The sequence below is a fragment of the Ixodes scapularis genome, unplaced genomic scaffold, assembly GCF_016920785.2.
Source record: "Ixodes scapularis isolate PalLabHiFi unplaced genomic scaffold, ASM1692078v2 PGA_scaffold3__209_contigs__length_174095766, whole genome shotgun sequence".
Taxonomy (NCBI): Eukaryota; Metazoa; Arthropoda; class Arachnida; order Ixodida; family Ixodidae; genus Ixodes; species Ixodes scapularis.
This window is the reverse complement of record NW_024609868.1, coordinates 161904100-161976188: the sequence shown is the minus strand read 5'-3', so window position 1 is coordinate 161976188 and position 72089 is coordinate 161904100. Positions and strand designations below refer to the sequence as shown.

Sequence of the window (72089 nt, the reverse complement as noted above, 5' to 3'; positions counted from 1 at the left end):
GTGTTAACGGTTGCCTGGGGGTGCGACGCGAAGAGTATCGACAAATAGACGACATTTTTGGGCTAGTACAAAAATACATTAAAGCGTTAAATAACTAGAGAAAAAGCAAATCCGAAAAAAAAATAATTATCGGGAAATCTAAGACTTAAAGGGTAATTAAAGAATAGTACATCACGGTGTCCGTGAAGTGGGTCTCAATTCTGGTCATGGTTGACACTCCGAAGTCGTGATGCCAGGTAGATTGGCGCGTTGGGGCCGGTAGTGGACGACAGGATGTCTTCAAGGGGGTGGTTCGAAGTAGCGTCTGGGCGGCCTTTGAGGCACGCTGACCAGGCCCGTATTTGTGGACGACGAACAGAAGCAGTGCCGACCATGCCTGTTGTTGCGGGTCGGTTTTTTGTCCATAGGGTACTGATCGCTTGTCCTGTTCTGTCGCCAACTGGCTTCCTTCTTCTTTTTCCACCACCGGCCACCCGCATCGAATTTCCTCCGTGCACACAAACGCGCAGTCAACCAGCCACATCAACATCCTTTCTCGTCGTCATCCTTATTTTTTCTCCATTAAAATCCGAAATCACCCCAATCACTCACCGCCGACAGACGCCTGCATACTACACTCCGATTCATTAGAAGGCCGACCGCAGCCGCGATTCAACGTAGCTAAACAAACAATGCAGAACCTGTAGTGTCATTGGGCGCTGATATCTTTGTGTTTTTTTCTATAACCGACTAAACCAATCACCTAAAACAGAGACGCAGAGAACCTGGAGTATAGTACTCTGGATTAAATATTACTCACCACCGACAGACGCCTGCATACTATACTCCGATTCCTTAAACTTCTGCTCGCAGCCGGCACTAAGATGCGACGTAGCCAATCGCCCAAGAAGCATAATTGACCGGTTCAAGCTTGAGTCAGCTTTGTCAGCCGGAGAAAGTTTCCCTTGACCAAGAACCATCTTGCACCAGGAACAAGCTCGGCCCAGCCTGGCTAGCCATCCTGGCAGTCCAGGCGGGGTTCCTTGACGAGCCAATCTTGGCTCTACAGCGTATTTGCGGGCAGGCCGAGTCTGGCAGTTCACTGGTCAGCGAAGGTTGACAAAACATTCTAAATGCAGCCCGGTCGTCAGTGGGAATTCAGAGGTCAGTCAAGCTGCCAAACCATGTAAATACAAAATGAGCCAGGGTGGCACTTCAGCAGACAGCCAAACTTGGCAATACAGTGAATATCTAGCTCGGACAAAGGCGGCTGTTGAATCGTCAGCAAATATCAGCTGTACAGTAGGTTCGACCCATTTTCTTTCACCTCCTGCACCAGTGCCAGAAAGTGCAGGGTGGCGTACTTTCGGTCGTACCTCAATACATATCCCGGGAGTACTGCCCTATATTTCTCTCCACTAGTGAAAAACGTGCAAGTAAATTGAACAAGCATTGTGTAACATGGTCCATTTCCAAGGATGCACTTCACCTAGCTGTGAGCAAACCTTGCAAGCATCATGGAAGGTATGATTTTGTTCCCTTTGGTAAGAATCCATTGCAAGAATCTTTGAGCCAAGAAATAAGATGGTGCACAAAAAACCAACTTGCCAGTACCTATATTAATTCGATTTTTCACAACATTCGATGTCTTCTTGAGTTGATAAACCGCACCAAACAAAACAATCTTAAGTGTGCCGCTTCGATTTCGCTACAAGTTTGCAGATAGAGTGCACAAGAAAGAAGGCTCAGAAGAGTATTTTTTTATCTTTTATTTTTCTTTTAATCTTGGCCCTTGCCACGCCTTTTATGGAAGCCAGGTGTGAGGAGGCTGCTCTACAGGCTTTCATGCAGGATGTTGGAATGGCTATCTGGCAGGCTGTCGGTTGAGTTGTTGGGCAGGCCAGTTACGAACAGTGCTCAGAAGATGGCCTTGTCAGAAATCGTTTTGGCCATCCTCCCAGCCCTGCCTCCCTCACCATGCGGCGCACCAGGCAGGTAGTTCCCAATGGCTCGCTCGATGTCTGCCACGTGCCTTGCACACGGCTCCGTATTATAGCTGTAGAAAGAAAAGAAAAAAAAACGGAACAAGTGAATGTTTTGCACGCCACAATGCAAGGCACGAAATACTTCTAAGGGCCCATAGAAACGGGGGGAATTCTCGTGCAGTAATTTATTCCAAAGTGAGCTGAGGGCTGTCGAGAAAGAACTACATTATTTTATTCCAAAGATGTCGACCATTTACTGGAAACGGCTCCTATCATATCAACTCCTACTGGTGGAAGCCAGTAGGAGTCGATTTGCAATCATAACCAAAAAAGGTCGACTTACAGGCCAATGCGCTGTTCATAAACTAGCTGTATTTGGCTATATAATGTATGACACTGCGCATGCCCGGAAACGAGATTGCAGTGAGAGGCAACGTGTGCGCGACCACGATTCCAACAACAAGCGCCACTGCGGCGGCGTGGCGGCGAGAGATTACAGCCGTGTGTTGGTCAACAAAGGCCTGCTGCGCACACGCAATTCAAAGCTAACTAACTATGCACTGACAGCAGTACTGACTGTTATCTCAGCACTGAAATGTATGCGAACCATGCTAGGAATAAGCAAAATGTGTGCACCGATTGAGAGAACCCAGACGCTTCTCTTACTAGCCACTGCAAAAGCGACGAAGCTTAATGCATGCCCACTATAAGCAGTGCATAATTATTAACTGTGAGTCCCGTGTGGACTGAAAATACTCTAAGCAAGGGACCTAATCCACTGTGAATGGCTGAAGAGAGCATGTGTGACAGACAAAAAGAGCAAGAGGCGAAATGAAAAAAAAAATGTGTAACAGCTGGGAAGGCAAACATGGCAAACTGAAAACCCCTACACCCCTGAGAGGTCAACTTGTCCGCTGTTCCCGGTTGTAACAATCGAAAAAAAACATTAACTTGGAATTCACCAATTAAGTTCTACCGTATTGGCAGACAAAAGCTGGGAAATCTTTTTTAACGATACGAACTAACACATATTTATGATGCAATCTCTTTAGAGTACCTGAAAGATTAAGTTTTTATAATCCAGAGTCCACAGCAATACCACAAATATGATGTTTTGCTTGAAACATCACCTGACTGCCTAAGATCACTAGCCAGGAGAGAACAGACTCTACTTGATTCGAAAATCAAAGGAAATGACTAAGCATGACGATAAACAAAGTGTTCGCTTTAATATGGTCACCAAGTCAAATGTTGTACGAAAAAGGTCACGCCAGTTAACACCCATGTTGACAAACCACACATTTTGTTAAAACCGATCCAATAATCCTCCAGCTTACAAATTAAATAAAACACACGAAGTTGCCATTATTCATAATTAGCAAGGAAGGTATGGGATGAAAACACTTAACAAACAGCCACGGTGCAGTGCTGCCTGCCCCTGAATGGCCACTGGTTGCCCCTGAGACCCCAAACGCTAAAATTCACCTGCACCTGCTTCCACAGGAGCCGTTTCAAGGTGCGTCGCACAGCTTCTACGAGGATCGTGCCATCCAGGCTGGAGGGCTGCTCCTTTTTACGAATAAAAAAAAACAAAAAAAACATACTGCATTTTAAGAATTAAATTTAATTTTATATGAGTAAGAGCAGGGATGGGCAGTATTTCAAAAACAAGTATTTGAAATACGTATTCAAATACTTTGTGTATATTGCATTTGTATTTAATTACAAGTTGGGTAATGTATTTGACGTCTGTATTTAAATACTAAAACGTGGGTATTTCAGACATAATTGTAATTAAATACAATTTTGTGGGCGAAAATACTTCTTGTTTTTATGCATGTAGTGTAGGATATAGTATCCATCCTTTATTCGGCCATATGGCTTTTTTTTTTTTCTCCTCCGGCTTTATTTTAAAGGCACTGTCCAGAGCAGGAAGGAAACTACGTTCTGCACCGAATGCAGTGTCTCTCAATCAAGCACAAACGTTTAGTGATTTTGTGATTACGGTGCTAGTCCAGGGCAAGAATAGTGACGAAATCGACGTTCACAGGCACACTGGCTAAATAAGTGCCGGTGACAGCTTGTGATGCTTTCCGGGTTGATTTCTATCCATATTTTTTCCTGGAACATTCTAAATGCGCGGGTCGTCCAGACTTTCGTAACTGGAGCGAGTTGCAACAATACAAAATTCTCTAGCTAGTGCTGCGCGTCTTGGTCGTCTCGGTTCTTTGTTGGTCTATACCAAAATGTAATCGACAAAAATAGTCGCTTGAAGTTCTGTACTTTTTTCACCTATTACGTCCAAGCTGATTACATGTTTTCGTGATCATAATTTTATTAGGTTACTAGAGCCTCGCACACTAACTCCCGTGTGAGCGATGCAAAATTAAAATGAGATAACTAGAAACCCGTTGCAGGTGCCCTGATGTCGCTGACGCAAATTTTGAGGAATGTTTTTGGAAAAGTATTTGGAGGAGACCAAATACATTTTGTTGTATTTGTATCTTGTACTTAAATGCTTTTTTGGAAATGTAATTATATTTGTAATTAAATACATTTTTGACGAAGTATTTTGTATTTGTATTTCGATACACATTTGCATGTATTTTGCCCACCCCTGAGTAAGAGCATAACTGGCTATGGTATTGTTTCCATTTCACCTAAGTGTAAGCGTAACGTGGCATTGCATTAATCGTGTTGACAGTATTCACCACACAAATATGCGAAGGAAAGTACTGAAGATCTAACGATAATAAATCCTGAAGAAGGGGAACAAAAGGGGCAAAGAACAAACGCAAATCTTTAAACACACCTAGCTGCGTTTGGAGTATTGTGTTTGTCCTTTGTCGCCCTACCTCTTCTCCAGGGTTATCATCATTACCATCCTGCTCGCTTGCACACTTCAGTTACTAGCATTATCATTCATTCATTCATTCTTTCATTCATTCATTCATTCATTCATCTTTATTAGCGGAACTTGAAGTTCTCTGGGGGGCTCGCAAGGCCAGGCAGATGGGCGGGGGTCCGTAAGCGTGAGCATCTGCTAGCCAGCCACCAAGGGCAAGAGGATTAAATTGAAACACAACAACGACAGAAGAACAAACAAGACGAAGGAGCATCGGGACACGTGAGAGTGGAGGCTACGTCACCGGACACGAAGCCCAAGCACCGGAATCCCCGCGCTGCCAGGGACAGGAAAATATCCCGAAGATCTCTCGTGATGTTTAGTGAAAATATGAGATCAGGCAATCCGCCCCTGCTGAGCTTCCATCTGGTTTGCTTAATGTATTCCCTTATCAATATTAATCTAGTCTTCTCTTAGAGTGTCTTCCTTTTGCAGTAGAAGCAAAGGGCATATTGCCACGCTCGTCAGCGAGCGACCGCGCGCGTGGCCGAGTGGTTACCGTGCTTGACTGTCGTGCAGAAAGTCTGGGTTCGATTCCAGTCAGTGGAATGCTCTTTTATTTGTTCTTTCATTGCGTTCTCCTGAGTTCGAGAACATTCTCGTCAGATCGAGTTCTGAATGTTCCAGTCGCCGAACAATCTAGGCCGATTGTTCTAGAACCCAACGCGCGTACATAAGGGACTTCGCGTGCTGATCTGCAGTCAGTTTTCGCCCACGGAGCGACGCCCGCGACGCTCCGTTATAACGGAGCGACGCCCGCGACGCTCCGTTATTATATTTTGTACCCTTTTATTTTTGGCACAAGTTCGCCACATTAAACGTTTATTTCTTTCTGTTTATTTATTGTTTATTGGTCAGCACCCGTGACATTTTGGTGGAGGTGCGGGGTACCGCATGCCCGTGCAGCGTTCCCCTCCCAGGACCCGCAGTGCAAGCCCGACGGCAACCTCGCTGAGAAGACCACTCAGCGCGGAACCTGAAACTCGGACCAGCCGCTGCACCAAGGGAGAGGATCCGGAGTGCGGTTTGCTCCTGGACAAACCCAAGCCGAAGAAGACGACGATGGACAACCAGTCGCAGACCCCCGTCGCTCCTGCCGTCGTCTACCTACCCGTCGCTCCTCGGACACCGGCTCCCTTCCACGGCGAAAGCCACGAAGACATTGACGACTGGGTCCAACAGTACGAACGAGTGGCCCGTCATAACGGGTGAACACCGAAACAGTGTCTGCAAAACGCTTACTTCGCCTTGGAAGCCACCGCCCGGAACTGGTTCGAGAACCACGAAGCTTCGATCACTTCCTGGGAGCAACTCAAGGCTGAGTTGCGAAGAACGTTCACGAACCAACAACGAAGAGAACGCGCGGAAGAGCTTCTTGAAGCAAAGATTTAAGGCCCTAACGAGAGCGTTGTTAGCATCGTGGAAGATGTCCTGCGACTGAGCAACCGCGCCGATCCCGAAGCATCCGAAGCAAAGAAGCTCAGAGTCTTGATGCGTGGCGTGAAGGAAAACATTTTCGGTGGTCTTGTGCGGAGCCCGCCTACCACCGTCGAACGCTTCATGACGGAGGCCACCAACATCGAAAGTGCCCTTCAAGCACGAGCCAGCCACTATCACCGAGTTCCCGGCGTCGGTTCCCTTTCGCCTTCCGGCTGCAACACCACGGACATCCGCGAGATGATCCGAGACGTCGTCTGGGAAGAGATCAAGAAACTTCTACCTGCCGCCGCAAGCCCAGCTTCGCCCTCAATCGCCAAGATTGTCAGGGAAGAAGTGCAGCAAGCGCTGCAGCCCGAGGTTCTCGTCAGCACCGCTCCGGAACCACCGACGTTGAGTTACGCCGCAGTGGCCCGACGGCCACCGCCTCCTCGTCGCACCTATGTCACGCCGCCCCGACGTCAGTCTCCTGCGCCGCAGCACGACCGACGCCACGACGACCAGGTCCAGTACGCCTGCCCGGAGCCTCGCGCACCCCGCAAGACCGACGTGTGGCGAACGCCCGACCGACGCTTTTTGTGCTTCCATTACGGGGAAACGGACCACACCTACCGCCGATGCCCATACCGACCAGTCGGGCTACGCGGGTTTCACCCGAACGACCCGCGCCCCCGTCATGGCGAACGCGCTATCGAGATCGACGAATACCTGCGACGACCTCAGTCCCCCGAGCCTGCGTCCCGCAGAGAGTTCCGGTCGCCGTCACCGCGACGTAGAGCTTCGCCGATGCACCGACCACGACGTGAAAGCCTGTCCCCCCTCGCTCCTCGCCGGGGAAACTAGGCGCGGCAACCCCTGGAGGTGGAGTTGCCAAAGACGACCGACGTCAAGATCCTCCACGAACGTCGGGGGGCCCCCACTCGAACGCTACCAGAGACCAAAACGACGCCGCTGCAGTGGTGTCCAGTAACCTAAACGTCGTCATCGACGGCCACGACGCATCTGCACTCGTGGACACCGGAGCAGACTACTCAGTCTTGAGTGGGAGGCTCTCCCGCCGCCTTCGAAAAGTCACGACGCCGTGGGATGGACCTCAAATACGAACCGCCGGAGGGCACCTCATCACACCTATCGGGAGATGCACTGCTCGCGTCGAGATCCGCGGTGAAACGTGCCCTGTGAAGTTCATTGTTCTACAAGACTGTTCCATAGACGTTATTCACGGCATGGACTTTCTGTGTGAATACGGCGCCGTCATCGACCTTGGTGAGAACAGATTGACGCTGCGCAAGCCTGTTCCGTCTTCAGAGAAACCTCAAACAGCGTCAGCCGCCATCCTAGTCGCTGCCGACCACTTGAACCTGCCGCCGCGATCAAGTGTTGTCGTACCCTTAGTGGCCGATGTAGCTACCTGCGGCGAAGTTGTTCTTGAAGGCAACCTTCAATTACTCCTAGAAAGATGAATAGGCGTCGCAAGAGGAGTGGCTGAACTTCAGGATGGGCGCACCGTGGTCTGCGTGACAAACTTTCCACAAGAAGCGCAACACCTCACGAAAGGTGACGCTGTAGGCCACGTCGAGGAAATTCGGAACTCCGCCGAAATCGCCGCGATTGCTGAAGAATCATTCCCAGCTCAGCAACACATTACGCCGCCAGCGCAGCTCGACATTGACTGCAAGCTTCCAGGCCCGAAACGACGGCAGCTAAGTGACCTTCTCGCTGAATACAGTGACTGCTTCGCGACGTCGTCGAGGGTGCGCCAAACCACCATTGCGAAACACCGCATCGTTACCGAGGACGACGCGCGCCCTGTGCATCGATCGCCGTACAGAGTCTCCGTTAAAGAAAGGGAGGTGATCCAGGAGCAAGTGCAAGAGATGCTGAATGACGACATAATTCAACCTTCAAGCAGTCCGTTGGCCTCTTCAGTTGTACTGCTTAAGAAGAAGGACGGAACGCTTAGGTTCTGCGTGGACTACCGGCAGCTGAACGCAGTAACAAAGAAAGACGTCTATCCACTCCCCCGCATTGACGACACGTTACGCCGACTGCGCCACTCCCGATATTTTTCATCCATGGACCTGAAGAGCGGCTACTGGCAGATCGAAGTCGACGAACGGGACCGAGAGAAAACAGCTTTCGTCACGCCAGATGGGCTGTACGAGTTCAAGGTGATGCCCTTTGGACTGTGCACGGCTCCAGCAACTTTCCAGCGTGTCATAGACACTGTACTGGCAGGACTGAAGTGGCAGAGCTGTCTCGTCTACCTCGATGATGTCGTAGTGCTTTCCAGCGACTTCGACGAGCACTTACGACGACTCCAAGCAGTTCTCCAAGCCATACGGACTGCCGGACTCACCCTGAAGCCGTCAAAGTGTCGGTCCGCCTATGATGAACTCAAGTTTCTAGGTCACGTGGTTAGTAACGAAGGCGTTCGCCCCGACCCAGAGAAGACTCACGCCGTCGCAGCATTTCCAGTACCGACAGACAAGAAGGCCGTGCGAAGGTTTCTTGGACTATGTGCCTACTATCGGCGGTTCATCCGGGATTTTGCAAGGATTTCCGCACCACTCACAAACCTCACAAAGGACGCCGAGAAGTTCGAATGGACCAAGAAGCAGCAGCAGGCATTCGACGAGCTGAAGCGACGACTGCAGACTCCTCCTGTTCTAGGACATTTCGATCAAGATGCGGAAACCGAAATTCACACGGACGCAAGTAACGCTGGACTTGACGCGGTACTGGTTCAAGTGCAAGACGGCACCGAGCGAGTTATCGCCTCCGCAAGTCGGACACTGTCCAAGGCGGAGAAAAATTACTCCACGACTGAGAAAGAATGCCTTGCTGTCGTCTGGGCAATCACGAAGTTTCGTCCGTATTTGTACGGGAGCCCGTTCCGTGTAGTCACGGACCACCACTCGCTCTGCTGGCTTGCGATCCTCAAGGACCCGTCAGGACGCCTTGCTCGATGGAGTCTGCGACTACAAGAGTTCAACATGACTGAGGTCTACAAGTCAGGCCGCAAGCACAGCGACGCCGACTGCCTGTCCAGAGCCCCCATCGAAACACCTTCCGGCAGCAGCAACGACGAAGACGACGAGTGCTTCCTAGGTGCAGTGAACACCGACGACGTGTCGCGACGCCAAAGAGACGATCCTGAGTTGCGCGCGCTAATCAAGCACCTCGAAGGACGAAGGGGTACTGTCCCCCGTGTCTTCTCGAGAGCCCTGCGGACTTTCGTCCTCCGACAAGGTGTACTTTACAAGGACAACTTCGGAGACAACAGCACACCATGGCTGCTGGTAATCCCCACCGACCTTAGAGCGGAGATCTCCAAGCCTGTCACGACGACCCGACGTCCGGACACTTTGGTTAAAGCCGTACGCTGGCCCGAATTCGTGAAAGGTATTACTGGCCCAAGCTGCCGAAGACCGTTCACTTCTACACACGGTCCTGCCACGAGCTCCAGCGACGCAAGAAACCGCCGACGAAGCCGGCAGGTCTCCTGCATCCAATCGCTCCCCCGACCGTACCGTTCCAGCAGATCAGAATGGATCTACTTGGTCCTTTCCCACCATCGACGCAAGGAAACAGATGGATTATTGTCGCCACAGATTATCTCACACGGTACGCCGAAACGAAAGCGCTTCCTGTAGGGACTGCTGTGGAAGTCGCCAAGTTCTTTATTGAATCCATCGTCCTCCGGCACGGCGCTCCCGAAGTTTTGATCTCAGACCATGGATCATCGTTCATGGCCCAGCTGACGCAAGAAATCCTTCGTCTCAGCCACACCAGCCATCGGCGCACAACGGCGTACCACCCCCAGACCAACGGGCTGACGGAGAGACTCAACAAGACCATCGCCGATATGATCTCCATGTACGTCGACGTGGAGCACAAGACATGGGACGACGTGTTGCCGTACGTCACATTTGCCTACAACACGGCCGTGCAAGAGACCACCGGGGTGACACCCTTCCAACTGGTCCATGGTCGTAAAGTAACGACAATGCTGGACGCGATGTTACCCCACGAACCGGCTACAACCTTCGTCGTCGGGACGTCCACTTCCAGCCCGGAGACAGGGTGTGGGTGTGGACACCGATCCGCCGTGGTGGTCTCAGTGAGAAACTCCTAAAGCGCTACTTCGGACCCTACAAAGTACTTCGTCGACTCGGGGATCTGAACTACGAGGTGATGCCCGACGGAACACGGACTTCGTCACGCCGCGCTCCACGACCGGAAGTCGTCCACGTCGTGCGCCTGAAGCCGTACTACGAGCGATAAGACTCCGAACTGTAATCTTGTGCACCGCTTGATAGGATTGTATTTCGCGAGCCTCGGTATGTTCCCATTTTTTTTTCGCTCTGTTTTTGACGTGGCATCGAGACGATGCCTTTTTAAAAGGGGGAGTAATGCCACGCTCGTCAGCGAGCGACCGCGCGCGTGGCCGAGTGGTTACCGTGCTTGACTGTCGTGCAGAAAGTCTGGGTTCGATTCCAGTCAGTTGAGTGCTCTTTTATTTGTTCTTTCATTGCGTTCTCCTGAGTTCGAGAACATTCTCGTCAGATCGAGTTCTGAATGTTCCAGTCGCCGAACAATCTACGCCGATTGTTCCAGAACCCAACGCGCGTGCATAAGGGACTTCGCGTGCTGATCTGCAGTCAGTTTTCGCCCAGCGTTCGACTCTGCTGCTACGCCGACTTCGACGCCCGCGACGCTCCGTTATTATCTTTTGTACCCTTTTATTTTTGGCACAAGTTCGCCACAATAAACATTTATTTCTTTCTGTTTATTTATTGTTTATTGGTCACGACCCATGACAATATCTGGTAGCAAAACAAAATTAAATTTACAGAGATGTGTGCCCTACTATCAAGGTTTAATCTCCTTGTTCATCTGGTAAGATTAATCATGATTTGTATTCCAATATTGCTGCGAGCACAGCTGGCCAAGTATGCAGCGTGGCCGTGGCCTAAAGGTCATTGTGCTTGCCTCCCACGCCAGGGTTCAATTCCTGGGATCGACGCGTATTTTATTTATTCTTGATATTTAGTGTTCTGAAAAATTCGAGAACTCCGTTGCATGTTCGAGGTCAGAAAGTTCTACGCGCCGGAACTTCTACGCCAATTGTTCCAGAAGCCCACGTGTGTACAATAAGGGGCTCCATTTGGCGAGGGGGAGTCAGTCTCGCCCCAGCGTTGGATCCTGCTGTTTCGCCGCCATCGACGCCTGCGACGCGAGCCTTTTCCTATTTTTGTGGACACAAATTCGCCTCATTAAACGTTTAGTTCGCTTCAGTTTTTGTCGCCTCATCAATTGTCCGTCGTGACAACATAACCGCTAATGGCAGGTTCACATTACGACCGAATCGAGATTTTGGTCCGTGGGCTGTGTACCATGTGACTGTCATGTCACAGATTCCTGCAATCCAAGCATCATCCGCGGATACAGGAATTGAAATAACCAATTTTCGCTTGCAGATTTTCGGCGGACAATTCGCTTGAAAAGCGTTTAATGAACACAACAGTACAACGTTTTTCGTTCTTTCTGAGACGGTTGAGACAAAGATATGCATCGTTGTGTTTTGTGTATTGGCTAGTTTATTTTGTCACGCGATTTTCGGCTCCCCGTGTGAAAGAAGCTGAAGGAACTTTGACCGGCTGACGCGACGCTGGTTGGGGTACTTCTCCGGATCCGTGCCAAGAAGCTTCAGTCAAAACTCAGCTAGCACGTCGTTTTAAAATGACTTCAATAGTACAACTTTATAAAACATCTTGTACTCCCTCATGCCACACCTCCCAACGCACACAGTAGTAGCAATAAATAAACAAAAATATTTTTTGCTTATCTCATCAGACTTTCATTCAGCAAGGCCATTCTTGTGGCTGTGGTGTACAGAAATGGTGAGCGCGAGCACGGAGTGCGTGAAGACGTCTCCCAATGGCCCCTTTACGAGCCCAGGACCTGGTTGCTCCGAAGCCGAAGCCTTCTCGAGTAGGAGCATGCTTATGACACTGTCATGCCTTGAGTAAGTAAAGCTGTATTCCGTTCACTGTTAAGCTAAGACTGTGGTGGCCCCATGTGCCCGCTGAACCAATCAATCGGCTCGCTCTCATCCCTGGTTTTTTTGTGCATAGATATGGGTGCCAGCACGATCATGTGGCGAAAGCGAGATGCATGACTGCGAGGATGTAGCTTCTACAGCAGTCTCAGCTTAGGGGCGAAGAGAGTGTAGTGGTGATTCGTGCTAAGCGTATCACGGTGTTCTTTCCCGCTCCGTACACAACAATGGCGCACAAGTTTTTATCGTGGTATCAAACGTTGATTTCCCTCCTGGACAGCAGTGCCACAGTGTAATGCTAGAGTTTTCCGGTCTCCTCAGCCGGGAACATTTTCGGTCCGTCCTCGCTGTCGCTCGTCATCTCCTTTCTGTGTATGTGCTTGAGGAAACTGGCCGCGGGCATGTCGTCACGCAATCACTTCATTTGCCTAATAGTCCGCCATGTGAATCCGTCAAAAATGGAGCTAGGATGGTTTGACGCGCTTAGGTTCGAAGCTGGTAGCTTACATAATATTTTATTTTTATAGTGACAGAAATTTCTTTTCGGAAAAATGGGTTCTAACAGGGAATTTTACCTTCGATTATTTTATATGTGAAATGTCCAAAGGCTACTCAATCTGCACATCAACTTTTGCGATTACTCTGATCCTAGTAATAAAAAAAATGTTTCTTTGAATTCTGAAGATTTGCATAGCAACCAATCAGGAAACCGTAGTGGAACTATAATACAACCAACAAGAGGTAAAATCGATATTCTTGTTGCCTCCTTACCTTCATTTTATATTTTCCTGCGAGGATTGATTGCTCTTAATCGTCCTACATTCCCGACACAGAAGGATGTAGAGGTGTGAATACAATTAGGGCATATCTTCAATCGTAACGCTCTTCATAAGTAGCTGTCTGTGACAAAACAGAGATAATAATTAAGTTAACATGATGGTGAAATTGAGTTATGAAGCAGTTAAAATATTCTCTGGCATAATTTCTGAAGCCGCGCACGTGGAGCCGTTTATGTACAAGCGTGGGATTCTGAAGCAATCGGCGCAGAAGTTTCGGCACGTAGAGTATTCGGACCTCGAACAAGCAGTAGGATTCACGAGTTTACCAGGGCAATAAATTGCAAGAATAAACAAAAGATACGCCTCACCCAGGAATCGAGTACTAGCTCTTCACGTGGGAGGCAAGCACAATAAACTTCAGGCCACCGCCGCTCGCTGCCAACTTTGCCAGCTGCGCGCGCGGCATTACTCCCCCCTTTACAAAGTGCATTGCACCGATGCAACGCAAAACAAAACAAAGCAAATGAAAAGAACGGCAAACTGAAGAGTCATTCGGAGCACATAAGGTCCACAGTCCTATCGAGCGTAGCACGGCTTTAGGCCCACGACGTAGACGACTTCAGGTCGTGTTGGGCGGCGTGATGATGTTCTCGTTCCGTCGGACATCACCTCGCAGTTAAGATCTTGAGGTCGACGAAGCACCTTGTAGCGTCCGAAATACCGTTTCAGAAGTTTCTGGCTGAGAGACCATGGCGGCAAATCGGTGTCCAAACCCATAACCTATCTCCGAGCTGGAAGTGGGCGTCCGTATGACGAATGTTGTAGCGGCCAGTGTCGACACATTGTTGGGCTTGAATCTGGAGTCTGGCAAGCTGACAGACTTCTGCCCGATGGGCAACCTTCTGGGCGTCGTCGCTTCCGCCGAGAGCTGGTTCGTGGGATAACGTCGCGGCCAGCGTTGTTACTTTGCGAGAATGAACCAGTGTAAAGGGTGTCACCCCAGTGGTCTCTTGCACGGCCGTGTTGTAGGCAAATGCGACGTACCGCAACATCCCGTCCCATGTCTTGTGCTCCATGTCGACGTACATGGAGATGATGCCGGCGGTGGTATTTGTTGAGTCTCTCCGTCAGCCTGTCGGTCTGGGGGCGGTACGCCGTGGAGTGACGACGGCTGGTGTGTCTGCGGCAAAGCATTTCTTGCGTCCCCTGGGGCGTGAACGATGATCCACCGTCTGAGATCGGAACTTCGGGAGCGCCAAGCTGGAGGACGATGGGCTCGATGAAAAGCTTGGCGAATTCACAGCGGTACCCAAAGAAAGCGCTTTCGTTTCGACATACCGCTTGATATAGTCTGTGGCGACAATTATCCCGCAGTTTCCCGACGTTGACGGCGGAAAAGGGACAAGAAGAACCATTCCGATCCGCTCGAAGAGCGCAGTTGGCGGAAGGATTGGCTGCAAGAGGCCAGTGGGTCTCGTCGGAGGCTTCTTGCGTTGCTAGAACTAGTGGCATGATCGTGTGTGTAGGTCACGGTAGAAGAAATACATTTAAGTGGTGACTCTGGCCGCTCTTCATGCGGGGAGCGAGCGGCCAGATTGTGTTCGGAGCTAGCCTCGAGCAAGGAGTATACTCTGTTTCATTTTATGATGTACCGCAGGAAAGGCTACAAGTGCGAGCTCCTTGCTCTGGCGCACATCCCGGCGGCACAAGCTCTCGTGACTTAAGAGCAGCTGCCAACGCTATGAGCTCGCGCTTCTAGCCTTCGCTGCGGTACAGCATAAGGTGAAACGAGGTGTAGTTGTTCCGCGCCGCCGCGGAGGGCGCTGAGGTGTGAGCACCGTGGGTATAAGGTCTCTCCTCGGCGGCTACGGTGTCGTGGGCGTAGCCGGCTCGCCTTTTTCGCGGTGTGGTAGTTGTGTGCGGTCAGTGGCTGGCCTCATGTTTTCCTTTGGTGCTGTGTCAATCACCGGTGCCACCACCGTGCACGAAGATTAGCCTTAACCCGAAGAAGAATTTATGCTATAAGGATGGAAAAGACGTGCTTCGTTGCCAACTGCAATTCGGGGTACCGGAACTGCGCAGAGCGAGTGTCCTTGTTTAAAGCTCCATCGAATGGCGCTCGCCCAGAGCAATGGCGTCGTGCAATCCTGAGGGCCGATCGCAAGTTACTACCTAGTCTCCTCATCTCGTTGACCAAGTGAAGACCAAGCTTGACTGTCTAATTTCTGTCGAAGACTGGGAATGCGAACATGTCTGGACAGAAAAGGCTCAAGAAACCAAGGCTGTGGACTGCTTGCTATCTTATGTAACTAAGTTTTTGAGCGTCAAAATAAAAAAAAAAAGCTACACGCTGCCCTGCATGCCGATCAGCTTTCAACATCGACAAGAACACTTCTACTGAAGCAGCCCTGACAAACGTGAAGAACAGAGGAAGCCTTATACACCCCAACAAGAACCTTTTCCAGCTACTGAAGAAAGCGGAACAGTTCTTCGTGGAAAATAAAAGCCACCAGTCTGTCTACTGGGACACAATCGTCAGTGTTCTGACACATGCACAATAACGTTTCCATGCGCTGAACACAAAGAAGAAACAACTGCCCAGATGCTCCACTACTACTTCAGCGTGCGAATGCGACAACACTGTAAGCATATTACGATGAGTATCAACAAACAAGCTCAAGAAATAAAGAAATCAGCAAAGAAGCGCTCTTCTTAATTTAAGGGCATGGGCGAGAAACACAGGATGTAGGAGATGGCGTTCTTTGGTAGTATGCAGTGAATTCAGTTTTTATGTACATTTTAAAGCAAAAATACTTGTCAGGTATTTTTGTACTTGTAAGACGGGGGGCCAACATATTGTGAGAGTATAGATGAAAAGTGATTTTTGTCTTATAACCGCTACTATTGTTTGACTTTCAGTCACTGTGTTGTCATGTCAGTCAGTATGTCATCATACTGTGTCAACGTTTCAGTCACTATGTGATCATAAATAGGATTTGTTTTCTGCTCACAAGGTTTGTATGTTCCACAGTACAAGTTGACATTGTATGTATATACCATTTGCAATGCTAAAACCTTTACGTGCATCTAAGCAATTATCTAGGCCCCACTATGTAACATTATTAGAATTTTTTTTTCAATAAGGCAGGAGCAGGGTGGAAAAAATTACCCGACCTCCTATAAAGCCACGCAATGAGTGTAAACAATTGACGGAGCGGTTACCAAACATGTTGTTTGACAAAACATGCGAGCACGACCCAGGTGTTTACCCTGCTTACTTTAAATTATAGAAGGTCCGTAGATTATGCCGGTAAGTTTTATATTCTTACGAGCATTTTTGTCACGTTGAGTCATCATCGGAATGTTCTCGATATAAAAAAAAAGAAAAAGGAACTGCACGGGGGAAAAGGCAATCAGTGCCAGTGCGCCAACATAAATCGATCATTTCACAACACAGTACAAAGGGACCGAGTAAAGAATGCATAATTTCCTTCACCAGCCCTTTATACAAGCCTTCACAAGCCCCTCTATACTTGCGCGCCATCCATCCCCGTGCGAGTGAAGCGCGCTTGGTGCGCCGAACACAATGTGGTCGCCGCGTGAGACAGAGAGTCATCACCTAAATGTGTTTCTTCCACCGTGGTGTAGGTGGACGGTTTTGAGGAGAGAGAGAGAGTAAACTTTATTTTTGTACGCCTGGTCCGGCGCTCGTGGCTTTTGAGGAGCTTGGGCCAGCGTCCAACTGTAACCAAGATGTCGGGACGAGACAGGCTGCAAAGACCTCTCGTAGGTCGGTCAGGATTACCGGCAGCCACGGCGACTTGTTGTCCCCGAAGTTCTCTTTGCAGAGTACACCTTGTCAAATGGCGAAAGTCTGCAGGGCTTATGAGAAAACACGTGGCATGGTACTCACGCGATCTTTCAGGTGGTCTATTAGTTCGCGCAGCTAAGGATCGTGTCGCTGACGTCGTGCCATGTCGTCGGTGTTCACTGCGCCTATGAAGCACTCGTCGTCACAGTCGTCGCTGCTGCCGGAAGGTGTTTCGACGGGGGCTCTGCAGAGGCAGTCAGCGTCGCTGTGCTTGCGGTCTCACTTGTAGACCATAGTCATGTTGAACTCTTGTAGTCGGAGACTCCATCAAGCGAGGCGTCCTGACGGGTCCTTGAGGTTCGCAAGCCAGCAGAGCGAGTGGTGGTCCGTGACTACACGGAACGCGCTCCCGTACAAGTACGGACGAAACGTCGTGATTGCCCAGACGACAGCGAGGCATTCTATCTCAGTCGTGGAGTAATTTTTCTCCGCCTTGGACAGTGTCCGACTTGCGTAGGCGATAACTAGCTCGGTGCCTCCTCGCACTTGAACCAGTACCGCTCCAAGTCCAGCGTTACTTGCGTCCGTGTGAATTTCGGTTTCCCCATCTTGATCGAAATGTCCTAGAACAGGAGGAGTCTGCAGTCGTCACGGACGACTGCAGCGCGATAGAAGCTTTTCACCCGCGGTTCCGTTCGTTCCGAATCTGGGAGTCTCTGTTTAATGACAAAACACAGTGTTTTTCTGTTAGCTGCGCCAAATTTTAAAATAAAGGGGGGGGGGGGGGGGGAGTAATATGAATGCGGTTTTCACGGCGTGCTCATATGACTCGGCGGACATTAGATGGGAATATAACCATTACTATTATCATAATAATCAACTAAATTTCGGTATGTAACTTTATAATTAATGTAATTAGTATATATGTTTGTATTACAAACTTCAAAGCGGTAGTATTCAAGGATTGTATTCTGTATGATTTACGTCACCAGCGAGTGTTCCGGGATATTGATCACCGAATTTCGCACTTTTATATCGCTGATGTAGCAAACGTTTGCCCGATTTAGTAGGAAAAAAGTCGTATTAAGTAGAAAATTCGGAGGCGGGTATCTCGGAACACGGAAGGGACAGAAATCTCAACATGTTAAAAAAAGAAAATAATTAGAAATGGCTTAAAGAATAGAGCAATGAAACCTACCAGAACGGACAATTGGGCGAGTTGGTAAGAGTTCATTATAACTTACAGCGCGACTAGGACGAAGATAGACAAGAGGCGAAAACACAGGACAAGCGCTGAACAAGCAACTGATTCTATTGAAAAGAAAATACATATGATGCTGCTGCTCGCCCAGGCATGCCCCTCCGTGGCCCTAGCGCTTCTTCTTTCACTCAACACAATACCAGCCAAGTTATCCGAGATCCAGAAGTCGATCTCGCTCTTCATCAAAGCCACTGTGGGCTGGCTGACACGCAAGGACCCTTTTTATGTAATGTGGTACGTCTCAATCCTTTCTCGGGGTAGTTTTTGGTTGTGTCCGAACATCACTGTCGTTTTGGTAAAAAGGGGTCGTTTTGTTAAAAAGGAACTGCTCACGCACATCTCGCGATGCATTGCCGTGATTCCGGATGCCAACCCCTTTTTAACAAAACGACAGTGATGTTCCGACGCAACCAAAAACTACCCCGAGAAATGATGGAGACGTACTACATAACACAAAATGGCCGCATCTCCACGTGGTGAATGATGGTGGTCGGGGCGACGCTCTGGTGGTGCTGATGAGACTGATATTATTGTTCGTAGGTAGTGCTGATGGTGCTGATATATTTTTTTCGCTCATAGGTATTGCCGAGTTCCGGGTTACGTTTCGACTTCATTATAACTGCTTTACAGTCAGTGAAATGCAGAGCCAGTGGTTCTTCTAGCGGATTAGCTTGGATCCGCTAGAAGCCGACGGAACGCATCTCCACCGCTTAAGTCAACGGTCCAAGTCAGAAAGAGGATGTGTGGTATGGATCGTGGTTATATACGCAGTTCGGCATTTGAACGCAGCGCCCTCTCGTCTATAAACGTTGAGCCAATGCATGCAAAGTTTAACGCGCTTATATACGCATTTGACCGCAGCGCCTTTTACTGTACAGACGTTGAGCGGCTACATGCAACGTTTCATCGATGACATCCCCAGCTCTCGAGTTACTACCACATCTCAGAGCCCCCTGCTCGTCCCGCAGTCGTGGCCGAGTGGTTAAGGCGATGGACTAGAAATTCATTGGGGTCTCCCCGCACAGGTTTGAATCCTGTCGACTGCGCAAACATTCTTTTTTTTTTTTTTAAGAAGACAGATGGGATGGAAATCGATGTGAGCACGGACGCCGGACGGACAAGGCTAGATAGACCCTAAGGAGCTTGGCCCCTAAAACGGACCCTTGTGTGTGAGCCAGCCCACAGTGGCTTTGATGAAGAGCGAGATCGACTTTTTGGATCTCGGATAACATGGCCGGTATCGCGTTGAGTGAAAGAAGAAGCGCCAGGGCAACGGAGGGGCATGCCTGCGCGAGCAGAAGCAGCATTATATGTATTTTCTTTTGAATAGAATCACTTGCTAGTTCAGCGCTTGTCCTCTGTTTTCTTTTCTGTCTGTCTTTGTCCTAGTCGCGCTGTAACTTATAATGAATAGAGTAATTGCACACTAATAACCGCGTCCGCCCTGGTCTTGTCATTTGCGTCCACATCTCTGTGGGTGTTGCTCTTTACACCGTTAAGTGGTTATATATAGTCTCAATGTAACCCTCCATCTTGTGAAATGTGTGTTCATTTGGCTAAAGGAACATCGGTATACCCAATGTGTATTTATAATTTCCGTGTCCATAGAGAGTGTGAATAAGCTCACTTCTTTACACTTTATACTTTACAGATATAGTTAAGTTATCTAGCTTTATAAACCACTAATGTTGATAGAATGTAAATTAGAATGTGCAATAAACCCTTAATCGAAATTCGACACATATCGGAACAACTGCAGTGATTAGGCTTTTGTCTCAACAACGGCTGCACAAAGTCTCAACACTACCATTAATAGAAACTATTTAAAAAGTGGGCCATAGAAATTAATCCAATTTCAATACATATTGTAACAACTGCAGTGTATAGGCTTTCGTCTCAGCAATGGCCATACAAGGTAAGAACAATGCCATTGATAAAAAAAACATAAAACGCGGGCGATAAAAATAAATTCAATTTTGATACACATTGTAACATCTGCAATGTACAGACTTTCACCACAACAAAGTCTATACAAAGAGTGAACAATACCATTGATCAAAAGTATATACAAGGCGGGCGATAATAACGAATCCAATTTCGATAAAAATGTTAACCGCTGCAGTGTATAGACCCGTGTCCGAAAAAGGTGGACACGATGTACACAAATACGTTGTTAGACAGTGGGCAGAGAAGAAAGTCGCAAGGATCGTTAAGAAGTCGCAAAGATTTCAATTGAGTGGGCAGATTTTTTTGTAAGGGGAAGGATGAGTTATGTCGTCGTTCAGCATCTCTTCAACTTGCTCCTGGATCACCTTCCTTTCTTTAACGGGGACATTCTACGGCTATCGATGCACAGGGCGCCCGTCGTCCTCGGTAACGATGCAGTGCTTCGGAATGGCGGTTTGGCGCAACTTCGGCGACGTCGCAAAGCAGTCGCGGTATTCGGCGATGAGGTTATTCATCTGACGTCGTTTCGGGCCCGGAAGCTTAGCGTCAATGTCGAGTTCCGATGGCGACGTACTGTCTTGTTGCGGTGGCAAGGATTCGTCGGTAATCGCTGCGATTTTGGCGGAGTTTCGGAGTTCCTCGACGTGGCCCGTGGCTGCACCTTTCGTGATGTGTTGCGTTTCATTTCGGAAGTTCGTTATATGGACCACAGTGCAGTGGCGGATCCAAGGGGGGGGGGGGGGTGGTGGGGACGATCGCCCTCCCCAAAACGCCTCCCCAGGCAACCCCCCCCCCCCCCCCCCTCCCGGGGTTCTTCGTCAGCTCGAAGAAAAAACGTACGCAATCGACGCGAGAAACAAAAGATTAAAACAGCGGTGGGTGGACGCGCTTGCTGGGCGCTTCCAAAAAAGGGGGTTTATCTCCGTCAAGGTCACGGTACGTCTTCCCGACAGGGACGGCGCTAGGAGTTTCGAAGTGGAGAGACAGTGGGGAGGCGCTCCAAATATCAGGGTCCTCGACTGCAGACACACTTCCAAACAAGGCCAGCACTTCGAGCACGGGAGAAAAATACCTTTTTCTCTCTCTCTCTCTCTGTCTCCCTCTCTCTCTTTTGGGGTTGTCTGCGAAAAATTTGTGCCCTGAAAGCTCCCAAACGCAGACGCCAAGCAGCCTTTCTCAAGGGTAGCGGATTATCCTTCCTCTCTAGCGGCCGCCTTTTCATCACTTTTCGTTTGATGGTTTCTTCGTGGTTCTGGGTTTCTCTTTCGGCATGTCTTTTTAGAGCGCAGCTCTTAGGCGCCCATTCCCGGCTTGAGCGGCGTCGCTGTCGCCGTCGCCGTCGCCGTCGGCGTAACCGCGAGTAACCCTCGTAACCCTCGTGAGGGCTACGAGGGTTACGAGGGTTACTCTCACGAGGGTTACCCTCACGAGGGCTGCAAGGGTTACTAACCCTCGTAACCCTCACGAGGGTTACGAGGGTTAGTTACCCTCAAAAGGGTTACCCCCAGGAGGGTCACGAGGGTTATGAGAGTTACCCTCACGAAGGTTATAAGAGTTAACCTCACGAGGGTCACGAGAGTTGATCTCACAAGGGTTACTAGGGTTACCCTCACGAGGGTCACGATGGTTACCCAGGTCACGTGACCCCCCGGGGTCATGTGACCTGAGAATACCCCCCCGAGGTCACGTGACCCACCCGTTGACGTCATCGCCACTGATGACGACATCAGTGACGTCACCGTCATCCGTATCGTCATCGTCATCATCACTGATGACATCATGAGTGACGTCACTGACGACGTCACCGGCATCCGCATCGTCATCATCAGTGGTGACGTCACCGGCATCCGCATCGTCATCGTCACTGATGACGTTATCAGTGTCGTCACTGATGACGTCATCGGTATCCACATCGGCATCGTCACGTGACCCCTAGGCCACGTGACCCCCCATAGTCACGTGACTCCCACAAGGTCACGTGACCCCCCCCCCCACCCGAGGTCGCTTGACCCACCCCCCTAGTACCCTTCCCTCCTCCTCCTCAAGAGCTGCGCTCTAATTCGGCGTTACAGGGAGTTGTATTTGGCTCGCTTTGAGATGCTGTCGCCCACGGGCTCACTAAAGGTATCTTATTGGCACGGTGCGCTCATTGCCAAGGAAAGTGCGGAGGGGACGTACCGGGAGGAGACGTTCCAGGGGAGGGGGGGGATGCAGCTTGTACAACCAGGTGACCAATTGCTTTTCTTCTCAACTGAGAGAGGAAGCAAATGCTCTTGGTACAGTGTAGTCTGGGCCTGAGCGTCTCCTGAAGACGCTCCGGACCTCCCCACGACCTTGCCTTAAACATAAGCCCGCTTTCGTCCTGGCCTCCATCCCTCACTGGGATCAGCGCCGCAGCGCGGAATACAGAAAGAAGCCGACGAGCGCCAGAAGGGGGAGATGTTTCCTCCAATGGGCTTCATACTGCCTGTGGTACGACTTTTCGAGGCGGGAAGCTAATAAAAGGAAGATAAACGGTAGAGCACTCTAAAGGCTGGAGGCTGCTTACGCGGGGTCCTCAAGCCGACGCCGTAGGCATTTCTTTGTATACAACGCCGTTTCAACTTAGGGTGGCGGGACACATTTTAAGAAAGCCGCCCGCTACCCCTTGTCTCCCCTTGGCGCCGTCTCTTCCAGTTCAACGCGGCTTCTGTGGATTGACGGCAGAGCTTTCGCGCGGCTTTGCAGGAGCGAATATGTCTGTCGAACGGAATTGGGGAAAACAAGCCCTTTCAAAGATGCGAGTATACATAAATTAAATAGACAGTGTCTGTGCCCATTCGAGTGAACACCGACTTCCAAACATCCATGCTGCAGTCGTGATCGGCCTTTAGCCCAGTTGAGATTCGCCGACCTTACAACCGCTCTGCCCTATCATATCTATGCACCTGTCCTCTCGACCCTGACGAATGAGCTAACTACCCAGAAACAAGTAAGTGTTCCTTTGATACAGGAAATATCCAGACAAAGTGCAATAGAATATAATTTGGGAAGATACATTGCTGGTTTAAGGTCTTGTATAAGTTCTAAAGTTATAGTTGCCGAACTGCAACACGCTTTCAAAAATATTCAACAATTATTAGCTTTCGTTCTCTCAAGTTGCATCCAGAACACGTGAAAACACGAGTTTGGGTTGGCACTGCCACATGTGCTGCGCTCTGGACATTCGAAATATACGGCGAACAACCAACGAACTTGCATGGCAGCGTTCGTTTCGCTCACTGAGTGAGTGAATAAACTTTTATTGTAGCGACGTGTGACAAACTCTCGGGTGGAGCCCCTAGTCCGGGGCCCCATATGTGGCGGCGACCGCCTTGGCGCGGTCCACCAGCGATTGCTGGCCAGTGGCCGTGTCATCGGTCAGCCGCTCCTCCCAGGAGGTGGGGGTGGGATTGGAATTGGGTGGGACGGCGGGAATGAGCTGGCACTGCCAGACCATGTGAAAAAGGTTGGGACGGTCGCCGCAGTGCGGGCACTGAGGCGGGCTGAGTGACGGGTGGAGGTAAGAGTAGAAGAGGGGGGTCGGGAAAGTGTTAGTTTGTAGTTGTCGCCATATGACGGCGTCTCTGCGAGTAAGGGAAGGGTGAGGAGGCGGATAATGCTGCCGAGCGAGGCGTAGCTCTGCAAGGTGAGTGCTGTAGGAGTAAGGGGCTGGTTGGATGTTGACAAAGTCTTCCCCTGGCGCCCGGTGTGAGAGGTCTCGGGCGAGCGCATGAGCGCGCTCATTACCGGGGACGGCTGCGTGCCCAGGCACCCATATCAGCCGGAAATTATGGGAGGTGGAGGATAGGAACGGGTCGAGTAAAGATGCAGTGGAAGGATGTAAGGTGTTATATAGGAAGTGCCGACAGGCCGTCTGCGAATCAGTGAGAATGTGAATGGGCATGGAGGAGGAGAGAAAGGAGGTAGAAAGTATTGCCCTGGCGACCGCTCGTTCTTCCAGGATGGAGACGTCGGTAAGACCACGCTCGGTTGCCGCGTGGACTGTCCTGAGATCAGAGTCCACGACAACTGTAATACCCCCGCGCACACCCTGTGGGCTGGCGTCCGTGAAGAGGGCACGAACGGTATCGCAACCCACCGGATACGCGCGTCGGAGGTAGCGCGAGCGATGGTCGCGCCGAGCCGAGTGGCGGGTAGGATTCATATGACGGGGGATGGGAGCCACAGTGACTCTGGCACGCGCAGAGGGGGAGAGACCCTCAGCTGCGAGGATAGCGGGACAGGGTGGAAAACCAAGGGTGGCAAGGAGTGCCCGCCCCTGAGCCGTGCAGCGCAAGCGCGTCAACTGGGCAGCCCGATGAGCTTCCATGAGCTCCTCCAGAGTGTTGGTCACCCCAAGCCTCTCGAGGCAAACGGTGGCTGTGCGAAGAGGGAGGCCGAGAGCAAGTTTCTGCGCCTTCCGCAGCAATACAGACATACGAGTGTGTTCGGTCTGGGTGAGGTTGTGGTAAGGAAGGTGGTAGGTTAAGCGCGTGTGTATCAAGGCCTGGACAAGGCGTAGGGCATCCGCCTCTTTAAGGCCATGTCGACGATTTGAGACGCGACAAAGCATGTGCATAATTTGGTTGCACTGGGTGGTGAGTTGATGGAGGGTTTGAGTTGCTTTGGCGTTGGATTGTAACACAAAGCCAAGCACCCGTATGGCCGATTTACGCGGGACGGGTTTGTCATCTAATGTGATGGTAATGGGGAGGTCGGTCTGTCCGCGAGCGTGTTTGGTCACGATTAGTAATTCTGACTTCGTGGGGGAACAGGTGAGGCCTCCACGCCGGGCGTAGTGCTCGATGGTAGTAGCGGCTTCTTGTAGCTGAGTCTCTATGTGTCCGAGGGAGCCTTTCGTTACCCAGACAGTAATGTCATCTGCATAAATTGCATGTCTGACATCCGAGATCTGATCCAGAAGGGGAGGAAGACCTCGCATGGCAAGGTTAAACAGGAGCGGAGAAAGTACAGAGCCTTGCGGTGTGCCACGGTTTGCCACTGGCGCGGAAGGAGAGCGAAGATGACCAAGGACGAGGCTGGCAGATCGGTCACGGAGGAAATTGCCGACGTAATTGTACACTTTCACTCCGCAGCCTGTGGCTGCCAACTGTTCAAGGACCAGGTCGTGGGAGAGGTTGCCGAAAGCCCCTTTAAGATCTGCGGCAAGGACGGCGCGATATTGGGCAGTGCTCGGCGAGTCTAAAACATCATGTTGGAGACGGAGCAGTACGTCCTGGGTAGAAATGCCACTACGGTAGCCATAAAGGGTGTCAGGAAGAGCTGATGTGTCCGCAAGAAATTTGTGGAGGCGAAGCTGTACAACCTTCTCAAGCAGTTTGCCCAGACACGAGGTAAGAGAAATCGGGCGCAAATTCTCCAAGGAGAGGGGTTTGCCAGGCTTGGGAATCAAAACCACTGTTGCTTCCTTCCACTCCTTGGGAAGGGTACCCGACTCCCACACCTCGTTCAAGTAGGTAGTAAGCTGCGTGGTGTCCGAATCAGAGAGGTTGTAGAGAAGAGAGTAGCGGACGTGGTCAGGACCAGGGGATGTGTTGCGGCGTATGTCGGTCAGTGCAGCGCGAATCTCAATTGCTGCGATCGGTGCGTTAAGATAAGGGAGTGTGTTGGGGGGACCCATGTAGTCCGCGTAACGTGGAGCGTCAGGAGGGGGAAGGTAGCGTTGTCGTAGCTGAGTGAGGCATTGGGCGTCTGTTAGGTTAGTGGCGCGTAGAAGTTTATGAATGCCCTTGGCCCTGTCCGATTTGGCTTGACCGGGCTGTATGAGGTGACGGAGTAGGGACCACGTTCGTGCGGTGCCGAGCGTGCCATTCAGATTGTCACATAGCGCGTGCCAGTTTTCACCAGTAAGGTTGGCAGCATAGTCTGCAGCATCAACAGTGAGTTGGGCAATACGTAGTTTTAGCTTCTTGTTGCGGCGTTGACGTCGCCACCGTTTGGTTAGGCTACGACGTGCTTCCCACAGATGGAGTAGGTGGGAGTCTATATCCGGTGCTTCTGGAGTGGTAGTAAGGGTGCGCGTGTGTCGGTTTAGCCGGGTTTGCAGTGCTTGCACCCAATCGATGAGTGTGTTGGAGGAGGTATAAGAGGAGGACGATGCGCGAAAGGCAGGCCAGTCTGTGATACGAATGTGGCGTGCTTCCCCTGAGAAGTCTTTAGTGTGGATACGGGTTTCAAGAATCGAATGGTCACTGCCGAGCTGTTCCTCAAGGTTCTGCCAGGCGCAGGGTTTAGTGCCACGGTACATGGTAAGGTCTGGGCACGTGTCTCGTGCAACGCTGGTTCCAAGACGTGTGGGTGTCGATGAATCAGTAAGTAAAGTGAGATTCTGTTGGTGAATCAGAGTATGGAGCTTTCGGCCTTTAGGTGTGTCGCGAGGGTAACCCCAAGTCGGATGTGGAGCGTTAAAATCGCCTCCAATGAATGTGGCGCAACCCTTGCAGCGTGCGGCTTCAAACAACTTGTCAAACCGTGCATGACGATCTTGAGGGAGGCTGTAGACATTGAGTAGACGGAGGGATTGGGTGTTACGCTTGCGTGGATTTGCAGGAAGGAGTTCAAGTAATACATGTGGAACGGCCTGGCTGTCGAAGGTTAAGTCGACGGCGGTATGAACGCGCTTGACTAGGGTTGCCATAAGGTGGTCTTTATCAGGATCATTATGTGCCACTTATGTGACATATCCAGGAAGATTGGGAAGGGTACGAGGTGGGGGAGTGTCGCACACTCCCCCGGGTGGGGGAGTGTGCGATTGGATAAACTGGATGAGACTGCAGCGTCTTTTTCGGAAACTTCGGCAATTCCACTGCCATACCGTGAGGTCTGAAGAAGACCGTGCTGTGGTGGATGCAGGGGTACTACAGGTCGCCATTTACAAGGATCGAATAAGGGGAAGGGCCAGTTGAAGAAGTGTAAGAATGCTACGGGCCCATTCTGCATCAACAGATTCCAAGAACCTGCAGGCGAAGTTTGCTGCTGCTTGAAGGTTCAAGACCCACCCCTTGCTTGGAGCTGTGTCTGCTGAAACGGACAGAGTCCTCCGTTTTGTTGTTCTGCGCTGCCTTGGATCGGTGGGCGCGCTCCCTGTAGTTTTCGGATCCTCGAGTGGATTTGCTCCGTTTGAACTGGGCCCTTCTTTAGTCAGAGGTGCCTTTGGTTTGTCCTTTCTGGGAAGCTTGATTAGTGTAGCATAGGTCGGTCTCTCAGGCCGCTGGTTTTCAGTTTTGCTAGTCAAGGTGTCTTGCGTTGTTGAAGAAGACCCTTCACTTTTTCTGGGCAATTCGGGCCAGTCGGATGCTTGAACTGCAGCTTTGGCACTATAATAATCGACTGCATGTTCCTTGGCATAATTCCTCGTCTTTTTTTCTTGCTGCCATTTAGTACAGGATGTTGATGTAGCAGAGTGAGCGGCTCCGCAGTTTACGCACTTCTCTTGAGCAGTGCAGGAGTCCCTGACCTCGTGCGTGTTACCGCAGCGCTTGCACACGGGACTATGCTTGCAGGAGGCCTCACGGTGTCCGTAGCGGCAGCACTTGCGGCACTGGACAGGTTTCTCTTGGAATGGAGTAACTGGATGCCGAACAAGACCAAGGTAGACGAAGCTTGGCAGCGAAGATTCGCAGAAAGAGATCTTAATTGCCGAACTTTTACCTAGCCGTCGCAAACGTGCAACTCTGTTTTCAGGAGATCTTAAGTTGTTAGTGATCTCCTCGTCAGTCAGCGTAGTGTCCACATCTTTGATTACACCTGTGGCGCAGTGTCTGGGGAGAGGCTCGTATGCTCTGACTTTGATTCCGCAGAGCTCTGTGCAGCGTAGCAATCCTCGTGTTGTCTGTCCGTTTCTCACGTCCACGGCAACGAGATTGAGGCGGCTGTTGTACCTGATCTCCAGGATGCATTCCGGGAACGTCTTCGCCAGAGTATTGGAGAGTCTCAGGCTGCTCAGCGACGTAATAACTTGGTCCTGTTCGACTGGCGTAAATATAACAGTAAGTCCTTCAGGTACTACTGCAGTACTGCGGACTGTTTCAGCGCTTGGGCTGGAATTAGGGCTGCTCTTTTTTCGCTTTTTCCTGGCGACATCAGTCCAATCCAAGTCGTCAAAATCGGAGAGTTCTATGTCACTGGATGGCACAATGACTCGCCGCGAAGAGGTTGTAGCGCATTGCTGACCTGGAGTGATGTCCTCTGCGCTATTCATGGGTGTGACCTGTTGTGATTCAGCGATTGAGCTGCCACAGACGGACGAAGGCAGACTGTACTGGTCAGTGGAGGCGCGATGACTGGAATGTGGCGAAGGTGGCGTTGGCCCAGTAGACATGGCCATGGTCGATTCACGGGCACCAGGGCAAGCCCCAGTGCGGCAGACCTCACCGTGGACAGGAGTAGGCAACGTTCGAATGAAGTTCGAATGTTTTAGGCCACTGATCTCAATGACAATTGCTGGATCGCGCTTGCCGCTCCCGTAAGTGAAGCCACCGGGCTTCACTCGCTTGGGATACGATTTGCCGTTTTTGCTAGCCTTTGCTGCGGTTTTCCAGCGTGCTGACGACACGTTTTCTACTCGTTCGTCGTCATTCGCCGGAGAAGTTTTTTGAAAACTCTGTGTATTGTTGAGACTTGCCGTTGTGAACACGTGGAAAATTTTACGAAAGTGCAGTGTCGCAGGAAAAAGGCACAACGCGTCGAAAGGAAGGGCTGGCGGCGTGTTCAAAGCTTCCTTGGCACGCCGAAGTGCCGTGTCTCTGTGCCTTCGCGCGCTTGGATACCGACCAAGAACCGACGCCGTGTGAATGTGTTTAGCGAGTGCAATGTGCGTGAAGCCGTATCAAAAGTACAACTCGTCGAAAGCGTGTCGCCGGTGTCGCGGCGTGATCAAAGCTTCCTTGGCACGCCGAGTGATGCATCTTTGTGCCTTCGAAAGCTTGGATACCGGTCAACGCCGCGCCAAAGTTCTGAACGTGTGTCGCACGTAGATGCCTTTAGATCATTTATATATATCGGCCACAGAGTTCTGGATCGTCCAGCTGTTCCGGTGGGTTGCTATCAATAAAAGGGGGAGATCTGTACCTGTTCTTATGTACTATATTAACCATGGCTATGTCCCAAATCTACTCTAATAGATTCCGTGGGAGCACGAATAGGGCAACGTTGTGGAGCCAGAAGGGTTTTCGAAAGCAAAAGTACAAGACGGCGAGAATGAAAATCTTTGAAGCGCGGCCGATGTGGTCGTGTGCAATCTGTTGACCACTTACAATTAGGCGAGCCGCGCTCAAACGTCAAGTGCAATTAAGTAGGTTGATAATAAGCCAGCACTGATCAGTGATGAGGAGCTGTTGTGCACGGTATTGTGTAAATCGTCTAAGGACGAAAAAAAGACGTACCTTCCCCCCATCTTCCGTCGCTAGTGGACGCTGGATTAAGCTCGTTCCTAAACCGCGAGGGGAAAAGACGCTGATGCAGAGGCACGAACAGCTTCACGCACATTGCACTCGCTAAACACATACACACGGCGTCGGTTCTTGGTCAGTATCCAAGCGTGCGAAGGCACAGAGACACGGCACTTCGGCGTGCCAAGGAAGCTTTGAACACGCCGCTAGCCCTTCCTTTCGACGCGTTGTGCCTTTTTCCTGCGACACTGCACTTTCGTAAAATTTTCCACGTGTTTACAACGGCAAGTCTCAACAATACACAGAGTCTTCAAAAAACTTCTCCGGCGAATGACGACGAACGAGTAGAAAACGTGTCGTCAGCACGCTGGAAAACCGCAGCAAAGGCTAGCAAAAACGGCAAATCGTATCCCAAGCGAGTGAAGCCCGGTGGCTTCACTTGCGCTGCAGCGAACAAGCGGGGAAGCGCGATCCAGCAATTGTCATAGAGATCAGTGGTTTTAGGCCGTCTTATAATATTAAAATGTTGATCCAGAAGAGCGAGGCTCAAAAACGCAACCGACTTCGAATCACTTCTTCTTCGTCCTCCTTCGCTCGCTGCGTCAACAGTTATTTGACGCCGCGAGCAGCGTCGAAGCCGCCGGGCCATTTTTGTCGCTTGTTTGCAACGTACTCGCTCCGCTGATTTAAGCCGCGCTTCCCGTTGCCGCAGCAGTTGAGCACTAGCTCCAACCAGAATGTCTGCCAAGGCAATTTCTTTAAGGTGCCCTAAATCGACTGCTCACGTAGTGTCGGTCTCAAACCCATGTTTCAGAAAGGATAGTGTCACCATAGTTTTCGAGATACTTACCTCTAGCGTGGTCACCCGAAAGGTTTTAATTCAAAAAGTTCATCCCCGACAGGTAAACCGATACAAGAGCTCTCAAGATGTATATTATGTTATCCGAGTTTAGTAAAAACGATAACTCCACAAAAAAATATAAACGCCCCCCCCCCCCTTCCGCCGTTTTACACCGAGGAACCGCATCCCCTAAAATGGAGGTCTGGATCCGCCCCTGCCACAGTGCGACCATCTTGAAGTTAAGCTACTCCTCTTGCGACGCCTATTCCTCTTCCAAAAAGAAACTGCAGGCTTCCCTTGAGCATAACTTCGCCACAGACAGCGTCAATGATCCCGACTGTCGCGAGAACACTCGACCGCGGCGGCAAGTTCACGTGGCTTTCTTCGACTCGGACCTCGGAGGATGCCGCGTTGGATTCCTCCTGTGGGGAAACAGGTTTTTGTAGCGTCAACCGGTTTTCTTCGAGGTCGATGACAGCGCCATACTCGCAGAGAAATTCCATTGCAAAGATAACGTCCCTCGCACAGTTTTGGAGAACGAAAAACTTCACAGGGCACGTCTCACCATAGATCTTGACGCGGGCATTGCATCTGCCGACTGGTATGATGAACGAAAAAATAGTCCGAGTGCAGGCGAGCTGGTGTAAGTTGAACATGATTGTAAACCTGAGACTGGGGGGAAGAGAACACAACAGAAGGTAGTAAAAGAGGAGGCAACGTCTCAAAGACGTTGCCTCCTCTTTTACGTTGAGACGTTGCCTCCTCTTTTACTACCTTCTGTTGTGTTCTCTTCCTGCCCCAGTCTCAGGTTTTGGTATGATGAGGAGCCCACAAGCGGTTATTACTTGAGGGCCTTCCCACTGCGTTGACACTTTTCGCAGGCGGCGAGAGAGCCTCCCACTCAAGACTGAGTAGTCTGCTCCGGTGTCCACGAGTGCCGATGCGTCGTAACCGCAGATAATAACGTTTAGGTTGTTGGACACCGAAGCACGGGCGTCGTTGCGATGCGCAGCGTGGGGAGAGTGGGAGCGCTCCGTCGTTTTTGGAGGCTCTTTGCTTCGTTTGTCTTCGGCAACGCCGCCTCCAAGCGTGGCCGCACTCAGTTGTCCCGGCGACGCAGGGGACACAGGCTCTTTGGGCAAAATTGGAGCGCTGGAGACGCTGAACGTCGTGGCGATGGTGAGCGGGATCTCGGACGAGAAACGGCGCTGAGGGGGCGAGCGTCGGACCTGATGTTGCTAAGGCGTTCGCCATACCTCGGGCGTGGGTCGTTCGGGTGGAACCCACGCAGCCCCGTTTCGGCATAAACAACGGCGGTAAATATGGTCGACTTCCCCGCACTGAGAGCCCAACGGGCGTCGAGCGGCCTTTCTCCACACGTCGGTCTTCCTTGGCAAGGGTCGCTTCGGGTGGACGTCCTGGACTTCTCCTTCCTGGCGTCAAGAATACTGTGGCATCGCAAGGTCTCGTTGGGGTGGCGCCGTGGCCTGGTGAACTTCCTCGGTGAACCTCGTCTTGGACGACCTCGGCAAGCGAAAAAGGATGGGCCATCCGCAGCAGGGAGAATCTTGCGGAGTTCTTCACGGACGACTTCACGGATAATGTCACGGACGCCGGGAGGTCCGTACCCAGGTCGGATCCGGATGTCGCCGGAGTAGTTCCGCCAGGGTGTCACTGGTAGTTTCTGGCACGTACTAGAAGGGCCCGTTCCACATTCGTCGCCTCCGTGAGGAACTCGTCGACTGTTGTCGGAGGATTGCGGATAAGACCACCCAATATCTCACTCTTCCCACCCTTCATCAGGTGCCGCAGCTTCTTCCCCTCGATAGCCTGCGGGTCGGCGCGGGCGCTCAGGCGAAGAACATCCTCGACGGAACTGGTGATGTTCTCAATTGGGCCTTGGGTCCCTGTTCGCAGGATATCTTCGGCCTTCTCGCGTCGGTGTTGGCTGGTAAACGTCTTCTTCAGTACTAGCTTACACACCTCCAACGAAGTTAAAGAAGTCTCGTGGTTTTCCAGCCAGTACATTGCAGTCCCTTCCAGAGAGAAGTAGATTTCTGCAAGCACTGGTCAGGTGTCCCCCCCCCCCCCCCCCCCCCAATTGTGGCGCGCCACACGTTCATAGTGTTGCAGCCAGTCTTCAATGTACTCGTGGATCTCCCAATGAAAAGGCGTCGGAGTCCGGGGTGCGATGAGATGGTTTACGACGGCGGCGACGGCTGGGGTCTGCGACGACTGGTTGTCTATCGTCAGCCAAGAGTGCTTGGTCATGAGTGGCAAGGGTCCGAATTCCGGGGTAGGCCTTGGTTGCGGCGACATAATCGGGTCTTGGTCAGGTCTTCATGTGATTCTCGGAGGGTAGAGTTCCGACTTGCAATGCGGGATTTCGGAGGGGTTCACTGCACGGACATGCGTTACCCTGCACCTCCTCCAAAATGGCACAAATGATGAGGTAACGAAACAAAAACAAAAATAACTGAGCAAACTGTCACGTTTAATAGGACAAACAAATGCCGAAAACCAAAAAGCAAACCGAGGATTAGAACAGAACGTCGCGGGCGTGGAAGTCGGCGTAACTGCAGGATCGAACGCTGGGGCGAAACTGACTGCGGCTCGGTATCCGGAGCCCTATGTTCACGCGTGGGATTCTGAAACAATCGGCGTAGAAGATTCGGCGCTGAGAACATTCGGACCTCGAACAACCAACATGATTCTCGAGTTTACCAGGACAATAAATTGTTAAATTGTAAGAATAAATAAAATACACGTCGCTCCGAGGAAACGAACCCTGTCTCTTTGCGTGGGAGGCAAGCACGATAACCCTTAGGACGCAGCCGCGCTCCTACTTGGCCAGCTGCACCCGCGGTTATATAGTGAAAACAGGTTTGATTTTCATCAGGACAGCCTGAACGGCGGGATTGGTGGGACGCCTCTCTGCCGCCTCAAAATCCTCCATTGTTGGCAACGGTAATATTAAAGACCGGCTGGCTGCACCGGTGCATGGAGCGGGCATTGTGCTTGCTTCAGCTGAGCAATGCGGGCCCCCAGCTGGTCCTGGTTAGCCAGGACCTGTGCTGTGTCTTGGCGGAGCAGGTGTACCTCGTGGCGTACGTCAAGGAGAATGTAAAGAAGTTCTGACTCGTACGCTAAATTAGAGGCAAAGTAAATTATATTTGTTAGAGATATACGAACGAAAAAGTCGAAATCGATGCGATACCATACGGTAAAACAACACACGGAAAACAACAAGAAACAAAGATGAGAAAAACGTTTATTATTAAAACATGGTTTGCGAGTATTATGCAATTGATGGAAGCAAATTCAGACAGTCCTGTCAGCGGCTCTTTCCTCGCACATATTGTTTACGACACAGCAATAAATTACTCTTTGTTTCACCTTTTGACAGACAAGGAAGCTACAAATCATTAATGTGATTCTGATATAGCGTAAGTTTCAAAAGCAAGGGCAGATTTATCAATAGGCAGAGCAGGCACTATAGGGCGGCAGAATTTAAGGGGGGGCCAATATGTGACTGCCCAAAATTAGTTGGCTCTATACCCGTTTTCACGTCAAGAACCACGGTAAAAAAAAGTTCGGCTTCTCGCAGATCATTACTAATTTTCCCCTTTATGTAGTAACTTAAGATACGTATAGGTGCATTTTACATCAAATATATGTTATCTAATCAAAAAGCACACGTATCAAACACCGGAAGCATCGCTTCTTGCTCCGATAGCCATATATTGTGAGAACTACTACTTGCCGCGTACGGACAATGCGCAAAACATCCTTTTTTTTTTTTTGGAGGTGAAAGCGGCTATGCCTACTTTTAAATATTTTATCCACAAATTCAGCCCTCAAAAGTGTCGTGAAATGCCCTATAGTTGTTGGTACTTTCTAACCTTGGCCTGCAAATTCTGACTGTTACTCTCAGGAGACGTCGAGGAAAACCCTGGGCCTGACGAAAATGTCGAAGAATTGCTTCGTCAGATATTGGCTGATCAGAGTGGCATCGCCGAGGACGTCAAGGAAATTAGATAAAACCAAGAGAATATGAAAGCTACCCAGCCACGTCTCAAGAAGAGCATAACATATATTAACAATAAATTCAACAAACTTGAAAATACAGCGAAAACAGTACAAGGACTGAATAAAAACGTGATAGAAATTAACAAGAAGGTTCACAGTTTAGAAGAAACAATAAAACATCAGAACGATCAACAGGTTGACTTCGAAAATCGAAGCCGAAGGAACAACCTGATAATATACGGACTACCAGAAGAAGTTAAAGGGAGTGGAGATGGTTTGAAACAGAAGGTGATAAAATAATTGTTTGAGGTTAAGCTTCGTGTTGAAGTCATGTCTTTCTAGCGGATCCACAGATTACGATACGAACGAAACGAATCATGCAGACCAGTTGTCATGAAGCTGTTTAACTGGAGCGAAAAGCTGTCAGTGCTGAAGAACTGCAAAACGTTGAAGGGAACGACTATCAGTGTCAGCAGCGATTATGCCAAGCAAACCAGAGAAAAAAGGAAAAAAAGCTATGGAACAGCGCCTCGGCGAACAGGGCGGATGGGCATGAAGTGTTTCTAGTCTACGAAAAACTTAAAACCAATAATCAGAGATATCAACGGGACCCGAAGCAGGATCAACGTGTCCTTGAAAGAAACCGCAGTGACCGGGATAAATGACAAAAAAGCAAGAACACGCACAGGCCGCACTGCGAGTTATCAACTTAAACACACGAAGTATATTAAACAAATTCACTTACGTGAAAACCGTGCTGCAGTGTCACGCACCACACATACTCATTAAAACAGAAACATGGCTTACGCCCGACGTAACGAGTGATTGTGTCATGTCACCTAATTACAAATAATAAGGAAGGATAGCGCCTCTCGGGGGAGGAGGTGTCCCAATTGCTGTTAAGGGTGATTTACATTGTATTGTCTTCGAACATTGGTTGGATGAGATGCTCTTTTGTAAAATAAAGTATTGCAACTTATCTTTTCTCGTTGTCGCGACATATCCTACCCCGAACAGCCGCGTTAGTTTTCTAGAAGACCTCGATCTGATACTGCATAAATACGTTAATGACAACACGAGAGTAATGTTGGCGGGCGATTTTAATTTGCCTTGTGTTAACTGGGAACTTTTGCGAACTGAAAGTGTGGACAAATCAAATGAAAAAAAAAAGCTTGAGATTGCCTTCAGCCATAGCATTACCCAAACAGTTACCAAACAGGTACCGACATGTCACAAGCAAGTCGCTTACGTCAAGTTTTTATTCTGGTGCTCGTCCCTGCCTGGACGATCCACACGCAGCCCTATCAACGAGTCGATAATCTGCCTCTACCCATCGGAGTCTTGGCATCACTTCAGCTGCCGTACGCCCCCCTGATCCTACCGCCGCTGGATACGTTCAAATTCGACGGCACAACCTGGCAACCACAGCTTGCGCCAGATAACCAGAAGGCAGAAAAGCCGCTGCCCGGCACTTCCAGCGAGGGGCCCGGTACTGACATGTCACAAGCAAGTCGCTTACGTCAAATTTTCATCCAAGCTGGTCTTGTTTACAAACCCGTTGACCACCACAGTGTTAGACGTTGCTTGTCGGTGCTGAGCCCCTTTGCTTTTGTCTTTATGCTTTGTCAGTTCGAAGCGTACAGAGTCTACGTGACTTGTGTATTGTGTCACGTAGCATCCATAGTAAAAAGGATAATGCTGCTAGTTTCAGGCAATGTAGAAATGAACTCTGGCTCGTTCACTCAAGAGCGAACTAACAGAATACTAGAAGCACGGCCACTCCATTAGGACTCCCCTTGGGAGCCGCCTGCCGTATGCTTCACTCCGCCGGTGAGAGCGATAGTTCTACTTTACCCTGCAGCGCCAGCCGTGGCGCTCGTTATCGATGAGGGAGCATATCGAAGAACTATATACTTCGTTTCAAGTTAGTATGTACTTGTTAGCCGCGCGTGCTAAAAGCGCGAGATAGTTGCTTCGAAGGAAGCCTCGGCGGATGCATGAGCGCTCGTGCAGCGAATGCTCCAGTCAAGGCAATAAAGGCTAGCCGCTCGCGCTAGCACAGCGTTCGCGATTAGTCCATGCTAAGGTAAGACGAAATATAGTGAGAGAGGAGCAGTACGCCCGGCCTGGCCCGGTGTGGCCATTTAGATTTTTTTTTTTTTCGGGAAGCCGCAAGTCTCAATTGAAACGAATGCCGTATTGCATGAATGATGTGACAAATCTGTGTAGAACAAAAACACATGATTCTTTCTGCGAAACGCTCACCCGGCTGCAGGCTGCGCGTTAAAGTTGCATTCTGCTGGCAGTATGAGCGAATTGTCGCTTTCTTGTTTCCGTAACTGTTGCCCCGTTTCTATTACCTCTGTAATATAGGAGTTATAGTTGAATATATCTAGGCCGTATGATTTCCGGTTTGAACCGACGCTCGAGCACGCGCGATCTGTGCCATTTATTCATCGGTGAAGGACAATATCAAATCGGATTCCTCGTGCATAACTTCAGTTATATAAACTTAATTGTTCACAAAAAAAAAAAAAACAGACCAAGGGAGTCATATAGTTCATAAGCGGAGTACCTTTCGGGAAAGAGGCTTCCGCGAACGCCTCAATATAATCTCTAGTGGGCTGTTTAGGTCACCAGCCCAGTTTGCCAAAAAGGTCTGAGCAGTTTTCTGAGAAAGAGCTCGCAGAGCTCTTCGCTGTGGCAGGGGTCTCGGCAGTTAACACACCACATCAGCGGGCAGTCCAGATGGTGTGGAAGCACAGCGCTCGAGAGAACCTTGCAAATCCTTCCACAACCACGAATCTCTGCCGACTGTAGAGCCCTCTCGACAAAGGTGCAGACGAACTTGCACAGCCAGACAGCTTCAGGTCGCGGTTAGCTGAGTTCTCCTTGGTCAAGGCTAAACATGGACTGATAGGCTCCGTCATGTGGTGCATTTCCCTTTAGTTGCGCTTGCATTCAGGACACGTCACCTGCAAAGTTTAGCGGGTTCTACACACTAGCCCTCCTTGCTTTCACTGAGAAATTTGTATTGCTTTGCTAGGTTGAATGTTTCAGCTAATAACTTTGAAATTACGACAATTTCTACAACTAGAAATGGTCACCTTTTGTTCACAAACGAAGGCCAAGTAACCAGCCATGTAAGCCTGCGGTGCAAACTCAAGTTCGGAAGAGACTTCATTGTACTTCATTAACTGCAGGATTTGCTGTTTCACGAGTGGAGTTGGCACATTTCATCGCCGTCTGACACTCAGAACTAGAATGCGCATTTACATTTCCGGCAGCTTCAAAATGCCAACACAAACCACACATGCGAGCGCAGAGTGACACTACGATATTTTCGCCGGGCACAGCGTTGCATAGGTGGGGGCAAAGCGAGTTTTGCTGCCTTCTGCAACCGCGGCAGCGCCTCGGTATCGGCGAAGCCAATGACAGGCAGTTATTTTATCTGGGTAGCGGAGCAAGAGCGCGTTGGGCCCCTTCTCTATATTCCGTTTCACCTTATGCTGTACCGCAGCGAAGGCTGGAAGCGCGAGCTCATAGCATTGACAGCTGCCCTTACTGCACGAGAGCTTGTGCCGCCGAGATCTGCCCCCGAGCAAGGAGCTCGTGCTTACAGCCTTTCCTGCGGTACAACGTAAGGTGAAACTGAGTATAGCTTTCAGCTCACAAGACCGCTCACCGATGTGCAGCGCCCCAACGGAGAATGAGAGAAGTTCTCCTCTCCCGCGCGCTTTTTTGTTTTCGGATAAACATCGGCAAGCCGCACCAACGGGGGGGATCGAGTGGCCGTGCTAGAAGTCTTGGAGATACAACAGGGTATACACAAAGACCAAGAGGTAATTTTGGCAAAAATGTCGGCAATCAAACAAACACAGATATCGGTAAAAAAAAACTTACATCTGTGTTTGCAACGCTAGAATCGCCTAAAAAAGACGTTACTTCACTGAAATCCCTTGAGACTAAAGTGCAGCAAATACAAGTTGCATCCACGGAGCTTACCGAGCAGTTAAACCAGCTGGCAAACAGACGTGATGACCTAAAAACTCGCTATCGGAGAAATAATCTCATTTTCTTTGGTGTTGCCGAGGACACAAATGAAACATTGGCAACGTCCGAAACAAAAGTTCTGCAGCTCTGTGAAACTGTGCTAGGCATCAAAATTGACCATTCAGATGTGGAACGCGCTCACCGACCGGGTAGACGCAACGCAGAGAGGTCCAGGCAGGTTCTTCGTTCAAAACAAAACAAACTAAACTATCGCAAACGCCCAAGCTAAAAAACAGCGGAATATCTATCGGCGAGAACTTCTCTCTAAACGTGCGTCATGAAAGAAGCAAGCTTCTGGGATTTGCCAGGACGCAAAATAGTCAATTTAAACTACGCTACAACAGACTAATTATTGAAAACAAAGTATTTTACTTGGACAAAAATGAACCGAGAGTAAAAGAGAAAACAATCTAGCAACTAGCGCAACTTCCACGGAATCCCTTCAAAAAAACAATAACTGTGAATGAGATCGGTGTACTTGTTGTGAATTGTAGTGTAAAAAATAAAATTGATGACTCAGCAGAGCTTGTTAATCTGACAAGGCCCAATATTGTAATGGGTGCAGAGTCCTGGCTTGATGACTCAATCATAAGCGCAGAAGTTTTTGCACCTGACTATAGTGATCGACGAGAGTATTCCTGCTGACTTCAAACACTCTGCAAATTCAAAACCTGGTTTACAATACTTCAATTTCGTCCCATAAGATAAATGAAAACCACGAAAACGAATTAAAATTTTTTCTAGATATGGCTCCTTACACAGCATAGGATACTCAAAGGATATATTTTTAGTGTGTTTCCAGAAAACAGGCCGTTATGGGCACTGCGTGATAGCAGTGCTTTTTCAAGATCAGCGTGTGCAAAGGCTTCAAAACATTTATGTATGTACAATACTTTGTGGTGTCTGCTACTGGCATGATAAGTCCACTGTTGCTTACAACATTCTCAAATTTAGTGCGAAAGCACCATATGCCCTCATGATGAGAATATGCACAGTACCTGCACGTGGAAAACCAGTTGTCATGATTCGACAAACGTCTCTACAGAGCAAAATTAGCTATGGCTCTAAAAGCCGCAATGTCAACGAGAGAATAATACTCAGGACTCAACCCTTTGTGTGTTTCGGTCTATGCGCTGAGAAGCTGAGTGTGAGGAGGGGACGTACAGGGACGTTAGAACGCCGAGCTCTGATGCGAATAATTAGTGGGCGACCTAAAGCTATCTGTCGCTGCACTCATCGAACGCGTTTGAATGCGAAAGTCTAACAGCGGACACTGGCATTCCGCATCCGACGTGTTCGACGAGTGCAGTTGAAACAAAGGCTTTAGATCTACCTATTAATCATTCCAACCAAAGCTCAGTGTTTTGACATCCCCGTGCACCCTCGTCTCGTCAGCTCACTCAGTTTCTCGGCGCATAAGGTGACACCTTCATATAAAGAGTGAAAGTTTGAAAAAGCAACTTTAACTGCTGCTTGAGATTTCCAAATATGTCCACTGTACGTAGAGCCTCATTCACACAATTGCATTTCTATTGTGGGAGCCACTGGTTTCCCTCCCCCGAGAAGGCGTAAGCCGAGGACGTTCCGGGCGAAGCCGTCTGACTTCGAGCCCGGTCGCTCCGTATCGTGTCGGAGAGACTAAGCCACCATGCTGGTTTAATTACTCTCTCGCATGCTCCTTCGCGCGTCTCTCCGATTTCGGGGGAACAGCGAGACCGCGCGAGGAAGAGTCGGGCCTGCCCTCTGAGTGGACGGCCGTCTGGTCGAGGAGTCCTGGATTGGACTCCGGGCAACGGGTCGAGTTGCGGCGCGAGCTCGTCCGACTGGCGATGACTCCACGTTAGTAATTCCCCTGGCTCTGACAGTCGGCGTCCGCACTTCCTGTGGATGTCCGTCTGCCGAGAGCCCTGGCCCTGAACTGCTGCGACGACGGGTGGCGGCGCGAGCTCGTCCGACCGGCGATGACTCCGCTCGCAATTACCCCTTTGGCGCTCAGCTCGGCGGGCGCTGCGAGCACACTCTGTCCATGGCTCACTTAACCACAGTTTCTTGTTGGGGACCCCTAGTACTCAATAAACGCTGTTGGATACCGGGACCATCGTTGTTGGCATGGCGTTGGCCGAACCCGGGGCGGCGACCGCCCTTGCTGGTAGCCCTCGGCCGCGCTGTGGGACGGGCATCGGATTTCCCCTTTGAGTGGACCGGTCCCCGAACGTAAAGGTGCGTAATCCTCCCTACTTTTATTCCCACACGCTACGAACGACTGAAACACGACCAGTTTTTTTACACTCATGTGACTGCCTTCGACCGGCTGCATTGCTGCGCTGCCGGCCATAAGCTGTCGCAAGAGGCTTAAAGATTTGCTTTGTCTCAGTCGGTCCTAGCCAAATGCAAGTGTGTGAACGGGACTTCATAGAACCTATAAGAATGAGCATGCGCAGGCGTGTCGCTAAATAGAGACATGGTAACCTAGCAAGTGCTACGCTCTGTGACGTGCGTCTGCGGTGCAAAGCTATGGCTTTTTAAAGAACAGAGATGCTCCAGGCAGTGGCATAACAAGGGGGGGCGACGCTCAGGGGGGTGTCGCGGGGGGCCGCGAAAGCGGGAGGGGGGGGGGGGGGGGGAAGTCGCGGCGGGCCACGCGAGAGCGGGGGGGGGGGGGGGGGGGGGATGTCGCCGCGGGCTACCGTTCCAGGTGTCGCTGACCCTCGTGACGCCGCTGGCTCGATCTTGTCTGCTACACTGGCTGTTGGCTGCTGGCAGTGGAATGCAACATGTGAGGGAAAACGTACACGTGAAAACGCTGCTCTATGGCGAAAAACACATCTTTTGGACTAAAATATTACAATTGTAATTATGCTCCCACAGCGCTCGCACATGATTACCAGTCAAGTTTCTGACGTTGCTGTGAGGTTCGATGGGCTAGCTCAACAAAATCTAAAATAATCAAATTCTCTGCACTAGCATTTCAAAGTCATCACAGTGTTATCGATCACAGCGACTGATCAAGTTATGCTTCAAAATTTGGGTGGGCTTTTTGTCCAGTCAATATAGATGAATAACTGGAAGTTATAGCTGTGTGCGCGATTGCTCAGCGCGTGCTGACGGCGAGCCTCCACAGTTTTTTTTATAAAGTGCATTCCACACCATCGAGATTGCCGGTCTTAGCAGCCTATTAATCTGAGCTAGTTTTGAGCTGGCGCTCTAAAAATCGCCCTCAAATATGGCGTCCACTGAATATCTCTTATACATTTTAGTATGCTAGGTGGCGGTTGCGTCATCCACTTTGGGCGACGTTATGTGAAGGTGGAGAAGGCTGTTCACGGGCCTGGAATATTTTGTGTGGTGTGTCTAAAGCCACTGAATCCGGGAAAATTACCGCCAAGCTCACCGTATGGTCGCCATTTTGGTCCGTGAAACAAGCAATTTCTCCTTGACCCCTCTGTTCTTGATGAGCTGGTCTAAATTCGCTGGTGACGGTAGCTTTATGAAGACGTTTCTTGTATGCCGAGATTTTGCTACCCACACACCGGCGAAACAAGCGTACATCTTCGTACCGCTACCACATGCTGTGTCGGTGCTGGGAGGTACTGAAAAATAAGTTTACTCTTTAGAAATGCGCGAGAAGAACAATATATATGGAAGGGATCCGTGGAAATGGGCATGATTGATAAGTTTATTGCATACACAGTGACAAAGATGCTTATATCCCAGAGGGCAATTTACGTCAGCAGGACATCCCACGTTCGTCTCACCTCGGACATTTAAAAGTCCACCGGATGTCCATTTACCTCCGAACGACGTCCACCAGATGTCCATCGAATCATCCGATGCAAAAACTCCGAACGTGGCACGGCTCATCCGTGGCACGTCCTTAGACGGATGTACGAAGTTTGCCGGAACACGCACCGAATGACCCTCCTGTGCAGAAATATTGCATTTTCTTGAGAAAAGTATTAATGCATGCCATATGTCCAATATTAGAATAATTATTGTTTGCTCTTTTTGCGCTCATGCTTAGTGTAGTACTATTGTCGAGTTATCCATCTGCACTATATATAGAAAATGCACATACACGTGGTTCGATGATATCATGCACTAGTTTACTTCTGCATTAAATTCAGCTGCACTAAATTCAGCTTCAGCTGGGTTTGCATGAACCCTTTCAGTAAAGCGTAACACTGGAGTGAACGTAATGTGGAAACAAAGTAGTCCATAATATCATCGGAGCATGTTTATGTGAATTTCGCATATATAATGTAGACAGTTAACCCGACAGAAATACAGCACCGAGCATGAGCTTAGAAAACCAGACTAAAATATACCAAAAGTAGGTTTAGTATTTCCCCTAGTAAGCTAAACTGTGACAGTGTGTCTGCAAGTAAACTAAGACAAGTGGAATTTCTCTCGAACTTTTCTTGCATGTACAGTGAAGGTACCTGCTTTTCTTATGGAGCTTGATTGGCACAAATAAATAAATATTGACGTTGGCAGACCTAGAAGACTTAACTTAAACAAGTAAAACCAATAACTATAAAAAGCACATGTTCAACGCTGGCTGGCCTTCTATATTCTCGTTCTGGGGCATGTCTGAGCAATGACTTTGTTGCAACTTCGACGTCATCCTTTGTTGATTGTGTAAACCTTTTTGCTGCAGCTGGAAGAAGAACAGTATAAAAGCAAATATAATTACCGCCGCGCTGAAACCACTGCGTCTCCTTCAAGGGCAGCATGAGATAGGAGAGATGACAACATATTCCTTCATCTGTTGTTTAAAGGAATAACAAAATTCTAGTTGCCTAGACGACATTGCTTCAATGTCGTCTAGGCAATGACACCTGCTTGGAAAGACGAATGTTCTCCTGAAAAGGACAATAAAACAAATGCTAAAACCAACTAAACGATTAGGAATGTGCACATGGTTGATGTTTCCAAAACAGTGTTGTATGCCGTGAGTACGAACACTATATTATGGCATTGCTTATGACATATGAGTAATGCCCCTCTGTGAAAGTATTGGTGTACCCGTGGAAGTCGCCAACGACTGTTCCCTGTTTCAGATGGCTGCAGGATCTCTTCCGGGATCACAAGTTCGTAATATGATAGCTCTCTGTACACTGTAGTTTATCTTCAGCTTTTCTGCATGAACGATTGCTATATTTATTAATAGCGCACCTGAATAAAGGTATGAAAAATATGTGCGTTAGTTTCATGAAACTGGAACTGAGAGCCACTTCTCGTATGGGGCACTGCTAAATGTAGACTTTGAAAAAGGACCCTATATTGGAGAGTTGTGTCTTCTGTCTCAATCAAATAGTGCAACATGTTTTTAATAAAAATACATCCAGAAATAGAACATGACATGTTACCCACATTAAAAAAAAATATCGAAGGTGGTGGTGTTTTTTTTTTTTTTTGTTCGCATCAGAATATTTTGTAGCTTGATTTTTCTCAATTTTTGCTTAAATATATCCCCACCTATCGCATCACTCAGATACCTCATATATATATTTTTATAACAATTGCCATATATAAGTAAAATACTGTGTGAAAAGTATATGATAATGATTAAATTATTTCATGAGATACAGGCCTCCAAACTTGCCATTTGTCGTTCGAGCTGCCATGTTTGGCAATTGTCAGAAAGCAAAATATAATAGAAATAAATATAGTTACTATATGTTACAAGCGAATACGGGTACCCTTAGTTTCTTTCTAAAATTTATTAGAATTCTTCTAATTTTATCGCTTTAGTTATTCACCTTCAAACATGCCCCCCCCCCCCCCCCCCATCATAGCGCGTAAATGCAACTGTCCACATCTGCCTTACGATTTTTCCTATCTCCAATATTTTTCTGGTCAATACTAAGTTTCGATTCGCTCATACCAGATACTAGACAATAGCAAATAAAAACATCAGTTGATTAAAAAATATCGTCCAGCCACCGTTTGGTATATCTTATCTGAAATCACCCCCTTAAAACTAATTTGCCAGAACCAAGTACTGAACATAAAATAAAAACCCACTACTTCATACTTGATTCGATTTTACCCTTCTATTTGAATGCCCACCACACAATACAGTACAGCAGCTCGCACATGCCTTAAACTGTGAATTTATTATTGAAGTATTCCGACAGAATTACTGAGCCGCTTTATAATTCGCGATGCACTAAATCCGGCTGAAAGTAGCACCCATTTTTCCTGAGCACAGCACCAAAAAGTTTTGATACATTTGGCTATATGCCACAAAAGTATCCTTTAAATTACAAATAGCCTCCTTCGCAGTAGTCTGTAAATTTTCCGTATAACCAAGATTGAATGACCAGAGAATTTCGACCCAGGCCCTCAATGCATTTACACGGTTTGGAAAAACTTGACTGACCTCTCAACTGCCAGAGTGGCCCATGCTGCATTTACACCTTTTTGCCAAGCTCGGCTGACCACTGAACCGCCAGGCTGGCTCAACTTGTTTTTACACCGTAGAGCCAAGCTTGTCTAGACAAGGAAGCCCCACTGAACTGCCGGGCCGGCTAGCCAGGCTGGGGAAAGCTTGGCCCGCGGTACGAAACGACGCTTGGCCCGGAGAAACTTCTCCCGGCTGCCCAACCTGGCTCAATCTTGAACCTGTGAACTGGTAACTTGGTATTTGCGTAGAAATTATGATATCTGGGACTGTGAGCATGTGGATCCGATGTTTGCTATCTCATATATATTTACTTACTTGTGTAAGTGACGTGGATAAAATTACCGAGAAAATATATTTTTATTTCTAATAGCACGCTACGGAAACTGTGAAAAAAGTAGCTTAAATCTGGATGTAATATGAAATATAATTACGAATAATTGAAATTTAGAACATTTTACTTATAGTACTGTTGTAAGAAGATAGATTTCGCACACAAGTACCTGATGTGTCTTGTATGTACGACACAGGTTTGATTGCCCCTAAATTATTGGGAAAATCATAAAGATTTTTTATTAATTGCTAAAACACATATATCTATGTACACCACTTTTACATACCTTTATTCTATTGTTATCCCACGGGCTCGAAATGCGTCGGCGTCTGTTTATAAAGCAATATACTTGATGACACTCTATTTTAAAACATTGGTCCACAGACTCAGATAAAAAAATATATCACTTCGATTTCAGAAAATTCTAGTTGGAAAAGACGCGATACTTACAACCCGATAAAATGAATGTCTTTTTAAAAATTAAGTTGCATCATCCTCTCTAGAGATTTAAACGTTTCTATGAGCAAAACCTTGTTATTTGGTCGCTTAACGTATCCTTCTTTGCAATATCTGGCGGACAAATAAACATTTTATTTTTAATGGATGTGAATGGATCTTCACACATGTGCAATGACACTCATTTCAATAAATTATCTTTTTGCAGTTCAATTGCAGCGTCAGAATACTTTGGGAAAGTTGTTTTTCCGTAAAGGATATTGCTCCCAAACAGGTTCGAGTGAAATGCAATAAAGTGGCACAAGATCTCCGACGGAACGTCCGGTACCCCACGACGAGGTGCTGAGCCCTACTCCGTGCGCCAGTGCGGAAAAGAGGCGGTGTTTGGCGACAGCCAAGCAGGCGCGATAAGGCTGTCCCCAGTGCAAAAACAACCGATGCCCAAGAATAAGGTGTCGGCGGCGATAAGGCGCAAACACCGTAAACGGGGCTCGGGTGCGGCAATTCCCGGGCCTTCTCGGACGGCACGCAGCTTGCTCGGACTCGACCCGCGCTTCCGCGAACGTTCCGGCATGGCCCTTCGGGCACTCTCCCGGGACCTTATCTGCCTTGAACCCAGTTTTCTCCGAAAAACAAGGACAGCTCATGGTATGAAAAAAGCTAGAGCCATGACCCCTGGCGTATACTCTGGTTCGGGGATTCTTATCAGATACTAAGTAAGCTGATTCCAACCTGTTGTGCCGAGGTCTATAGGGCGCAGGAAGCTTGAATATAACAGGTCGCCTTCACGCACGAATCAGTCGGTGATCGCAATAAACAAAGTGTTTCTTGCGCGGCACGATGAAATGCTTTATTGTATGTATTGTCGTAAGCTGGGTGGCTGGTATGTTGAGATTATGGTGATAGCGCCCAAAAAGAGGAGGAAAGAGAAAAGGAAAAGGTATGATGGCATGGTGTTTTCGGCTCCCAAAAGTAGTAGTGCACATCTACTCCAAGGTACGCTCAGTAGCGGAAGAGTTTAAAAATCAAAGTGCCAGAAACGCCACATCTCCAATGTGTTGTGTTCAACCAGCGTTGCGTACAAATTCCCACTAACGTGTGGTGGAAGCTACGTGGGCCAATCAGGAAAGTGATTGATTGACCGCATTCTCCAGCATAATTGTTCACAGACTTGAATGGCCTGCGATCATCTCCCGTACTTTGAGAAACCGGCTCGTGTTCTCCAATCCTTAACGGCACAAAAAAATTGCAAATTATCGAGATTGCTCGACTCGCGAAATTTTAGAAGCGCATTGCATTAATAGTTTGACGAGCCGCTGCATTATCCATTTAATAGAGACAGAGCTACAACCATAAACCTTGTTTTTAGACAAAAATATGGGGCGAGAAATAGATGGTGGTGATGGTGTGGATCACTCTGGCAGAGCGTGACTTTCAGCAAGTTTTTCTTGTACTTTTGCTTATAAGTTCATTTGCGAATCAGCGCCTATCTGTCGTGCATGTTCCCTTTCTCTGTCCTTGTATTTTTGTGTTCTGTTCTGTTTATTTTGTCGAACGAATGTTTCAAATTAAAGAGGAGGAGGCGAGAGAAAGACATTGCGGTCAGTCAACAATTAAAATTATGATTTGATAGACAAATAACCAAAATAAGTGATTGAAGGAAGATAAAATAACCAGAGTACACTGCCTAAAATAGGAAGATATGTACCGACAAGAAAAACGGAAAGAAATAGTATAAAATTGTAAATTCAATGATTGGTGAATACGATTTTAACTATTTTTCTCATTCCGTATTCAAGCAAATCCGCAGTGACTCTCAGAGATTATTGCAGGGGGCACGAGGCTTTATCAACTAAATCAGCATTCTCGCATCCCACCACTTCTGCTTGTAGGAAATACTACGTTGATATGGTTACGCACAAAAAAAAATATTTTACGATTTGTCCAGGCGGCATATCGGTTTAACGTCGGAAGAGTATAATATAAAGAAGAATATAATTTGTTGACTGTAAGTATGACGGAGCAGAAATTTCTGTCTGTTTATGATATGGAACGTGCCCTCCTCGCACAGTTAATGAGTCGGAGACATCTGCGGCGCTCCTCCAAAGAAACGTAGCTTAACTATTGCTCCATTTCTGCTGCATATAAGCGATTGTATCGTGTCAGGATTAATTAACCGAGCAACGACAAATTGAATGTGATCAAGTAAATTTGCATCAAAACGCTAAAACACATCCCACACATTGCAAGCATATTCTAGAATGAGCGTAACGTATGGTTTATTTATGTTGTATTAAAACTCGCCAATGGCGCGCTTGAAGTCATGGTACAAAAAACCAAGACACCTGCGCGCGTTCCGAAATTACACACTTTACTTCAGTCGAACAAGACATCTCAATGATATATCGCACCCGGGTATTTATTTGTCGATCGTGTTCTTACTGTGTCACTGTCGAGGGAGTACCGAAGTTTAAATTCTTTATTTTTCGTAAATTTTAGCAGAAAGCACTTACTAACATTTAGGCACATCCTATTACTCGTTCACCATGTTTCAATGAACCAAAGGTCACTCGAATGCCGCTCAGAATCCGTTCCACCAGACAATCAACTGCACAGCACAAAATTGTACGGGAACAGATGCATTCTAGATTGAACTCCAGTAGAAATAGTAATAATCGAAACGAGAAATTTCCCTGTGACACACCCCAGTAGCACAACAGATGTAACTGAGACCAAGTTCAAAAATGTTCCTTGTGCAACAACTTCCTGTTTTCTTGAACTTAAGTAGTCCTTAATTCAGTTAATTACAGTAACGTCAACTTTTAAGTATTCAAGTTTTTATAGTAGTATGCTGTTGAAGACAGTATTGAACGCTTTTTTCTTTTTCATCTCTAAATAGTCAATTTGACACCTTTTATCAAGTTCTTTGGACATATCATATAGAAATTCGATTAACTGTGCGGTACATCCGAGGTTTTTTTATGCAATGCTGGTAATCGTAGGAAAACACAGTTGAATAATGTTGAGTAATCGAAACAAAGTAGGAGAGGTGCTCGTGTCCTTTAAACAAAATGTGGAATGTGCAATGTGCTTGGCGTTCGATATATTAAATTTATTTCCGTATTTCAAAAACGGTACCTGATTAGGAAGCTTCAAATAATCAAATAGTTTTCGCTCCTGATGCGATTTATAATAGATTATGGGAGATACTTTTCCACTTCGCCATACGATATATTAACATACTAAACGAACATTGAAATAAAATATGGTGCTTCAATTGATCAAAAAACGTCTAGCAATTTGACAAGGATTACTAACAGAATGTGCAACCCCCTTCATTGTGGAAAGATGATTGCTGAAAATATATAGGAAGACTAATTCTTCAGAGAGAAATATTGTCACAGATGAAGTGGAAGATACGATGAATAATGAACTAAAAATATAGGTTCATTTGGGCGAACTTGTGCCAGAAACAAAATGAAGAGTAAACGTAGAGAAAGCAGCTTGTTAACGTCGACAGCGGCAGCAGCGAGCGACGGTGCGTTGGCGTTACAGCTTTTATTTAATGTTACTGCGCACGAAAAAAAAAAAAAAACCTCACGGACACAGGCACACTAAAAATAACACTATCATTCAGCGCTGACTGACAAATCTGGGTTTGTGTGGAATATATTATGCCACGTACAAAGAACAAACTCTTGTTCTTCTCTGCACCTAAAACAAAATACGACTTCAAAAATTGGAAAAAAGAATTTAAAATTCACATGCAAATAAAAACAAAAGTAGAAATTAAAAGAAATAAAATTTAATGCATGAAGAATGATATATAAAGAATAAGAAATAACTCTCACTGTTGCTGCCTGAGAGGCCCTTTTGCCAAATATTCAAGTGACCTTTCTGAAATAGTTGCTCACACCACTAGGGAAGAATCTTATACGTATCAAAAGTTTCTTGGAGGAATACACGCGTAAGATCAAATAAGATCGTGTATCAGCATACAGGAACCTTATAGAAACAAATAAGAACAATATAATAATATATAAGAAGTGATAAAAAATAATCAGTGTCTTATAACATCTAATAAATGTTGTGATGTTCTTACACGTTCTTATAAGGTTCCTGTTGCTCTTATATGATCCTCTTTGATGATGTGCGTTTATGGGTCAAAAAGTTTATATACATATCAGATTTGTTTTTACAAATGACACCTGTCATTTCATCTTTCAATTCTCGCTGCTTCCATAATTTCATGGTGAGTTGGCTGGGGCTGATGCCTAGCACAGTGCAATTCTTCAAAAGCGCCTAACATCCGCAGCTTTTACAGTGTATTCCTGAATGTCCCGAGTTAGCGTTGGCGATGTTGCCGTGCTATCGAAGGCTGTCATTTAAATACCGGCTATTCTGTCCTATGTACTCTCCCTCACAGGAGAGGGGGAAGGAATAAGTGACACCTTCGACACTGGAAACAAAGTTCATTGAGTGTTGCTTGGAGCAGCTTTCTGTATTACGTGAAGACGAGCATAACTTTTTGCACATGCTGTAGAGATTTTTCGGTGTGAAAAGATTACACCTACTTTAACTCTCTTCGCCGCCCTTCTGTAACTGATCTTCTTGTCCTGTCGCTGAGGGTTTGCTTCACGGCTCCACCTTGCTTGATATAGTTGAAGAGCATTTCAACCACCGGCGTCAATAACGAATTAAAGTATTCTGCCCACTTTAACCTTGCGACTTGGCCGTTGAAGCTTGTTTGAATGTTCGCTGCATGTCTTTTTGATTGAATTACTAAGACACATACCTACTACCAACCTCTTTGCTAATTTGGAGAGAGGCAAGTGGAAATTACCCAAAAGAGCTAAATGAAAAATATATATATCCAAATCAAAATTAAATAACAAAATTTCTTTCCAGATGTATTAAGATAAGTTAGGTTCATTAGTGCAATGAAATATTCATTACTCTATTACCATTTATGCAGGTTCCTGTAAAAAAAATCAATTTCTTCCATTGACTCCAACAGAAGTCTTCGCTCCGTTTTTAGTTCGATCAAATTTACGAAATAACCATTAGGAATTTTAAAAAAGTTCCCGGAGTAGAAACTGCACGTTATCAAATTTTATATGCATGTAACCTATTACTGAATCCTTCCAAATTTCCTGGGAGATAATTACATTTTCATCCCTTGCCCTGCAAACGTATCTTGCCTGTAGTAGAAAAGGACACTACATTTACGAAATTACAGGCGGGTGTTGCGGCTTACGACAAGTAGAGAAGACGAGGTGCAGCCGACGTAGGCCCCAGAACCAAACGTTCTATTGCTCGTGCTCTCGTACTGTCTTGCACAGCGCAGGCGCGCGCTCACCTCTTTGCACGCAGCCTTGCGAATTTCATAATTGAAACAATACTCAAATACAACTCCTTCCCCATCACAGATTCGACTTGTTCACAGAAGGGTATCTCTCCGGTGCCCTACGTTGTCGTACGCTGCTTCAAAGCACTGGTGTGGTCGATGCAGCTGTCTCAAAAACAGGCTCTATATCGAGGGCAGCAGGCTCTGTCATGCCTCGGGAATTACCGGACGCCATTCGTGGTGTTGCAGCTGGATTGTCGACATTTTTCTGTGGAGACAAATCTTCGAACGGTCGCGGACGGACATCATCCACGTGCACATAACAATGCTAATCTTGCACCACCACGACGTAGGTTGATGCATTTAGGTTCTTAACCACATGTCCCACCAACCATGCAGGAACGGTCGGACGTGATGCCCGGACGAGTACTCGGTCGCCTGCTGCAAAAATTTGCCAAGAACCTCTTCTCAAGTCGGCAGCTTTTTTGATTTTTTATTGTGATTTATCATGCGCCTCTCCATTTCAGTATGAAGGAAGCTCCGGCGGGTCCCAAGCAGCACAGATTTGGCCAATCATTGTCCAATGGCTGGATATGGTCCTTTCGCCAGTGGCCAGACACAGGCCAGCCATTGGCTGATGACTGGCCTTTCTCTGGCCATTGGCCAGTGGCCACTGGCCATCAGCCATCGACCAAGCTTTGGCCTATGACTGGCCACTCTTCGGCCGTTGGCCGAAATACCATCGCCAGCCATTGGCCAATGCTTGGCCGAATTCCGTGCTGCTTGGGGTCCTAGGCTTCTAAGAAAAAAACAGCTCGGCTGGACTCCCGTTGATCGCACCAGTTGCGGTGTTTCTGTATGCAAATATAAACTGGTCGACTCGATGTTACCTCGGTTCCGTTACACTCGCTCGTTACTCGTCGATTACCGGCCTCGGGAGATCCTGATGGATGGTTTGCACACGCCGTTCTGCGCTTCCATAAGAGGCGGGATGGTGCGGAGGACTTTTGGTGTGACATACCCCATTCATTGACAGAAACTCTCGAACTCTGATGCCACAAATTGTGGTTCATTGCCTGTCGCTACCTCTTCTGGTAGTTCAAACACGGCGAAGACGCGTCCAAATCTATCGATAGTACATTTTGTTGTAGTATACCTCATTGGAAACACATGTACCTACTTAGAATGAGCACTTACGAGAATCAAAAAGCAGTTATGATCCTGGTATGCAAAATCAAGATGCACCCTTTGCCATACGCGCGTTGGCCAACCTTCCGCTAACAATGGAACATGTGGTGGCGCGTTCTGCATTACTTGACAAGCACCACAGTTTTTGATAGTGCTTTCGACATCATATGTTATCAAGGGCCTCCACACGTGACTACGTGGTAGCATTTTTATTCTGGTGGTGTCTGTGGTGTCCAGAGGGCACTACGAGCGCGGGGGCGGTAGCCGGGCAAAAGAAAACCTGGTGCGTATGGGACTTCTGAGTTGTACTCGGCACGAGCGGTGCTGGAGGGTGGCAGTTGAATAAAGGTTTTCAAAAACGCAACAACTGGCGACGAGCGTCCAGCCACGCGAGCCCCGTCGAAGAGTCGCCCGCCGCACTACTCCCCGGAGACGCCGCGACGCCAAGGCGACCCTCGGTCGAATTGAACCGTTCGACGAAGCGGGCACGGACTGGCCAACCTACATCGAGCGACTCGACCAGTTTTTCGTCGCAAACGACGTCAAACCAGAAAGGCAAGTGGCAGCGTTCCTAAGCCTCATTGGCGCGAAGACGTACGCTCTGCTAAAGAGTTTGGTGGCGCCGGACATCCCGGCTAGCAAGTCGTACATCGAGCTGGTAGCCATATTGCGAGAGCACCTGTCGCCGAAGCCTCTTGTCATCGCGGAACGCTTCCGTTTTCACAAAAGAAACCAAAACGAGAATGAAAGTATCCTCGAGTTCGTAGCCGAGCTGAAAAAGTTGGCGCAGACGTGTGAATTCGGCGGCACTTTGAACGAAGCCTTACGTGACCGCATGGTATGCGGCATTATCAGCGACTCCATTCAAAAGCGACTGCTGTCGGAAGCTGGCTTGACGTTTAAGAAGGCGCTAGAAATCGCAGTGGCGATGGAAGCCGCCTCCGCGAACGCACAAGTTTTACATTGCCGGAGCGCGGACGCCGAGGTGCTTAAGGTGGACCAGGACAAGTCCGAATGCAAGCACTGCGGACTTACGAATCACACAGCAATTAACTGCAGGTGGAAAGGCTTAGACTGTCGTAGGTGCGGAAGACGCGGACACCTTGAACGAGTGTGCAGGAGCCAGCGGACCGGGAAAGCAGCTTCTCAGCATCGCGGAGCACCGACACGAGGCCGGAGGAATCAAGGGGAAAAAGTCGAGACGCTGAACGTCGACACGGAAGACGAGGTCGAGATGTTCGAGCTTCGCGGGACACGTCCGCGGCCTCTGCAAGTAACAGTGAAGGTGAACACGATTCCGCTGACGATGGAAGTAGACACCGGGGCGGCGGTGTCGGTACTCCCGTTAGACCTGTACAAGACAAGGTTTCCCAATCTAGTGAAGGGAAGAAGTGGAGTCGTCCTTCGAGCATTTACCGGTAAAAAGGTGAAGCCGGTAGGAGAGGCACAGGTTGAAGTGGAGTACCAAGACCAGGTTCACAAGTTACCGCTGCAGATTGTGGACTTCAAGGGTCCCCCGCTTTTGGGACGTGACTGGCTGGAGGTGCTGAGGCTCGACTGGACAAGCATCAAGGCTGTCCAGTGCTTGGAGAAGGGGAGCAAGGAACAAGTCGACACGCTTTTGAAGGACTTTGCTCAGGTGTTCTCAGACGATCTGGGCCGTCTTCAGGGGTTTGAATCTCACCTCAAGCTGAAGAGTGAGCACACTCCAAAGTTCCTCAAGCCAAGACCAGTGCCTCACGCCCTGAAGGCAGCTGTCTCTAAAGAACGGATGGCACTGAAGGAGGCGGGGATCCTGACCCCGGTGGATAGCAGCGAGTTTGCATCGCCCATCGTGCCCGTCGTCAAAAAGAATGGAGGCATAAGAATCTGCGGCTACTACAAGTCAACAATCAACCCGTGCTTGGTGGTCGACAACTATCCGCTCCCCAGGATAGAAGAGATGTTTGCAACGCTGGCAGGAGGGAAGTTTTTCTCAAAGCTGGACCTGTCAAAAGCCTACCTACAGCTGGAGATGCATCCTGCAGCGCGGAAGTACCTCACCATCAACACCCAGTTGGGGCTGTTCCAAGTGAACCGTCTTCCCTTCGGCATAGCATCTGCACCCTCCATTTTTCAAAGAACTATGGATCAAGTGCTTCAAGGGCTGCCGCAGACCACCTGCTACCTGGACGACATCCTGGTGACTGGCAGAACGAAGGGTGAGCATTTTGAAAACTTGAAAGCAGTCTTAACACGATTACAAGAAAAGGGAATGCGTCTTCAGAAAGAAAAGTGCAAATTCTTCCAAACGGAAGTTGCCTACGTCGGTCATGTGATTAGTCGGGATGATCTACGAACCATGGAGGATAAAGCAGCAGCACCTCGAGATGCACCCACTCCAAAGAACAAGGCAGAGTTGCGTTCATTCTTTGGGCTTGCTAACTACTATGGCAAATTTCTACCGAACTTAGCAACTACCGTGTATTCTCTGAATCGTCTACTGCAGAAGAAGGCTGCATGGGAATGGAGTACAGACTGTCAGGACTCCTTTGATTCGCTTAAGTAGCTGGTGACGTCGGCACCTGTCCTGACATATTTTGACCCGCGTCGACCCATTATACTGGCATGCGATGCATCGGCGTATGGAGTAAGGGCAGTCCTGTCCCATGCGTTTGAAGATGGAACAGAGCGGCCAGTTGCTTTTGCTTCTAGGACCCTGACTGAGCACGAGAAGAATTATTCTCAGTTAGAAAAAGAAGGCCTAGCTATCATCTTTGGAATAAGAAGATTCCACTACTATTTGTACGGCTATCACTTCACGCTGATCACTGACCACGCTCCCTTACAGAAAATCCTAGGCCCAACGACCGGGATCCCTACAATGACAGCAGCGAGGCTCCAGAGGTGGGCCTGTCAGCTAGCCGCACACCGCTACACCATCGTCCACCGGTCTTCCGAGGAAAATGCCAATGCAGACTGCTTGTCAAGACTCCCAAAAGCAACGGACAACCCCAACACAGACGCCGTCGACGAAACGTTCGCCTTCTACTGTGAGTACTTCGACAATGTACCTCTTAGATGGAAAGACATTGCACGGGCGACGTCCAGAAACCCCCTCCTAAGTCAGATCGTGGAAAGAGTAAAGCATGGTTGGGGCCCAGAACGCAAGCCAACCGATCCACAGTATGCACCCTTCCACGTACGCCGCAATGAGCTGTCACTCCACCAAGGGTGCCTCATGTGGGGTTTACGAGTGGTGATTCCGAAGACCCTGCAGAAAAGGGTCCTAGAAGAACTTCATGGGGACCATGAATCCACATCGTGCGCACTAAGGAAATGGCTAGGAGCTATGTTTGGTGGGCTTCCCTGGATAAAGACATTGAGAGGGAAATTGGAGGGTGTACCATGTGTCAGCTGCACCGAAACAATCCGTCCGCTGCTCCCCTGCACCCTTGGGCATGGCCGACACATCCATGGGAGAGACTGCATGTGGATCTGGCGGGACCTTTCATGGGTAAAATGTTCCTCGTGCTCGTGGATGCTCACTCCAAATGGCCAGAGGTGTTTGTCTTGGAGTCTACGACGTCAAAGGTCATAATCCAGTGTGTACAAGATTGCTTCGCACGGTTTGGTCTGCCCACAACCGTGGTTTCTGACAATGGGCCTCAGTTTGTGTCGGAGGAATTTCAAACTTTCTTAAGGAACAATGGTATCGCCCAGGTCACGTCTGCACCATACCATCCCGCTACGAATGGACTAGCTGAGCGGTTTATTCAGACCATGAAAAACTATCTGCGGAAAACAACTTCGAGCCATCCCCTCCGTACAAGGTTGTCACGTTTTCTTCTGTCGTACAGGAACACCCGGCACCCGACAACAAGAGAGTGTCCGGCCCAGTTGATGCTACAGCGGCATCTTCGCACCAGACTGGACCTCCTGAAACCATCAGTTGCAGACTGTGTGGCCAGCGCACACTACCGCCAACAGCGGCAACACCCAGGACAAGAGCGGGCTTTCACTGCAGGAGACCAAGTCTATGCCAGAGATTATCGAAGTGGTCACAAGTGGCAGCCAGGAACAGTCGCTGCCCAAACTGGTCCAGTGTCTTTCCAAGTGCAAGTCTCCCCGGGACGGGTATGGCGAAGGCATCAGGACTAGTGGCTCCGAGCACCGTCGCAAGACTCCGGACTTTCAGAGTCGCGTCCAGACGAGGCGGGAGGGGTGTCTGCCACGGCTTGGACAGACAGCACACCGGAAGACAGCGCAGGCGACAGATGCCTTCCACAGGCCTCTTTGCCTGCACCATCCGAAGTCCCGAGGCCAAGAAGCAACACCCAGGATGCTGAGACGCTCATGGATGCAGATAATAGTGACGGAGAGCGACGGTATCCCGTGCGAGATCGGCGCAAGCCTCAAAGGCTAATAGAAGAGTGAAAAAAAAAGAAAAAAGCGAAGGACTTTTCTAAACTATTTACTGTTAATGGCCGGATGTTACCAGCTGGGTATGTTTGTTTAAAAAGGAGGGGAAAGATGTGTCCAGAGGGCACTACGAGCGCGGGGGCGGTAGCCGGGCAAAAGAAAACCTGGTGCGTATGGGACTTCTGAGTTGTACTCGGCACGAGCGGTGCTGGAGGGTGGCAGTTGAATAAAGGTCTTCAAAAACGCAACAGTGTCTGCATGTCCCTTGTACAACAAAAACAACACTTTTTTCCTAAACACTTCGGGAATGACCACTCGACTTCCCCATGTTACGCACAATTGGTCAGCCGCCAATTTGTGACGGTGCACAAAGTACGGTTGTAATGTTTCAATGTTCGCGTGTGAAGGCCATCCGTTCTGAGTGAAAAACAAAACTATTTTATTACACTATCCTTTTCAGTTTCTCTCCTAATTTCACCAGATAACAATGGCACTTCATCCACCGCCGAAAAGAAACTGACGTAGTCTGAGATATCGCTCACGTTGGGCAAAGAGAGACGTGACAGTGCATCAGCATTGTGGATCTCGCTACTCTTGTTAGATAAACCAACTTGTAACTGTAGGCAGGAAGTAAGAGAACCCACCTCGGCCTCCTGGCTGCTGACATAGCCGGAAATTGTTTTCCACGACCTACCAGCCCTGCCAACGGCTAGTGATCCGTAGAGATTTATTTATTTATTTATTTATTTATTTCAAAATACTGCCAATCCCGGATGGGATTATTGCAGGCATTGGTACATAATAAAAATATACATGTGAGGCACTTAACAATGAATGAACAACACTTCTCGTCATTCAAAACATCCAATAATTACGAAAAAAGTTCATCTTCGACTGCATTGATAAATGATTCAACAATGCCGTGACTGAACACGTGTGGATCAAGGCTATTCCATATTCTAATGGCAGAGGGAAAAAATGAGTGTTTAAAAGTGTTATTATGAAACGAATAGTCAACAAGTGTATGGCTGTGCTTGTGTCTAGTCGGTCTTCTGTTAGACAATTGAACGTACTTGGATGAGTTAATCTTAAAGGCGCCTTGTAAAAGAGGGTAGAGAAATTTTAGACGATGTAATGTTGCGCGGTCAGTAATGGTCTTTAAACCTGCTCTTTGCAGAAGCTCTGTGGGAGAGTCAAAACGACCATACTTATGATAAACAAACCTAATTGCCTTTCTCTGAAGGCTTTCAAGTGTGTTTATGTTTATATTCGTGTGAGGGAACCAAGCAATATTTGCGTATTCAAGCACTGGACGTATAAGGGTTTTATATGCTAGGAGTTTTGTTTCACAAGACGAACATTTTAAGGTTCTCTTCACAAGGAATAATTTCGTGAGAGCTTTATTAAATACATATTTAACGTGTGCGTTCCAGTTAAGATCAGATGTTATCAAGACTCCTAGGTACTTATACTCGGTGACTCTATGCAAGGGTTCATCTTTAAGGCTATATTGAAACTGGGAGACTTTCTTTTTCTTTCTTGTGAAACTCATGGAGACTGTTTTTTCTTTGTTAATCACCATTTGCCAGTCATCGCACCAGTCGGAAATCTTTTTTAAGAGATTTGTTTAGTAGGATGTAATCGTCTTGGTTGTTAATTTCTTGATATATGATACAATCGTCAGGGAATAATCTTATGTTAACATCAATGCCATCGGCTAAGTCATTTATGAAAAGAAGAAATCAAAATGGAGCTAAAACGGAACCTTGTGGGACGCCGGATACTACAGCAACTGGTCGCGTACTTTGTCCCTCGTGATAAACAAATTGGAAACGATTTTTTAATTAGTCTTCAATCCATGCAATTATCGGTCCTTCGCCCATAACATGTTTAAGTTTTATTATCAGTTTGTCGTGGGAAACGCGATCAAACGCTTTCGAGAGATTCAAGAACACTGCATCTACCTGACTTCTGTTGTTTATGCCCATCGTGAAATCGTGAAGAATCTCAATTAGCTGTGTAACGGTCGATAGTCCACTTCTAAAACCACGCTGATGTGGGAATAAGATATTGTTATTTTCTACAAATGATGTCATGACTTTGAGAATAATATGCTCGAGAAGTTTGCAGCAGGTGCAAGTAAGTGATATGGGCCTAAAATTTGAGGCTAGAGTCTTATCGCCAGATTTATGTATAGGGATTACTTTCGCAACTTTCCATTCGGCGGGTACCGAAGAAAGGAAGAGAGACGTGTTAAAAATTAACACTAAATACTTGCTAACCCATTCGGCGTATCTTTGAAGAAACATATTCGGAATTTCGTCAGGACCGTTACCTTTTTTGGTGTCTAAATTGAGTAAAAGTGCAAATATGCCTGGCTCCGTAACTATTAGGCTTCCAAGTTCTTCAGCAGTGTTGCATTGCGGTAAAGTTAAACCGTCATTACCATCATCAGCTGTAAATACCGACTTAAAGCAATTGTTAAATTCATCTGCTATTTTTTGTTTCTCTATGGAGCTCATACAATTCATTTGACACTTTTTTGGGTTAACGTGGTTCCAAAATTTCCGAGGTGACGTTTTCATGAACTCGTGGAGGGTCACGTTATAGTACTTATGTTTGACTTCTTTAATTTTTTATTTAAGAAGTTTAGAGTGCCCTGAAATCTTTGCTTTGTAGTGGGTGTTATCCTGGATGGAGTGTATTTTAGATGACTTCCTTAGCCGCTTGAGTTTGCGTTTCAGGTGGATAATTTCTCGCGTGATCCATGGGTTGTGCTTTCTTGTTATTTTTTGATTTTTTGGGATGAACTGTGTAACACAGTGCGTGATAATTGATTTAAACTCTTTCCATATGTCGTCAATACTGACATCTATCTCGTCACAAAGTTCACGGAAATCAAAAAATCTATGAGCAAGGTACGTTAATATACACGCGTCATCGGCACTGTTGAAATCAAGTACAGTTTTGATGGTACCATACGAGAACCTAGATGTTCGTATAGGTATGGTGCATATGACTGCTTTATGGTCGGATATGCCCGTTATTACTTCAACATCGACTTGGCTCTGGGGGAAGTGGTCACTAAGAAATACAAGGTCAAGCAGACTGCTGAACGTTCCCTGCACCCGTGTTGGCTCTCTGACGGTTTGTGACAGATTAAACGCAAATAAAATGTCTAATATTGCATCAGAGGTAACAGTGCCAAGTTGCAGCGAATTCTAGTTTACCTCAGGTATATTAAAATCGCCAGCCATAATAATCCTTTGATTTTTAATGTGTTGTTGCATGTAATCATATAAGTTGTACAGACACTTGTGGTCGGACTTTGGAGGCCGATAAACAACACCTACAACAGAATAATAATCAAATGACACTTTGCACCATAAAGATTCAACATCTTTCACATCAGCCATATGTTCGTAGGGGATACCTCGCTTTAGAAGTATTGCTGCTCCGCCACCTCTAGTCGTTCTGTCTTTTCTCAGAATAATGTAATTTGGTGGGACAATTTCGCTATCAAGTATTAAGGAATGTAACCAGGTTTCTGTGATTGTAACTATGTGTGGATTAAATTCTAAGAGAAAGGACTCCAATGAATATGCTCTATTTTGAAGACTCCTTGCATTTATATTTACGACTCTAAGGTTAGATGGCAGAATGTGGCTTTCGGTTAGTTTTCGTCGGGAACATCGTTTTTTTCCACGGGAATTATGTCTTATTTTGTCTCATCCCACGCATAGAGATGCCCATTTATGCGAACCTTATCATATGTTAAGAAAACCTTTTCTCGCTTATCTCGGTGTGCTTTAGTGCGGTCCCAAAGCTTCTTACGTATTTGCTGTACGTGTCGGGAGAAATCTTCACCGATTGAAAAATGTGTTCCTTTCAGTTTGACGCAGTTTTTCAGTATCTTTGATTTATCTCTACTGTCCAATAGTTTGAGTATGACTGGACGGATCTTGTTATCAGCCTGTTTCCCGAGGCGGTGAATTCTTTCGATGCCTGCTATTTGTACGTTTAGAATTCTCTCGAGAATTTCACCTACGACCACTCTTTCGAGTGTGACTGTTTTCGTTCTCTTGTTCTTTAATTCCGTAGACAATCAAATTCGACCGTCTACTTCGATTTTCTAAGTCGTCTACCTTTCTGGTAATAATTTTAAGAGTCGTTTCAAGTTCAGTTATTCTCTCCCGACATGCACTGACGTTCTTTTGAAGCGTACTGAAACTTTCCAGTTTGTGCTTGATTGCAGAAAGTCTGTCATTTGTTATACCCTTTTCATTTTTAATTTCCTGTATGTCCCGGGCGATTTCTTTCAGTTTTTGTAAAATAGCGCCTGTTTCTGGACCAGGGTTGACCTCAACATCCCCGCTCAGCAAAAGTAGCATTCTCAGAGAGAAAAACACATCGCACAACCACAAGTAACAGGACCGTTTGCACGGCAGCAAAATCAAGCAAACATTATTGCTACGGCAGGACTTGCAAAATCGTTTGCTTACCTGGACGAGAAAGACGAATGGGTTGTTAGCCCTCATGTTGGCAGTGCTGCCGTGCCCAATGTCGTGGAGCGTCTCGCTGCGCCGTTTTATAGCCCGAAACGGTAATGTTACAGTCGAAGATAAAAGTTCATCAAAAAACGAACGACTGATTCCAGGTTCGAAGATAAGATGCTTGCTGTCGTCCAGCGTCGGTGCAATTCCTCCGATGACGGAAGGGAACGGTGTGTCGCGGCGCGCAGCATCGCTGCCTGCGTTCAGCTTGCTGACGTTGACCGGCACCAGCACAATGTCAAGCAGGATCTGGACGAGAAAGACGAATGGGTTGTTAGCCATCATGTTGGCAGTGCTGCCGTGCCCAATCGTGCTGACATTTCAGCCATACAGGTACTGATGAAACTTTTTCAGCCCAAAACAACTGCTAAGGCCTCTTTTGCTAATTGGGTGTAACCCTTTTCAGCCCTGCTCAGAGTTCATGATCCATAAGCAATTGGTTTCTCATCATTCCCAACTCTGTGAAAAAGAACAGCTTATACTCCGTACGCTGAAGCGTCAAATACAAGCCCCAACTTGTATTTTTTTTTTTTTTTTGGGGGGGGGGGGGGGGAGGGGGTCAAAGAGCGTTGAGGAGTTTTCAAGCGTAAGCCACGTCTTGCTTCTGTTAAATGCGTTCTCTTCTGCTCCTGGCCTACGTCACTTTGTGCCTTTTTCTGCAATAAGTCACACAATGGCTTCAGCTTGGTTGACATGGTCAGCACAAACTAAGCATACAAGTTAATCATGCCCAAGTAGGCGCGAAGTTCTGGTCCATTCTTAGTACACGGGGCCTCCCGCATGGCCTTGACTTTCTCCTCTGATGGTCGAACTCCATGTTAGTCAATCACATGTCCCAAGTAATGAAAAGACGTCTGAAAAAAACTGCATTTTTATCTCCTTAGTCTAATGCCTTGTTGCCTGAACCGTTCCAGAACCTTTTTTTATAGGAATGCTCATAATTCTCACCCGCCATCAGTAGATCGTCTAGATAGCACACGACATTTCTCAGCCCTTGCAATACCTTGTCTATGATTGACTAAAAAATTGCTCGAGCACTAGTGATGCTGTAAGACAATCTCGTGGACCTAAACAAGTCAAGGGGTGTGTTTAGAGTGACCAGAACTTGTGACTCCGGATGCAATGCAAGCTGCTGGCAGGCTGTAGACAGATCAAGTACGGTAAAGTACTTACAACCTCTCAGTAAAACGAACTATTCTTCCATGACCGGAAGAAGGTAGTGACCTGTCCGGCATGCTGGGTTTAAGGTCACTTTGTACTGTGCACATAATCTGACCAGTTTATTTGGTTTAGCTACCTCTAGCAAAGGTATCACCCACTCACTTTGCAATACTGGCACCAATACCCCTTTTGTTACTAATGACTATTTCCTGTTCAACAGCTTTTCTTAGCACGCAGGGCACAGGTCGCAGTTTGCAGTAAAAAGGTGTGCTTTGTTCCTTCAAAACCAGTTTGACCTGTTGTCCCTTTATCAAACCCACACCTTCTCCAAAAAGTTCTGCGTACTTCTCAGCAGCCTTGCTTCCTTTTGTTTTCTTGCGTTGATTTTGCATGGCCAGTCCAGTCTCAGCCCTTCTAGCCAGTTTCGACCAAGCAGCAGGGTTGCGTCACCCTGGGTGCCTTAACTATGATGAAAGCAGGTCTCTTTCTCTGTTCGTTGTGCTCGACTGGTACTGACAACTTCCCAGTCACCGTAAGAGAATTGCCTTTGTACTTTCTCAATTTAAGGTTGCATGGTTCCTTGGGAATGTTTGCCCAGTACTTCACACACAACGCTGCTGGCACTACCAACACGGACGCTCGAGTGTCTATCTGCTTTCTTAGGACCTTGACGGCTACTTTAACATCCGCTCTATAGTTACGCCTTCCAGTTTCATACGAGTAGACTGTGTAAAGCGGCAGATTATCAGCTCCCTCACTCGCGGCGTGTTTAACGAAGTCTGTTTTGAACCGACAAAATTTTGCCAGATGTCCGACCTTTTTACGAACGTGAAACTTGTACTTGCGGTACCATTGAAAAATGAAGGAGTTTGTTAGGCATGGTTACGAAGAGGGAAACAGCGCTAAAAGTACAGAGGACAAAGAACTAGGAACACACAAACTAAGCGCGGACTAACAACTGGTTGAATTTAGTAAAACCACCTACCGGCGTAAAAACACAGACAAACATACATCTGACCATCGCCTAAGGGCACGTTTCACAGCTCTCTAAAACACGATTTGTTCATCGAAGAGCACAACCGAGGAAGCACTGGCGGACTCATCCTAATGCTTGGAGATGTAATAAGCTTCGAATATTTCACGAGTCACCTGCTTACTGGCGGTAGTTGCGGTACTTGCAGGACTGTTCGGTGTGTACCTCTCCACAGCAAGACCATGAAGACCGTATGATCGGACGTCTGTTTTGTCGTCAATGCTCGTGAACCCTTAATTGACTTGAGACACGTTTCCCTTTTAAGCTTCCGAACCGCGTTCACGTCGTCGTCTCCTCGTCGACTAGACGACCCTTGATGACCTGCGGTAGGCTGGAACGTGATGGTCTTATTGCGTATGAGCTGGATGCTTTTAGTAATTTCACACGCAACACCAAACATCGACGTCGTCTTCTTCAACAGGTCGTAACTCTTTTACTCTTTTTTGATCTCGCGACGAACCTGTCGCGCAAAGCAGCATCGAAAAAAGCGCCGAACCCGCAAGTCTACGCGAGCTTATTAAGCTCCACTGAAAGTGTAGCTACAGTTTCCTCTTCCTTTTGGTAGCAACGGTTAAACTTAAACCGCTCGGCTATCACCATCGGCCTCAAAGCGTAATAACCTTTCAGAGTCGCCACCAACTCCTCCAAACTTTTCTCTTCTGGTTTGACCAGATCTAGCAAAGTCTTCAGCGTCTCGTATGGTTTCTTTGCCAATTGCCGTGAAAGAAACCGACTTCCTTAGGGCTTCGCTTACCTTTGTAGCCTTTAGGTAGTGTTCAAATCCTTCGAAGCCACATTCAAAATCTTCATCGCTATCTTCCACAAATGGATCGAACGTTCCCAGCCCTGCCATATTCGGTCTTCCTTGTGGTTGCCCTGTGGATTCCTTTTACGATGCCCGTTGCAGTCGTCATCAACGTTCCATAGCTCGTCGCCAATTATTTTGTGACTTACAGGAAGCAGACAAGACGAGGTGCAGCCGACGCATTCCCCATAGCCAAATGTTTTATAGCTCCTGCTCTCGTCTATGCACGTCGCCTGGCGCATTTTATACTTGAAACTATACTGAAATACAACAGTATGTAAACGACGTTTTCGCAATTTTAATAATATATTTTTATTTAGTAATGCTTCAACCCCCAGCTGGGATTTTAGCAGGGCGTACAATGCTGCCGGCGAAAAGAGGCTGGCAGAACAAAATACAAACAACTCTCAGAACAATAAAAGTAATAATATGTACAGCATCATGAAACTAATTTATATGTGATGCGAATAATGACAAGGATGGCTGCGTCACAATAAGGGCTTGTTCAAAGAGTTACTGTGTTACGTGCACTGCACTACATGAACATTAACATTTGAAGCATACTTCGAAGCGCGAGCCCGGGTATACAGTCACCGCGGGGCGCGTTAAAAATCTTGCTTCAAAATCTCCTGTAATTTTGTACGGGGAAAATGGTAACGGTTTGCTAAATTTCCCCACAGCTGGTAAGGAGATTTCGGTCGTTCACTCTTCGCGACAAAAAGTGTACCTAAAGCAGTTATTCCATCTTCTCAAAGTGTTGTACTGCATAATTCCCCGGGAACATTTGCGAGAGTCGCCCTGGTTGTTGGGGAAAGAAGTGCTGAACGCGACTTGTTTGAGCTAATCACGTAAAAATCTACAAGTTTTAGTTAGTTTGTGTATTGTTGTTTTCTTGGGGAAGGGGGTGCATTTCCGCCAGGAACCTGCAGCGTTCAACCTATACGGCTTCAAATATTTAAGCATTTACTCAAAGAGTTTTACACCATGGTTCACCGGAAATTTTGCCAGATTTGTCTTTGTTGTTTAGATAAGAGGCGCTGAATGTGGCTGCTTCGAGAGAGTCGCGTACCAAACGAGCAAATCCTCCAGTATTTTTGGGAAGGATGCTTAAACTAGAAATGTGTAGACTGCAACCTATTTAACTTAAAATTATTTAAATATCTACTCAAGGAGTTGTATTGCACGATTCCTTGAAATCTTTCCAAGATTCGCCCTGGTTGTTGAGGAACGAGGCGCTGAATATGGCTATTTCGAAAGAATCGCGTCCAAAAAGTGCAAACCTAGGATGAAAATGCAAATAATGCCAAGGTGCCAGCAAGCTGGGAAATACTGACGAAAATAACCCCTGGAGAAGGGGAACAAGTCGGACAAAGGGAAAACACAAATCTCGAAACACAACTAGGTGACTGGTGCGCAACCAAAAAAATTCGCCTGGCCCTGGTAGGAAACCAGGGACCTCCCTATTTTCCAGCGGAGTGTTCTACCAACTGAGCTAACCAGGAGCTAGAGGTAAGTAGAGCAAACGGCCGTTATCAGCTGCCACCAGTCTAACATCAACAAGGGTGAAAGCCTACATTTATGGTTATGATGATAATGCGATTAATGCAAATGTGCAAGCGAGCTGGACAAGAATAACCAGCATAATCCCCGGAGAAGAGAGAGAGAGAGGGGGAACAAGGGCAACAAGGGACAAAGAGAAATCTCCACACACAGCAAGATGACTGGTGCGCGACCGAAAAAATCGGCCGCGTCCTGGTATCGAACCAGGGATTTCTCCATTGCCAGTGGAGGGCTCTACCAACTGAGCTAACCAGGAGTTATACTCCGTTTCATACATAGCGTGCAACGAAGTCAAAGCTAACGCACCGGTTTGCACTGCCGACCGCCTACGTTCGCCCCATAAAATAGTGCTGTTCCTGCAAAAAAAAGAAAAAAGTCGTAAAATGTGCATTTTTGGAGCTAGTAACTGATAGTGGCGTTATGATTTCGACGGAACACCGATTTTTTTTCAATAAAGAGGAAAATATAATGTAAACTGCTCCAAAGTCCAAATTGTTTTCCGTTTTCGTCCGTGCGGCAGTCGCTTCGGGTTTTCGGGTTGTGCGGCTTCCCCTGCCTCGTCGGTTTTGAGAAGATGGCGTCTTACGCAGGAAGCTTTCCGCTCCTCCTCGGATATTTTCGGAGATTCGTTGTGTGAAGATCTCGAAAAAGTGCAAGCAGGTGATCGCCAACGTGTACGCGAGTTCAAGAACGCGTTTCCCGGAGACGTCGGTCCGTGAAGTCCTGGAGACGGTCAGTAATGACACCGGAGTGTTTGGCAAGGTGGCGTCCCCGAAGTGAGGACCTCGCAACGTGAAAGTTTCGAGCACGCGGACCGTGTTGTGAACTGCCTTCTGTTATTTCTGGTGTCAAAATCGGCCTTGTGGCTTCAAATTGAAACAAGCCTCAAGAAGGAACCGTGTCGGTGATGAATCGTGCCTACGGCTTCGTCTTGATCGGCTAAGCGGACGATGCCCGTGGTTGAATTCCGAAGTGTCTGGGTTTGTTTGCCTGCGGGACCGTAACCTCGGTCGGCTCCGTCTGCCTGAGGCACCTTAGCCTTGGTCGGCTAGCTGGATGACGTACATGCCCGTGCCTCTATTCCGAGGCTCCTGCTTTCCTCGAAAAAGGAAACAACACTCGATCCTGATCTCGAGTGCCGTGTGTTGTGTACGTGTCTATTGTGAATCACTCCCGGTTCATGGGGGCGCCGGCACCAGAGCAGCGAGATGCTGCCGTCTGGATGACTTCCATACACCAGCGAGTATTTGGGCTCTGAAGGAAACTTCCATGAAGTCACATCACGCGAGGGAATGCCAAGCCGTCTGACCAATGGCAGTGCGGTCCCCTAATCGCAGTATTCGTTGTATAAAGGACCGTCCACCGCACTCTCAAGGTACTCTGATTTTCACGCTACCATGTAAATAAACGGCTTTAAATAGAGACGCCCTGAATCTAGACCGTTCTTCCGTTTTGAAGAGGCCGGCGCGGGGTTCAAACGGAACACCAGCCCCTAGTCTACCCCCTAATAAATAAAAAAGCAACAAGAAAATAGGAATTGAAATATACACTTCCGCAATGCGCACAAATTTGCACAAAAATACTTTAAAAAAAAACAAAGACAAAAAAAAACAAGCTTTGCGCCCGAAGTGGATTCGAACCACCGCCACCGAGACGTCGGTATCGCCAGAGCAGCGCCTTGTACCGCTCGTCCACGAAACGCGCGGAGTGACACATTTTTTTGTATTTTTTTTCCTGCGGACTGCTTCAGTACCTTTCCCTGCGTTGCACGCTATGTTTGAAACGGAGTATAGACTTAAGTAGAGCAAACAGGTTTTATCACATGCCACCAGTCTAACACGAACAAGGGTGAAAGCCTGCATTTTGAGGTTATGATTAGAACGGAATTAGTGCAAAGACGCAAGAGAGCTGGGCAAGAATGACGCAAATATTTCGCGGATAAGAAGATGAAGGGGGATGAAGAACAACCATGAATCTCCAAACATATCTAGTTGACTGGTGCACGACCTAAAAATTCCGCCTTGGCCTGGTATCGAACCAGGGATCTCCCCATTACCAGTGGAGTGCTCTACCAACTGGACTAACGTGAAGCTGGACGTCAGCATAGCAAACGGGTTTTATCACCTACCACCAGCAACAGACCGAGAAGGATGAAAACCTGCATTTTAAGATTATGATGATACTGTGATTAATGCAAAGATGCAAGCGAGCTGGACAGAAATGAGGGAAATAATCCCCAGAGCAGAGGAACTATGAACAAAGTGCACGCATAAATCTCGTAACACAGCTAAGTGACTGGTGCGCGACCAAAAAAATGCGGCTGTTCCTGGTACCGAACCAAGGTTGCGAGTTCGATCCCCGCTCGTGACCCAATTTTTCGCCAACTCTCGTTCCCTTCCGCGTTCCCTAAATTTAATCTATTAAATTCGATATTCACCTTCTCCCCTCTTCGTCCACAATATTGCTATGGCTGCACTTCTCAATCTTCACTCCTTTCTATATGTATATGGCGCAGCATGTCCCTATGTGGAGGAGTCGCTCACTACATATCTGGGAGGACGGGCCCTTTCCGACATATGCAAGCTAAAATGACGTTGCACGTCAGGGCCGCAATTCGGAACTAGCATGGGCCTTAATTCAGGAATGGCTGTCGTGTACCCAGTTCAGCGAATTCGAAACTTACAGTACACGGAGAGCTGGTCAAATTTGAATCCGTCAGAACCTGTGAGCGGGATGGTTTAATCGGTCGAGGCGTCGGGCCGGACAGGCGAAGGTTGCGGGTTCGATCCCCGCTCCTTGCCCAATTTTTCGTCAGCTCTCTTTCGCTTTCGCTTTCCCTAAATTTAATTCAATAAAATCATTAAACACCTTCTCCCCACTTCGTTCACAGCTGCTCGCGGCTGCACTGGTCAATCTTGTCAATCTTCACTGATTCTCCTATATATCTGTAGCCTCTCCATATGGGTAGGAGTGACAATTGAAAACGAGTGTGTTGGTTAATAGATACACAAATTTTGTATATGGGTAGGAGTAGTTCCCCAGGTATCTTAGAAGACTGGCCCTTTCCGACATTTGCAAGCCGAAATGTTTTTGCGATATCTTTGTCATTTCCCTGTGAGCACGTGCTGTCGCGTGCTGTCAGGATGGGGTAGTACAAATAATGGCATCACCCTAAACAGAAGGACATCAAGGTCTTTTCGAATGTGGTGAGCACTTATAAATATTGTTTTCTTACTAAAGGACCACTCTGTGTCAAAGGGGAGAAAATATCCGACGTTTCGTACGCCGCGTCAGTAAAAAAATGTAGAAAAGCCATATTATGACAAAGATGTGTCGCAGAACGTGTAGGAAGGCGCAAGATTGATATTGCCTCAGCTTCAGCGCGCTCAAATTCGAAGATCTGTAGGCCTTTTATTTTACATGTGTGTGGCGCTGAATGGGATTAGCCGCCAAACAATATGGCCGTCCCTTGAATTCAAGTGACTCATGTGTGGCCGCATTTGCCATTTTGTTTTAATAACGTGACGCCTAGATCGGCCGGCGCCAGGGATGGGCAAAATACTTAAAAATATGTATCGAAATACAGATACAAAATACTTCGTCAAAAATGTATTTAATTACAAATCTAATTACAATTCGAAAAAAGCATTTAAGTACAAGATACAAATACAACCAAATGTATTTGGTCTCCTCCAAATACTTTTCGAAATACATTCCTTAAAATTTGCGTCAGCAACCTCAGGGCACCTGCAACGGGTTTCTGGGTATCTCATTTTAATTTTGCATCGCACACTCGGGAGTTGTGCGAGGCTCTAGTAATGTAATAGAAATATAATCACAAAAAAATGTAATCAGCTTGGATGTAATAGGTGAAAAAAGTACAGAGCTTCAAGCAGCTTTTTTTGTCGATTACATTTTAGTATAGACCAACAGACAACCGAGACGACCAAGACGCGCAGCACTAGCTAGAGAATTTTTTATTGTTGCAACTCGCACCAGTTACAAAAATCTGGACGACCCGCGCATTTAGAATGTTCCAGGCAAAAGTATGGATGGAAATCAGGCTGGAAACCATCACAAGTTATCACAGGCACTTAATTAGCCAGTCTGCCCGCGAACGTCGATTTCTTTACTATTCTTGCCCTGGACTAGCACCGTAATCACAAAGTCATTAAACGCTTGTGCTTGATTGAGAGACACTGCATTCGGTGCAGAACGTAGTTTTTTTCCTGCTCTGGACAGTGCCTTTAAAATAAAGCCAGAGGCAAAAAAGAAAAAAAGCCCCATGGCCGAATAAAGGATGGAGACTATCTTACAACCACATGCATAAAAACAAAAAGTGTCGTGACAACAAATTTGAGGGATGTATTTTTGCCCACAAAATGGTATTTAAATACAATTGTATTTGAAATACCCACGTTTTATTATATAAGTACACACGTAAAATACATTACCCAATTTGTATTTAAATACAAATGCAAAAGACACGAAGTATTGGAAATACTTGTATTAGAAATACTGTCCATCCCTGGCTGGCGCCATGGCGGATTGGGGTAACGTTTTGAATTACTTGACTTCCTGATGACTGGCGCCAGGCTGGATTAAACCACCTCTTTAAATCATGCGACGTGCTCACTACCGTGCGTCAGGTCGGATTCGGCTCTCTTTTTAACACGTCCTACGACTCGTGGCACCTCAGATGACTGATCCGGCCTATGTCTTGCACTTTAGTTATCAGTTTCAGTGTTTTTCGTTACTTCAAAGATTTATGATAGACTTCAACAAATAGACAGTGAGAAAAAATTACTCAACTGTCAATCGGAATATTGCACGTGCGTTCTATTCAACTATTCTAAAGGTATCGTCGGTCCCCGCTTTCCCGGGCATTTGTTGCTGAATCAACCCTGACATTGGCCCTATCAAGAGTTTTGCCGTGGTGTGCAAATTATGTGAGCAATATCAGCTGATGTAGCTCAAACAATTTCCCGCGAGCTTCGATCCTGTACACCAAAGCCTTCGTTTTGGTTTTTATTATGAAAAAATGGTTTTATTAGGAGCAGACTTCTGACCGTTACTCCAAAAATGTAATGGATGACAATTACAAATTGCCGAGCGTAAAATGTAATTATTTACCGTTCCAAATTAATTTCGCTGCAATTTAACGAATGAGATTGCTCTTTGCGCTACAAATTAGTTTCACGTTTTTCTTCCCGTACACTTATCAAGAATGCAATAGAAATAAAATGTACCGTTTTCCAAAAAATCTGCAACATTACTTTCCCATTCGCATACGCCCTCACTGTGGTAGTCTTTGGAAGAAGTCGTATTTTTCGCCCTCACTGTGGGAAGAACCGAAGCGATAGCTGCAGCACGGTCGTGCATTGCGGGTGGAATGGTGCCGTCAAGACCCTGAAGGCGGAGGTCCGACGTGGTTAATTTCCATAGCCGCTGTGGTTGTCACGGTGGACTCCCCTGACAACCGTCACGACTACTCGGTAATCCGTGAAGTATATGGGTAAGCGCGGTGCAAGTTTCTATTACCCTTGAACCTTACGGGTAGCTACTGGATACTGCCAAAGTGGTATTTTGCAAAACGCGAGTGATGTTTGAGATCAAGATTTTCAACCAGACAACAGGGAGTCTCTGCCTTTGTCCTGTCGTTACTGGCGGGATTCTCTTCTCTTACTAACACGCACTAAAGCTCAATACTGCGAAATGTGCACGCACAGCGTACCTTCACTCCTCACGCACCAAAAAGAAAGAAAAAATCAATCAAACCGCGCTGACTCACAACTCATTTTTATATTCTTTGTCTTCTACGTCTTGAATTACCGAATTTCCCGAGTCACGCACACTTATCTCTTAGACGCCAAGAAGATATGTTCTTTTTCTGTCAGGTTCAAAGATGGTCTACTAATAGAGCTTTTAAAATTCCTGAAGATGTGTTCGGCTTCAATGATTTATCTCGTTGATTGAATACTGTGCCTTCCTAAAATTGCACAAGATGTCAAGTGAACCTCGCACCCACAATCATGGCAGTGTATGGCCAGGTGGCCAGAATTAGCTCTGGTGCTCTTGTTTTTGTTAGCGGAGCCTATCGTTAAGGCGTCGTCCAGTCTGTCCTGCGTACATGTTCTCTGATGAAATAGGAAACGAATGCACCACTTCTGCGCACTCGACGAAGCTGTTTTGATGTTTCTAGGTACAGCTTACCGTTCGGTGAAAGTAAGGTGAGTTCAGCTTTTTGCTCAGGATGGAAAGCTTAGTAGGAGCAGAAAAGACGACGTCGATGTTGAACTTATTAGCGATTTCTTTTATGCCAT

The 72089-nt window shown here is 47.7% G+C and overlaps 4 pseudogenes; 3 read left to right on the top strand and 1 right to left on the bottom strand.

The window, feature by feature from the left end:
- The first annotated feature begins 34493 nt into the window (after positions 1-34493).
- On the top strand, positions 34494-35134 carry LOC115319128 (annotated as a pseudogene).
- Positions 35135-35696: 562 nt separating this feature from the next.
- Positions 35697-38936, top strand: LOC115319132 (annotated as a pseudogene).
- Positions 38937-54170: 15234 nt separating this feature from the next.
- On the top strand, positions 54171-56669 carry LOC120840347 (annotated as a pseudogene).
- A 2922-nt stretch (positions 56670-59591) lies between these two features.
- LOC115319127 lies at positions 59592-60289 on the bottom strand (annotated as a pseudogene).
- Between the last annotated feature and the right edge of the window lie 11800 nt (positions 60290-72089).